The sequence below is a fragment of the Spermophilus citellus genome, assembly GCF_964194105.1.
Source record: "Spermophilus citellus genome assembly, chromosome: 15".
NCBI lineage: Eukaryota > Metazoa > Chordata > Mammalia > Rodentia > Sciuridae > Spermophilus > Spermophilus citellus.
Genome location: NC_138195.1, coordinates 74,957,298 through 75,029,386, shown reverse-complemented (window position 1 = coordinate 75,029,386; position 72,089 = coordinate 74,957,298).

The window sequence follows — 72,089 nt, the reverse complement described above, 5'->3', positions numbered from 1 at the left end:
ATATAGACTTTGAAACCAGAAAGATTTAGATTCAGATTCTGGTTGAATAATCTACATATCTAAATGTGTCAAATTCATTAAAACAAAATGACAATTACCAGATGCTTGTGGGAGGGAAAATGGGGACTTGTAATTTAATGGATATAAAGTTTTAGATCTGTATAGTTAAGAAGTTCTAGAGATCTGTTTTATGACAATGTGAATATACTCAGCATTACTGAACTGTACATTTGAAAAATGGTTTAGATGTTATATTCTGCATTATGTATTTTTTACCACAATAAAACAATACCAAAGCCAGGCATGGTGGTGCACACCTGTAATCTCAGCAGCTTAGGAGGCTGAGGCAGGAAGATTGTGAGTTCAAAGCCAGCCTCAGCAAAAGCAAGGCACTAACCAACTCAGTGAGACCTTGTCTCTACATAAATACAAAATGAGGCTGGGGATGTGGCTCAGTGGTGGAGTGTCCAATACCCAGCACATAAAAACAACAACAAAAAAGCAATACCAAAGGGAAAATAATCTCCAAAACATGTACTAAAGCTCTTCTAATCACTATGGAAAGCAGTGTGGAGATTCCTCAGAACACTCTTGGAATGCAACCACCATTTGACCCACCTATCCTACACTTTGATTTATACCCAAAGGACTTAAAGTCAGCATACTACAGTAACACAGCCACATCAATGTCTATAGCAGCTCAATTCACAATAGACAAACTATGGAACCAATCTAGGTGCCCTTTAACAGACAAATTGATAAAGAAAACATGGTATGCATACACAATGGAATATTACTCAGCCTTAAAGAAGATTGAAATTATGCCATTTGCAGGTAAATGGATGCAGCTGGAAAATATCATGTTAAATGAAATAAGCCAAATCCAAAAACACAAAGGCTGAATGTTTTCTCTGATTAGCGAATACTGATCAATAGTGGGGTTGTGGGTAGGGAATAATGAAGGAACTTTGAATTGTGTAAAAGAGAGTGAGGGGAGGGGAGGGGGTATGGGGGTGGGAATGACAGTGGAATGAGACTGACATCATTACCCTATATACCTGTATGATTACATGACCAGTATGATTCTGCACCATGTACAGCCAGGGTTATGAGAAGTTGTGTTCCATTTGTGTACAATATGTCAAAATGTATTCTACTGTCATGTACAACTAATTAAAACAAATTTTAAAAACACTCATTGCTTTCTTATTCTGTTCTCAAAATTAAACTCTTTGATCAAGATCTGTCTCTTGCGGGTTTAAGTAACCCTAATGTTTGAGTTTTAACCAGTTCTGGTACACTGATTGGTAAGGACACTGGACTCAAGTTTACTTGTCCAGGTCTACTTGGACATAAGTTTAAAGGCCGTTATATGCTAAGAATTATTCCCCACCATTGTAAATATCATCTACTATCATAAAACAGGTGGATTTTAAGGATACACATTATAGGCAAGATACAATATATATAAACAAATATAAAATGGACTATTTATCCCTGGAGTAAGCATAGGAATAAATTTTTTTAAAAAAAGAATACAGTTCACACATCTTTTTAAGCAAGAAATCAAAAGTTGAAACTGTATATATCAAGAGAAATTTATCTCTATTGATTTTTTTTCTTCCCTCCTCTTCCATCTAATTCTTTTTTTATTTTGCATGCCATATCCATTTTTTTTTCAACTACTTTATTCAATTTGCTTCTGTAAAATTCAGGGAAATCTCTTGTTTTAAATTGCTTTTCGTTTACATTGCCCCAAATTGTTTACTCAATTCCATTTGATTTAAAACCTGACTTTTTATTTCAAGCCTCTTCATTCCTGCACTCTTTATTCATTCTCTTTCCCTAGAAGAATCCTCTCAGAGTGGGTAATTATCATGTCTCTCATAATGGTGTAATTAAGACTGTGTCAAAAGTGAACTTGGATCGTAGGGTAAACTACTCCTCTCTAGGATTTGCTGAAACAAAAGTAATTATTTCCAGTTATAGAAGCATTATGGCGAGTCTTCTCTAAGTTAAAACTGAAAATATTTAAATTCACTGGTGGGGTCAACTTGACCTAGGCCAGTAGGCAAATAATGGGAAAGGAAGTTTACATCTTAACTTAATCTTACAGGTAGTTAACTCAAAGACGTGGAAGCTACAGAAGATAATTCATTTCCACATTTGCTGGAAAAAAAATCCCTTTCTTGCATTTCATGCTTGTGCATTACAAACAATAATTAGCGAATTGCTCCATTGCATCTGGAATGGATAATTAAAGATAAAGAGATGTGGAGAAAAAGATGACTTTCTCAGGCTTTCAAGAGATGCTGTGGGTCCCCAATTTAGGTATCATCTTACTGCTGTTGAGTGCATTAAGGACATCTTTACCTTGGGGAGAATATGAGAGGGCATCTTTAAATTTTACCATTATCCTTGCTTTCTGAATTACAAAGGGAAGCAAATCTCACTGCAGGTAGCAAGGAGCAAAAGCAGAAATTTTAATGTGTTTATATTCAAAGAACAATCCTGTCAACATTACCAACTTAAAACTGATGTAATAAGTAAGTACGGAGTGTCACACACACAAACACACACACACACACACACACACACACATATACGTTTGCATTTGTAAAGATGGTATTGATAATCCAGCCGAGATAAAAATACCTTTCTTCCTTATTTACATGTTTTTGAGTCTTAAATTAACACATAAAATTGTACAAATTGTCGAGATTTCAATGCATGTATGCTTTTTAATTTTTTTTTCTTAAGACAGGATCTTGCTTTGTTACACAGGCTGGTCTCAAACTTGCCATCCACTTGCCTCAGCCTCCTGAGTAGCTAGGAGTACAGGTTTGTGCCACTGCATCTGGATGTCCCCATACACCATGCATAATGTTCATATCATGGTAAGTGTATCATCTCTTTAAATATTTATCATTTATTTGTATGGAAAACATTCAAAATCCTTCTAGCTCTTTTGAGATATACAGTAAAATTTCATTATCTATAATCAATTTATTGTGCAACAGAATTCCAGAGGTTATTTCTTCTAACTATAACTTAGTACCAAAATGTCCCCAACTCTTCCTCCCTAGACTCTGGTAAGCACCTTTTTTTTTTTTCTTTCAACTTCTGTGATATCAAATGCATGAGGGAGATCATGGTATTTGTCTTTCTGTGCCTGGCTTTTTCCACTCAACATGTTCAATCCATGCTGTCATAAATGACAAGACTTCATCTTTTTTTTTCTTACTGCTGAATAGTATTTAATGCATAGATTGATGGGTACTTGGGTTGATCCACTGCTTAGCTATTATCAATCGGGCTGCAATAGCATGGAGTACACGTCTCTTCAACATGCTGATTTCATTTCCTGTGCATACTTACCCAGTAGCGAGAATGTTGGTTCACATCGTAGTTCTATGTTGAAGTTTTGAGGAACTTCTGTATTGTTTTCCATAATGGCTGTACTAACTTACGTTCCCACTACCCATGTGTAATTGTTCACTTTCTCTCATCCTAAATAGCACTTATTATCTTTTTGTCTTCTTGAAAACAGTCATTCAAACTGGAGTGAGGCAATGTCTTACTGTGGTTTTGATGTGCATTTCTCTGTTCATTAGTGATGTTGCACATTTTTTTCCATATCCTTGCTGTGTCTTCTTTGCAGTAGTATCTACTTAGGTGTATTGACCATTTTAAAATTGAATTATTGGAATATTTTTATCTTTGCTATTTCTATTTTGGCATCTACAATGTTAATTGGCACTATAAACAGACATGGTAAGGTAAGCAGTTGTCAAGAGTAGAGATACTATGTTTGCAAAAGTGTTTGCTATTTCACAAAGGTGAAGAGAGAGAATGCAGATGTAGGATATAATATTTGAGAGGGAGGATGAAAGGGAGTAGCAGTAAAGAGTTAAAGGAAGAGTGAAAGAGAGAACAATAGAATTTGGCTGTTAGTGAAAGAAAAGAGAGGAAGAGAATGAAGAAAAATAGATAAGAGAAAAACAATATAAAAATATATAAAACCAAAGTATACTAATCAAAATCCTAGTCTTCTTTTTGGGCTGGGGATGTGGCTCAAGTGGTAGCGCGCTCGCCTGGCATGCGTGCAGCCCGGGTTCCATCCTCAGCACCACATACCAACAAAGATGTTGTGTCTGCGGAAAACTAAAAAATAAATATTAAAAAATTCTCTCTCTCTCTCTCTTTTTTAAAAAATCGTAGTCTTCAAAAATCAGAGTCAAGAAAATAACTACCTTTAAGAAATGCTAGAAATGAGAAGAGTGAGACAAATATGTATATGTACAAAAGTCCAGGGACCATTCAGCACAGAAAAATTTAAAAAAGAAAGTTTCTTGATGAAAGGTTAAAGAATTGTTTCTGTTTCAATGGTCAAAAAAAATTGTCAATATTATATGTTTTCCATTCCCCATTGTCTTTCTTTCCATTTTTCCTTGAGGTATGGGAGGAATGGAGGAACTTTAGATAGGGCCAAGGGGAGGGAGGGGTAGGGAGGAAATATCGGGATAGGAAAGATGGTGGAATGAGATGGACATCATTACCCCCAGTCCTGTATGAAGACAGGAATAGTGTACAACCAAAGGCATGAAAAATTGTGCTCTATATATGTACCATGAATCGAAATGCATTCTGCTGTCATTTATAAAAAGTTAAATAAATTAATTAAAAAATAAAAAGAGTAGTAGTGGGGGGCTGTCAGTTTCTTCTTTTTGTGGAGCTGGTCAGGTGAGCCCTTCTCAGCTTCCCTTCTCAGCAGTAAGAGGTGGGTCCTTTGGGAAGGGTGCTATCTACTCCACTCACAGTGAGAGGTTGCTGTAGAGTTCTGTGAAAGGGAAGAACAGAGTTCTTAGAGGCAGGGTTTGGGTCTAAGTTTGTTGAATGACATTTGGTCTGAGGCTTTTAAATTAGCAAACTTCCAGATCCCAGCTGCTTCCGATCCATGCTGGGAGTCTGTACCACTGAACTGTAACCTGGGTTTCACATGAGAGGCGGAAGAGCCAGTCCTTTACCCCCTGCCCCCACCTATGGCCCCAGTGTCTTGACCTCCTGGGCTGGGTCCCCAAACACATGCTTACCCGATCATCTGGGTTTGGACCCATACCCTTCTGCCACCACGGAACAGCAGGAAAAGATGGTGGCCATCTTGGCTCTTCACAGACTACCGAGAGATGTGCATCGTCTTTCCCACAAGAACATAAAGCGTAGCTCACCCACTAGATCAGATCCACAATGTCCTTGATCACTGATTTCTCCATTTCAAGACCGGCATGGCACCACCTGAAATGTGGTTTTCTTAGTCTCCCTCTCTGATATGCCTGTGGGATTTGCATCAGCAGCCATTGGTGCCAGCGGTGGGATCTTTTTCTTTCTTTCTTTTTTAAAATTGTATCCAAACTTCTGCATGCCTAGGCTATTCTGAGAGTCTAGTATTAAATTCCAGTAGAATTGTTTTCCCTACCCACCTCAAAGAGAAGCTGTTTGTCTGCTTTCCTGATCTCCTGCTATGGAGCAGCTTCGAAAATAACCTCCTCTACTCCTCCATCTTCACCTGCTCTTCATGTTATGCTTTAATTATCACTTCTTTCAAAACAACTTTTAAACTCTTTTAATTTCTTCATTGATTCATTGGTTATTTAGTAATATATTATTTAACTTCCATGTATTTTTATACTTTCTGATCTTTTTCTTGGTTAGTCATTCCTAATTTTATTGCACTGTGGCCAGAAACGATACTTAATATGATTTTAGTTTTTAAAAATTTGTTGAGGATTGTTTTGTGGGTACCATATCATCTACCATAGAGAATGTTTCAATTGCTGTTGAGAAGGACATCCATTCTGCAGCTGTTAGATGCAGTGTTCTATAGATACCTATGAAGTCCACATGGTGTAGGGCACAATTTATCTGTTCTTTCTTCATTTTCTATGTGAATATTAAAATACCCTACTATGATTGTACTGGAGTATTTATCTTTATTTAGACCTTGTAGTATTTGTTTTATATATTTAAGTGCTTCAATATCAGTTTCATGAATTTTTAAAACAGTTATTTTCTCATGTTAAATTAATTACTTTTGTAATTATATAATGACTTTCCTATTATCTCTTTACTCCTCTTAATTTAAAGTCTAATTCATATAATATGGCTACCCCTTCTCTTCTTTCAGATTACATTTGCATTGAATATCTTTTTCCATCTCTTCACTTTTCATCTACATATGTACTTAAAGGTGAAATGAGTTTCTTGCAAACAGAATAGTTTTATTTTTATTCATATCAATTCAGTTACTGTGTCTTAGAAAATCTAATCCATTTAAACTTAAGAAATAATCAACAGGTAAGGTCTTAGTATTGCCATTTTAGTATCTACTTTCTAATTTTTTTGTAATTTTCTTTCTCTTGCTGGTAGTCTTATTTGGGGTTAAATGGTTTTCTCAAGTATTATGTTTTGATTCCTTGCTTACTGTTTTGGGTGTATATAGTAGGGATGTTTTACATTGAAATTACCATGAAGTTTACAAAAATATTTTTATTATAATAGCAATTTTGAAGTAATAACAATTAAACATTAATCATAAATATAGAAAAAATAAAACAAAAGGAAAACTCTTAATAAAAACTCTACACTTGTACTTTATTTTCTGAATATTTTGAATTTCTAGTTTCATTTCATCTTTTCATATTGCCTATCTTTAAATGTATTGACATGTTTGTTATTATTTTAATTATTTAATGTTTTACTCTTCATGCCAAAGATAAAAATAGTTTCACCTTTTTACAATATTATTCTGAACTTCTATGTTGAAGTTCCTCAAAACTTCAACATAGAACTACAATGTGAACCAACATTCTCACTACTGGGTATGTATGCACAGGAAATGAAAACTGCATTTGTTTGCAAGTCTTATACCTTATGATTATTTTCTTATTATTCAATACCATATCTTTCTTTTAGTTAGAATAGTTTAGTATTTCTTTTAAGACAGATCTCAATTTGGGGAGTATCTTTGATCACTTCTTCAGGTTTGCCGATTACAGTGTTCTTGGATGACAGGGTCTTTTCCACATCAGCACTGTCATAATTTCATGCCATTCCTTTCTGTGTCTTAAGGTTTCCATTCTGAAGTCTACTCTCAGGCATATTAGATCAAGATTCTTATACATTATTTTCTCCCTTCCTTTTGCTGCTTTGAGAATACTTTGTCTTTAACCTTTGAAAGCTTGACTACAGTGTATCTTGGGTAGACTGAGTTGAGTTCAGTCTGATAGTGACCTTTATTCTTCTTAGACCTGGATATTTATACCCCTCTATGTGTTTGGAAAGTTTTCTGTTATTGTTTCTTTGAATTAGATTTCTATATTTTTTGACATTCTGAAGTCCTACTTGAACCCCAATAACCCAAATGCTTCTTATTTTAACGTTGTTCCACACCTCACATAAGCTTTCTCATTCTTCATCATTCTTTTTCTCTTTTTTTCTCCATATTAATAATAGTCTACCTTTGAGCTCACTGATTAATTAATTAAACTCCTGTTTGATTAATTCTATTTTTACCACATTTTTCATTTTGTTTAGTATACTTTTCTTCTCCAGTATTTATGGTAGAAGGGGTTTCTCTGATAATTTTTTTTATTGTTTCTCTATGTTTTCTTGGGATTCATTGAGCTACCTTAAAATAACTATTTCGAAATCTCTCTTCAAGAGTTCACATATGTCAGTTGCTTTATGATCCCTTTCTGGCACCCTTATATTTTTCGTTAGGTAAAATTATCTTTCCCTGAAAGTCTTCATGCTCATTGGCTTATGATGACAACTATAAACTGAAGGATCAAGAATTTGTTTCAGTGTTTGTAATCTGGCTTACTTTGTGTCAATCCTTTCAGAAAATTTAAGTATGATGCTTATTACTATCTCTGAGCCTATGGTCACTACCCATTATGCCCTAAATCCAAGTTTTCTAAGAGTCACCTATTGGTGTTTTGACACTACTTCAGTACTAGAAGATATCAAAAGCCATTTTATTGCAAATACACAGTAAGAACATTGTTTGAGATGGATGGGGGAAGAATTTAAAGGGTAGGGCATTCCTACAAGCCTCCACTCTGGAATGAACTGGGTCTAAACTTCCCATCTACAGTCATTAGCCTGATGTGAAGCACTACATCCCACTGCAGAATGTAGTGACTCAAATAAGAAAATAAATGAATAAATAAATTTTAAAGGTATAAATTATTGCTTTTAGTTCCAAATCAGCAATTTACACTTCTTTTTTTTTAATTATTTTTTTTTTAAAGAGAGAGTGAGAGAGGAGAGAAAGAGAGAATTTTTTAGTATTTATTTTTTAGTTCTCGGTGGACACAACACCTTTGTTGGTATGTGGTGCTGAGGATCGAACCCGGGCCGCACACATGCCAGGCGAGCGCGCCACTGCTTGAGCCACATCCCCAGCCCCAATTTACACTTCTTAACAAAGCAAAATTGATTGGGTTGTCAATACTTCAATTTTAACAGTTCAAGTTCTCACAATAAACACTGTCTTTGTTAGATAATCGGAGAAACTCAGGTTTTCTTTAAAGCCAACAAAAAATTGTTGTGTTCTCACAATTTTTATAGTTTCCCTCTTGTAATATTAATGATCATGTTTTTCAATCTTGAAGCAAAAACGCTTGTTACATGATTGCTTCAATTCTTCTGTAAAATATTTACTTCAGGAATATTTAAAAAATATTACATTAATACTTCCTGCTTATTTAGCACAACAAACAATTTTAAAAAAGACATAAAAATTGGAATTGCTGTTTAGGAGTGCTTCATATGTTCACAGTAATTCTATGTATGTGATCAGTCCAGTTAAAGTCAAGATACATAACTCAAATATCAGTGATTACAAAGATATAGTGCTGGCTAGTTTAGTGAACAAAAGGGATTAATGTCCTAGTCTTCAATAAGCATATATTCTAGCAGAAAAGTTTGATGTAAATTAGGCTTTTAATTCTGGTCAGTGTAGCGTGAAATGCTAGTTATAGGAAAATAAAATATTGATTATGATCAAGAGAAATTAAAGAAAATGTCTTTGAAAGTTCGGTATTTAAGATCAAATTTAAAAGGTGTGTATTTCACTGATTAATGATCTCTAGGTTATTGCAATATCATCTCATCTCTTGGTACACAAAGGCACAGAAAAAGGATTTCAATCTGTATATAGGCAATGGTGAGCTGTCTATTGCAATTTGAAAATGTATGATAAAAGTATACATAAAATCATGCCATGGAATTGAAAACATAGTTTAAAGTAGCTATATTATCCAAATAATGCTATGAATCAGTTAAACAGAGACCATTATCCCTAGTTTGTCAATGAGGAAACATAAGTAAAGAGTTTCAACATTACCTCTCTTGCAATACTTGATTAAGCCATCTATGGAAGTTTTTCTCCAGAACTGAAGGCAGCGATAATAATACTCAGAAAGGGAAAATAAAACCAAGTGGAAATACTAGAGACAAGTCTAAAACCAGGACTATATCTGTTTCTTTCCTCCCTTAATCTCGTTATACCCTTGTCCCAGGATTCAGAGAAACAAAGGAGGGCCCATCAACTGCCTTATTCTACCACATCAGCAGATCCATAAGAACTTGTGAACTGTAACTGTATCTGTAAACAGTAACTTTAGTGCATGAAGCATATCTACTCTTTCAATTATCTCTTCTACATCCTGTGAAAGTTGCTCTTGTATACAACCCTAACTTGAAACCACATAGGGAAGGGGCTTCTAGGAAAGTAATCTCAGTTTAACTTAGTTAACTTGTACAGTCATCATGATTGTAGAGACTCTGGATACTGTTATATTCCTCTGAAGAGTAATTTTTGTCTTAGTAGAAAATTAATATGGTAGAACTTCAGCTTTACATCCTATATCCTGGTATATGGATTTTTACTAGAATCAACATTCCTTTTTTTTTTTTTTTTTTTTTTGGTCACCTGATGTTCTGGGATCAGCAAGACCCATGCTTTGTCTATAGACATATTTTATATGAATCCTTGTTTTATCTCCTTTTTTTGCTGAATATCCCACAGTATCTTTAATTGTGCCATATCGACACTAAACATTGTCCCCTAACACTTGAGACCATTAAAACTGTAGCTTTCTGTTACCTAGTACATAACTTTTAGAAATGTCGTTATTTAAAAGCAGCTCTAAACAGTCACAATTTCTGTCTTTAGGGTTATGTTTATAAGGTTGAATGTTTGTGTATCCTAAAAATATATATTTTGAAGTTATGACCTCTAAAATATGATATTCAGAGGAGGGACCTTCATTAGGCAGTTAAGTTTAGATAGTATCATGGAGAGTTTTACTCCCATGATAGGATCTATGTCTTTACAATAAAAAGTAAGACCAGAGCTAAATCTCTGCTCAAGAGTATACAAAAAAGAGATACATGAACACCCGAAGAGATGGTGGGCTGCTACTGGCAAAGAGAAGAGACTTCAGAGGGAAATCTGCCTTGCTCCTAAACTTCAAAATCTCCAAAATTATGAGAAAGGAGTCTTTTGTTTGAGCCATTCCATCTTTGTTATCATTTGTTATCGATGCTTTGTTAAGGTAGTTCAAGTAGACTAAGACAAGTTGTCTCCACTCCAGTTTCTGTCTGCTTTGGTTATTGTCTAGTGCTTGCCAAATATCATACTGTGTTTTAATATTTTTTTTGTGCTAAATATGTAATTTTTATCTCTGTTAGTATGATTGAGCTATTTCACCATTATCAGAAATAAGAGGTTGTTTTTCTAAATAAAAATACATTATTCATTTAAAAAATCATGTTCACAAATGTATGTGATGCACAATGAATATTAAAATGTCTGAATAAGTCTATTTATATATGCATAGAAACAAAGATCTGAAGGCTCTGGAACAAAATATTTAAAGGCAGTACTACAGTGGTAAGCTTGTGAGTGTTTTCTTTTTCTATTTGCTCTTTATATTTTCTATGTTTTCATATACTGACTATGAAATATTGTGTAGTATTACAAAGAAATATAGGATAAACTGCAAAAAAGAAAGCATCTTTAAGAAAAACACACTACTGACATGTCTGCTCTTATTTGCAATACCTTTACCTTGATTTAAGACTAGCCAAATCAATTTAAGAACTTTATCTTTGCTTTTGATTTATATCTCTTTAGAGACTTCATTCAGTACTGAAAGCTAACAATTAGCTCTAAAGTCAGCAATTCTTTTGTAGTTACTGGATATTAGAATCAATCTAAATCTTTTATTTTGTAATCGTGAAAATATGTGTTTATATATTAAATAATCTTTCTCAAGTCAGTTTTGTGTAGCAGTGTATATTAACATTTTTATCTCCTTAATAAATAAAATTATCATTTTCAAGATAAATGACTCATTAATATTCTTTAATTCCCTTTTTACTTTTTCTTCCAATTTTCTTTTTCTTCCTCCTTTTTTTCTTTCTTCCATCTTTCCCCCCAATATTTTCTACCTTTATTTCAAGTACTCTGCTATACTCTGGAAACCCAGAGTTGAATGAACCCTGGCCTCTCCGGGGGTCAGACAAGTGGACAAGCCACTGCCTCATGGTGTGATGACCTCTGAGATGGGGGTATACAGAGGAGGCTGGAGAAAGGGGAGCAGAGGCACTGAGCACCTCTAGAAAATCAGGAATAAAGGCTTACTGTTTCTCTGAGGCTTTATAAGAAAAGGAATGAAGAGCACATTCAGGTAGTCTATTCTCTTTCTCTCTTATACATTCATTATAACTTAGGAGTTATCATTGGAAGTCCTCTTTTGGAAGGCAGAGACAGAGAACTGTTTTATATGAAGTAACAGCTTTTAGTATAGTTAAAATTTATGTTATAGAGTTTTTTCTGGTTACTTCTAAAAGTATTAAAAGTACCTCTCTCTATATATAAAAGCTTGATTCAGTCATAATTAAGAAAATAGTGCCAGAATCACTCTTAACTTACGGTCCACCTATGTGACAGCTGTAGGAAATGGGTGGCTTTTAGATGGCAAGATGCTGGTAAGTATCTAAGTGACTTCAGTATTAGCACTTGGATAAAGCCTCATTTAAAGAGACATAAAAATAAAAGTTTTGCACAGTAGTTTTAAGCCACTTTTGATGAAGCTGATTGATCTCCTACATTAAGCAGAGAAAACTCAAGTTCCCCAGGGAAACACATAACATGAATACAAAACTAGCAGATATTACTTACACCATGTCTATGGGTCTTGCATATTTTCTTTCTTTCACAGTTCATATGATGATCTTTGAAAACATAGCGCCTTCATGCTATTTTGAAATAAAACTCCTCTCTGAATTTGCAGAGTAAAGTGTACAAGATAACAAACACATTTAGCCTCTACATGAACCCAACACATTAGATGTGATGGGTGTTCTAAAACCAGTGATGGAAAGACCTTGGGAATTTGAGAAGGTTGTACAAGTTTTCACACTTCATTTGTAGCTAATATAAAGTATTTGATTCAACACAATGGGGTTCAAAATCTCGTAGGAACAGGAAATTAGCACATGCAGCAACATCTCAATGCCATAGAAGTTAATAGTTGTTGGGTAGATAAATTTTTGTTGTTAAACATTAAAATAGTTTTTTTCTTCCATAACTCACTGTGGAGATCCAAGTGGAAACATAAATTTATAATATTGTGGATTTTGAAAAGAGAATGTCAAATATTAATTACTTCTAAGAGAACAGCACAGAGCTTTTTACATGATTCACACTGACAGGGAAAAGATTTTGTTTTGAAATTTGAAAGTCCCTAAATTCAGGAGAAAAAAAAAACTTGAAAAATAGTTATCATCCTATTTGTTTTTTAAAGAATATTTATTTAGATGGGATTAAATGTATATATGGGCATATCTTTTATATCCAAATGGATTCTTAAGTTAATATATGGAAAAAGTGAACTAATTCAATTTTCATTACAGAAATGTATAAATTCAGCAAATATTGGATTCTCTGTAGTGTGGCTTACCATGCTGCCAATATTTCAAAAGGTAAACCTGATAAAAGTCTCACTCTGCCAAATTTCTGGACTAACAGAAAAAAGTTATGTTTATTTCAGAATCTTGGCACTCCTCGTGTCTTCAGGAACTAGGAACTAGGTAAAATGTGGAAGGGATCAGATATGAAATAAGAATTTGTCCTCAATTCCAGACAAGGAAATTTATTCTCAGAGTAACTCCTTCTTTGACATCACTTGTTCTCCCAACATGGGGACAAGCTTGCTGTGATGCAACAAGCTCCCTGTCCTGGTTCATATCCAAATATTTGTCTTAACATTGTGATCTGACCTTTCAGGGATTTCTGAGTGTTCTTGGGTCAAGTCCGGATCAGTTTATGAAAAAAGTAGGTATTGGGTGAACTACTAGAGGAAGATAGATAAGAGATCTCCACACCCCTCGGTGCAATGTTAGTGAAAGCACAGTTCATTCAGAGAATAACCTGAATTTTCAAATGTCTCTCAATACTCAATACAGGCTGGGAGTAAAGTGGGAGGCAGAGCCCAAATAGGAAAGGCTAATTAGTGATCACTTGGACATGGCTCATTCATGAGTTTGGGAGAATGTTTTGATGGGGGAACAAAACAAAATATAAAGAAAAAGAAAAATTAGAGCAGGTGGAGTAATTAAGAGGTCAGTGTGGCTGAAGCTCAACCGCTTGTCCCACCACTATACTCTTACGGCTTTAGGCAATTTTGTAACGGTTCTAATTCCAGACTTTTATTCTCTATGTATATACTTGATATACTTATATCCCCCATTTTATATGATTATTATAAAGTTAAAAATGAAATAACAATGGTAATAATAAAACTGGACTACTATTTAATGAATATACACTTAACAAGGTTATCACAATCTCTGGCAAATATTACTATCTTTAACATCATCATTTTTATTAGGGTGCTTCTTTGATTTTCATAGCAGCTCTGCTTTTATCTTCGTAATGCTGGTTAGATGAGTCTCCTTTATTTTTCAGACCTTGGTTTCTTCATCCGAAAAATGTCAGGGATAGATCAAATACATCCCAAGCCCCTGAATGTCCAACAATCTGTAACTCTTCTGAGAGTAGCCATTTATTTATACATATTCTCACAGAGCTCCAGCCTGGAAGATATTATGCAGGGAATAGAATTGGAAAAATCCAGGAAAATAATTCAGAAAGAACATAATGATAGAAAGAGACCACAAAATTCCCACCTATTTTCAAAGTCACTTATGCATTCCCCATGAGACTGCCCAAAATACAATTTAGAGAGACACTGAATTGGATTCAGAAAGTTGAGTGTTTTATGAATTTTTGTCTCTAAGTGACATACGCCTTTCTGCAAAATCAGAAAATAGATTCGTTCAGTGCAGGGAGTGGAGTATTACTGATGTAATTGGGTAAGGCTGGCAAAATGTGTTCAGTTTTAGTTGATGACACTGAATAAATCTCTTGTCAGGAATAAATTGAGTATTCATGGAAACTTCAGTGTACCTATGAACACAGACCAGCAGAGAAATCTGAGAGCTTGATTATATTTTCTCATATGGATTCAAAAGCATTATGGAAATGGACTTAAATACAGAGGAAAATGCAACTGTGGTTCAGTTTAAAGACAACAGCTTCCCTCTGAGGATGAAAAGGAATCCCATTGGAACCATCCATATACCTGAACTGTGTGCCATGATGTGACACGAAAGTTCACAGTAGACCTTGTTTCTTTGGATCTCACATTAATCCTACTTTAAGAAATTTGTAACCAGAATGGAAGGTGCTGCCACATGGAATATGGGGAAGCTTTAAAATCTGTCAATCTGTTTAGGGGCAACTAATAACACTGGCTAGCTAACTGCATTGAATTACTAACCTTACATTTGAAACAATGACCACACTTTTCGAATCCCACAATATGACCCAAATCTCAAAGATGAATAAACGTATATACCAAAACATTAAGAAAATTTCTCTTTTTTTTCTTGCTTAAAGTGCAGAAATCTCAATGCATTTGATTAAGTGCATCCTATAAATGAGGATATGGTGCTCGAAATTGTATATTCACAGACTCCAAGCAAAGAGAACCAAGGATGAACTGTATCTTTTGACTAACACAGCAGTTGTCTACTCAGAAAACTAAATGTGCCCCTAAAATATTTGTATGAATCCCTAGTGTGCAGTGCAGGCACCATAATTGTGGTCAAGGTTTATGGATCCATGCCAAACATTTTAAAATTTCAATCACCATAATTATTATTAAAAGAGAAGATCAGGATTCTAGCTATCTCAAAGAATTCCAATTTATATTGTTCTCTTCATGGAGAACAATCTTTGGAGTTTATATCTGATTTCCTCAGGGCCGGACCATTGCCTCTATGGAAAACATGCCGATAGATGCTTTAAAATTTGAATTCTTGAGCAACAACAGGCTTTTCTTTCTAATTTCCAGTGTCTGAAATGGGAAAACTAGGAGTTATGAAGTACAAATACTTCACATATTCAGGATTATCACTTAATAAGTTTGTGACTTTGCTCTAATCCATTTGCCTCATTTTGTGTTGGGTACATTCAAACACATTAAGTAAAATTCAAACACACTAAGCAATGCACATGAAAGTTCTTTGTCAGGCATAAAGTATAAAGAATAGCAAAGTAAGCTTTTCACTTGCATGTGAACTCATGGATTCAAATCTAAATTCCATTGCTTAAAAGCAGTAGTATTGAGGAATTTTCTCAGTTCTCATGTTTATGAATAGAAGTAATAATATCCCATACTTCTGAGCATCATGAAGTTGATTCAGAGCAAACTCTAATTAAAATCATTAGAAATCATGTGGCAGAGGCTAAGTGCTAAATACATTTTAATTATTTTTATTTTGATATCAATGATTATAGAAATGTGATTTTTCTCCTTTTATTCTTTCCCTTTTAAACTCCCAATTTTCATTAATTTGTTCTTATTTAATTAAAAATATTATATTCCTGTTCTGCAATCCTTTTATACCAATCTATAGAATAGGTATGTCCTGTGTCTTTCAAGTTGTCTGTGACTAAAGCCTACTGTGGATATTTGGGGAGATTTACAGATGTCTGACTACAGGAAAACATGTTTAATGCCTTGAACTTTGTCTTAACTAAATAGACAAATTGATATATTAAGTATTGTTAATATTTTAGGACAGACTTTCCATTTTGTTTCTATTCCAACAATATTCACTAAGCAGGCAATATGCTGGTCACAGTGTCTGAAGAGCTGAACAAGACTTGTGCATTTCCTGCAATTACTGGGCTTGTATTCTGCTATAAACCCCAGAGCACTAAATACCAGACACACACCCAGTTCAAGGCAGGCCCATCTCTGAAGTGGATTATTTCCACATCTTCTATTATGCTTCTTTCTCTCTTAACTGTTTTCCTTTAACTTATTAAAACACTTACCATGGCAATTTGCACTGCAGGGTCTATTTCTGGAGAATATAACCTAAGAAAATGTCCAAAAGGAAAAGCTGAACAAATTTATGGATATAAAATAACTGATTCCTGAGTCAAAGTGACAGCAGATTTTTCACCTTAATGATTTATGAAATTCCTTTGGTTCTGCATTACTAATCAAAGTAAAAGGTTGAGAGGTTAACATAAGATCTAGGACCAAAGTTACAAGTCTCAGAAATAAATAGGCTCCAGAAAAGTAGCACACACATAGAGAAGGGGTGTTCTGATGTTGGCAGACTCCCATTTTCATACTCTTCAGTTAAGAGAAGACAATGACGTTACAATAATAATAGCAAGAGTGGTTAACATTATGGAACTTAACAATGGCATTGATTTTTCGTAGACACTTTTTAAGTCACTTTGGCTTCTTAAAGTCTTATGACTCACCAGACTCATTTGATAAATGGAAAACCTGAGATATAAACATATAAAGTTGCATGGCTAGTAACTGGTGAAGAAGAGATTTGAGCACAGATAATCTGGCTCCAAAGAATCCACTCCTATTCCTACAAAGTACAGCCTTTCATGTACTGAGATAAGGGGATGATAGCCAAGATGAGGGTGATCACTATTGAAACAGCAGCAGCAGTTCTATGTATATTGTGTCGAGAAGACTGGGCACTCTTCTATAGGCTTTGCAGGTATTATCATATCCAAACCCCATAAAGAATTAGATGACAGTATTATAGTCATTTGAAGAACCTGAAATAGAGAGAGTTTAAGTGAGTTACACAAAGTCACAGTTAGATAGAAGCAGTCAGGATGAAAGTAAAATATATGACATTCTCAACAGAGAGAGATGGGACATTTTAATGCTGAACTACTTACTTTACTCTTTGTTTTGTAGTGGCTAAATTATTTCAGTGTTAGGGAAATTTTTTATGGCTTTTATTAACTACCAAAGCAAAGAAAAATATTCTACATTAAAAAATCACTGTATTTTTATTGTGAAGATTTCCCTTTATGCTCTCCCAGTTTATAGTTTTATTATTTATATTTAAGTTTATGATGTGTTTAAAAATTTTCGTATGGTATGAGTTAGAAGTGGAAGTTCATGTTTTTTTTTTCCTGGTGTGATTATTCAGTAGTCCAGTACTATTTGTTGAAATTTCATGTTTCTCCATTGAATTTCCTTGTATATGATATGTAGGTCTATTGCTATATCCTATTTCACTGGTACTCTATTTTTATTATTGTGACTTTAGAGTGGGCCATGGAATCAATAGAATATCTACACCAAATTTGTTCTTAATTTTCAATTTTTTGTTACACTAAGTTCTTTACATTTTTATGTGCATTTTAGAAACAGCTTTTTCTTCTCTTTACCTTTCACTCTTTTATTTATTATTTTTAATTGGTGCTTTATAGATATACATAAAAGTGGAATTCACTGTGGTATATTTATACATGCATGTAAAATAATTCCACATTTCCTCCCTTATCCCAATCTTTCTCCTCCTCCTCCTTTTTTCTCTCCCTCAGTCTCTTTCTCCCTCCTTCTTCTACTCCACTGAGCTTCTCTTTATTGAAATTATATCTGACACCCCACTTCACTTATTTTGCTCTAGCTTCCACCAATGAAAGAAAACATTCAAACCTTGATTTTCTGTACCTCACTTATCTATTTTGGAAATTTCTTTAAAATGGTCCAATTCTGATGATGAGTGAGATAGTATTGAAATTGTGAATCAATTTGGGAAGAATGGAAATCATAATACTTTTGATTTTTCTCTTTATACACTTGTATATCACCCCATTTATTTAAGTTTATTATAACTTTTATCAAAATTAGTATGTTGTAATTTGCACATCCCTTATTGACTTTATGACTAAGCAATTTATAATTTTTGATTCATCTGTTTTGTTAAAATTGGCCCATTTGGACCAGAACCCAGATCACTAGCAACTAAATGAATTTCTTTTTCTTTTTTTATGTTATAAGAAGCTTAGTCTTCAAAATTCAATGCCGTATCTCAGCATTTCTTTAAGGAAAGGACAGTGGTTGGTGACGGAGAGAGGAGGGCACATCTATCCCTTCCCCATGCTTAGGATTATTTTTTTTTTCAGTTACTGACAATTGTGACAATAGAAACAAAAAGTAACTACCACAATATGGTGCATAGTCTAAATATTCACATTTTCCTACAAAAAGCATTTACATTAAAAAATGTGACTTTCCCTAGATACAATTTAATAAGAAAAGTTTAAAGCATCCATTTTTGTGATTGTTCTATTCCACATTAGATTTAAGCCATCAAGAAGGCTTTAAATATAGCCCACCAAGAATAAAGAAAATATATTTGGTGATTTTCAAGTAATAGAATCAAACTATTAAATTGTTTTGAAGATCATCCAATAGAAAGTAATTTTTGATGGCTCAGCCCTTGATGAGGACAACAATTTCCTCAAGAAATTGAAGTCTCCAATAACTCATCCTGGAGCCAAATCTAATTTCAATACAAGTGTACTCAGAGCCTTATGGCAACCTGAATAAGGTCTGACTGTGCAGAAGAAAGGGCACAGTTGTCAGTGTTATCTCAGTGATGAGCACAACCTTTAATAAGTGCATCTCTATGAGAGCTTTGTGGAAAGGGTAAGATTTTTTACAATTGAAAGAAAGAAAACATCTCCTTGAATGTGTCCTTACATTGAAGGACCTGACAAGATATAAAAATAAATAAAGGTAAAAGAAGTATTATATTATTTCTTTTTATGAGAATTGTCCAGAGGCAAATATTTGCATGACATATTTCCCCCTTGGAGGAAAGAGAATTAATACCAGGGAACAGTAGCAAGGGAAAGAAATTAAAGTGCTGAGTCTAAGCTCTTGGGCAGATGAAAAACCAAGTTAGTAATGTGTTTCTCAATTTGATCCCACAATGGGCAACTGTTGCTTGTGCTTATGAGACATTTGAACAGACTTAAAAAATACAACTTGGTATTGTCTACTCAGAAAGAGGGAAATATTTATTGGCTTGTTTCCATCCCCAATTGGTCAAGAATAGCTTCACAATTAACATTTTTTTTTCCAGCAATTCTGGGTAACATATGTTTGAATACAAGGAGGGTTCCTAGAAGTACCTCGTGGCTCAGCATCAAAGAAACCATTGGTGGAAGCAAGAGCCACACAGAGTAGGTTTCTACTGAAACACTCCCAGTGGCACCTGCAGAAATCTGATCAAAACCAGCTTGAAACTTGTTGCAGAAAACGTGCCTGGAATTACAGTGTGTGTTTCTCATCTTTTCATCTTTGTGGCTAAATTATCTGACATACAATTGAAGGAGGAAAAGTTTATCTTGGCTCATGGTTTCAGAGGTTTCAGTTCATGGTTGACTAACTTCATTGCTTTGGGCCTGAAGTGACACAGCATATCATGGCAGAAGAGTGTGGCAGCTCATGGCAGCTGGAAAGCAAGGAGAGGAGAATGGACCAGGAAGGAGGCACAGTCTCCAAAAGCACACCCTCAGGGACCATTCCTTCAAACAGGTCTCACTTCCTCCACCCTCCACCACCTCTTATTAATCCATTCAGCTTATCAGTGGATTGGTTCTACTGATAAAATCAGAGCTCTCATGATCCAGTTCCTTTTCCAAAAAATCCCACCTCTGAACATTGCTGCATTGGAGACCAAGCCTTTAGCACACCAATATTTGGGGGACATTTCATAACAAACTATAACATAGGGGATGATGAGTGGTGCACAGAAAGTGTTTAGTACATTATGATTTTGACCACTGCTAATGGTAGTCTTTCCAATTACTGCAAATAGGATTTGCCAATTATATGCCCTTTTTGAAATTGAATGTCAACCTGATGGCAGACAATTTAAATCAACCTCTATTGCCAATCTCTTTGCTCTACTTGTATCAGGTGGATATTTTTTTCTTACAATGTCTCAGAATACATATCATCATGATCCCATGTAGGGCTGTCAGACTTCTTTATGTCTTCCTTATTCTTCTATTTTAAAATTATTGTTTCTCAAGGGATGTAACATGAAAAATGTTTGCTAAGTAGAGTAGCAGACTAGAGAAAAGTCCTCTGATAATATGAAGAATTTAGAAGTCTACCAATAAGTTATGTTGAATGTATTTCTTAATTGTCTATTCATCCATACAAATGCTGAATAGTTACCTGAATATAAACCAGACGATATCTCTATATAGAATAGTGCCTTGAATGGTACTTTGATGTACAAACAAGCTGTAGGTCAACAGTATTGAGACTAAGCTCCTGATTTTCTGTTGCCTTCTTTTGGTGTATGAAGAATTCAAAAATTACCAGAGAATGTGAAAATACCTAAAGTACATCTGCACCCACAGAGAACTTAAATCAGCATCAAACTTCCCAATGAGAGTTAACAAAAAAAATGGACTTTACTAATGGGGACCAATTCAAATGCACCAAAGAGATAAATGGGACCAACTGTCCCTCAGCAAACCTAGGTCTAGGGATCAAGATAGACAAACAGCACCTAGATAGACAAACATAACCTAGAAAGATCTGTGGGAACCCAGCCTCTTGCCCTTTCTGCCTTTGCTTCCTGGCATTAAATGAGTAATTTGTTGCCCCACATTCTCCCTGTCTGCCATCTGGTACATCCATTGGAAGTTCAATGAGTCTGTCCCATCTTCAACTGGAATCCCCTTCCCAATCTAGTAGCCAAATAAAACTGTTCTTTTTATAAGTTAATATCTCAGGTATTTCATTACAGTGACATGAAGATGACTAACACTGCCTTTGAGGGGAAAAAAATCATTTGCTAAATTTTCTCCTCCAGGAAATATGGAAATTCTGATATTTTGAGTATGCCATTGGGGAGTTTTACTTTTATATCCTTGGTGTATAGCACAATTGTTGTTCTCTGTTCAGCCTAAATTGAAACACATTGTTTCTTTCCTAAAAGTTTGGGCAAACCAAAGTGTAGATTTATGTTAGTTTAGAATTTCTCAACCAACAAGAGATATCCAGTATCATTACTTGCCTTAAAAATATTTCATTGTAAACATCCTTCATATTAGCCTATTTGGTGCTCTGTGAATGTATTTTTTTGTTGTCAGGAATTTGGGCTTCAGTTTTTTATGAAATACAATAAATTATACATAAAACATATTTCATATCCTTATAGCCAGAAAGTAAACCTGTCACCATGCAATTGAAAATAGGTCCCTGATTGATAGAGTACTTTGCCGAGTAGCCTCTGTGAATTGACTGACCCTCTTGTGATTTAAAAATCCGTGCATCTCAGCAGTGATTATTCATCTGTCTATGCAACCTTTTTATATGACATTATTTTTTTTTGTGTTTGATTTAATTCAGCATACCCATATTGAATATATTCTGTGCTTCAGGAACTGTGCTTTACTCTAGGGATTAGAGACAGTGTTCCTGTCTTTGTAGAGCCCACAACCTAATGAAAAACAAAAACAGAGGATACAAATTCCTGTATTATAATCACAGTAACAACAAAAATAAGTAATAAATCCCAGGAAAGTCCATTCCTGCATAAATCAATTTTACCTAGAGATAAGGGAGAATGGGATGTATTGCAGAAGGAAAACAGGAGATAACACTGACATGGGTATTAAGGATTGTGTAGGAGCTTGCCACGTGGACTTGAGACACGTAAAGCTAATAGGATATAGATTTTTCTGAGTTAGAATAGTATAGGCATAAATATGTTAGAAATGAAACAGCCTGCTATGTTGGGGAAATGGCAAATACATTCACCAAATGAATGAAGAAAAAAAACTGAATTAGTATGAAAAAGAAGGAAGAAAACCTAGTTATGAAGGGTAGAGTCCATGCCAAGGAATTTGGAATGTTTTTTCATAAGATGCCAGGAGATGTTACAAGTTGCACTTTGCCAGCCATGCTTGCCAAGCATAAGGCTAAAATTAGATGATTTTCTCCTACAGCCTTCAAAGTCACTTAATAAGCTCCCAGTCTTCCTAAATTCAGGAACAAATCACAAATTATGTAGATTTTCCTCTTCGGAAGAAGACAGAAATTTTACTGAGGTTAGAGTAAACTTCTGATATCACATTTCTCTGTTAACCTATATCATCTCTGGAATTGGAGATGAAAGTAACTGGCTGGCCCTATATAGTTGCATCAGAGCTGCAAACTTTACCATTACTCATTTTATATACTTATGTAAACAAAAGTAAATGAAAACAGAAAGATTGCAGTCCTTGCAGATTTGCATGTTTGCATACTGGGCCTAACTGTAGTTCTTAGAAAAAGAAAGCTCATAAACAGATTTCCCCAGAAACAGTAGGAGAGAAAAAAAAATGAAGACACAAAAACAGTAAGCAAATACAAAAGGTCTGCCAAGTGATTCTGTTCCCCTTGAATGGTATATCTGCATTAAACACACATTGATGACAAATGGGATGTCTTCATTTATTGGCAGGTCAATCCTGAGAACCCACAATTTCTGATGTATAGCTCCAATTTCCATACTCTGCCTCTCCTTACAAAGCTCTTTTAAGATTCTCCCTTGGGGTTTTGTTGCCTACAATGATCAAAAGACAGGCAAAAAAGGAAGCATCAAATGGAACCAAAATGATGAGAATAAATATAAAAGGGAGTTTCCAAGGGCTATTTGATGCTGAATGAGTGCAGTTGTATGCTATTGTACATATGCCTTTCAACGAATGTTCAGCCTAGACACAGAGAGCGATATGCATTACTAATCATAATGCATAAGAATCGTAGTGCTACATTCACCTAAGTGATACCAAGTGACTTTTATTGTACTTGCAACACCCACAGACCGATGTGCTATTTTGAAAGGCTTCAAATATGGAAATAGGTGAAGAGAATATTCATCAATTAGTGTTGGGAAGATCTTCATATCCTTCAAACTGTTTCTATGTGTAGGATCCTCCCAAGAGTGTCAAGCATGGCTTAGCACTCCACTGTCACTTCCTCCCATGTAACTATCCATTGTGGTTGGTAAAGTTTTCTCAGCTGGGAATAGCTTGGGTCTCATAAAGCAGTGCATACTTCAATCCCTTTTCTCCCCTCACTTTATCTTGACCACCACAGGATACTGATTCTGAATCTTCACTGAAAAACTCACATTTTTTTAAATAGGTGAACAGATAAGGATAGTGAACAAAATCAGAAGAGGAAGAATGGTGAAGGCGATCCCCCACTCACTGTCTTGACAGGGTCACAGTGAGAAAAAGTGTTGGCAAAGCCGCTCTCCCACTGTCTTGACAGGGTCACAGTGAGGATGAATGCTGGCAAAGCCACACTGGTTGGTGGGTAGCCGAAACCATGAGACCCTTTTTTATGTAATTGGGACTTTGCATTTTCATGCTTATGTTTCTCACAGGAGGCATGAGTATGTTAAATGCCAAACAATTAAATTTCAGATGGCTAGAACAGAACAGGTAGTTCATGCCTTGGAAGCTGTTCTGCTACCCACCCCTCAGCATATCAAGGACAAAATAAAAGGCTATTCTTCTATCTTAGTACATTGTGGACAAACCTAATAACAGACAACAATCATCCTCTGAAAAACAAACTCTTTGAGAACTAGCGTACCTTGACTGAGAAACAAATTCTTTGAGAACTAGTGTACCTTGACTGAGAAACAAAAGAAACTCTCTGAGAAAGCAGCTCAACCAGTTTTATGAGAATAAATTTAGAAATTAATTAAAATAGCTTTATAAGACACAGTTTTAGAATAATGTTAAAAATATTATTTAGATTCTTAAGTTTAGAAATTATTAAGTCTTTAGTTATATAGGTTTCTGATATACTTTAAGGATGATTCATAAACTTTAGGACATTTTAAATATAAGATTTAAAGGGACTTTTTTAGATGGGAATTTTAGATTAAAAATAAAGTGCAGGTGTACTTTAGGTTAATGATTAATTAGGAGACTTAGAGTCTGGTTACGTAGCTTGACGTTAGTTAATAAGGAAATAACATCTTGGGAAAAATAGTAAATCTTGGGAAAATCTGAAGGATGTAAATTGGTGACATGTTTTATTGATGAATCTGTACTTTGATGATTGTATGGCTGGGGGTCATATCCTGGAAGAATGTAGATCGGTGTGCTCTCAATCATGGTTAAGGAAATGTCATGTCTTGGCAAAGTTTTAAGTTATATAATCAATGACGTATTGTGAATCTATAATGATGAGAAAAATTGTAATAAAAAGGGGACCCAGAGAAAGCAGCTTTAGCTCTCTCTCTGAAGATTGCTCAAAGGGAACGACTCCTGTCTCATCATTTCGCCGATGCCACTCCTCCTTCGGGACTCCCTGGACCCCGCCGGGGCTGGCCCCCGGCAGAAGAAGCTTTCAGGAATTTATTTGTCCCTCAGACCTAAGTCATATTTCCCAACCAGCACTACCATTTAGGGTAAAAAGATGCAGAATACAGGAATCACAGAAGATAAAGGATCCTGGGGAGGAAGTCACCAAAATGGCAGAGTAGGATATACCAGCCTTCACCAGTCCCCCACAAAAAAAACCCTAAAATACAGACAGCTATTCACAGACCAGATTATCCAAGAGAGAGCTCAAGGGCCCATTAATGAAACTGAAACAACACAATAGAACAAAAAATAAATAAGTAAATAAATGGATGGCGTCCAGGAGCGGTTGTACATGCCTGTAATCCCAGCAGCTGGAGAGGCTGAGACAGGAGGATTATGAGTTCAAAGTCAGCCTCAGCAAAAGCGAAGTGCTAAGCAACTCAGTGAGAGCCTGTTTCTAAATAAAATCCAAAATAGGGCTGGGGATGTGGCTCAGAGGTTGAATGCCCCTGAGTTCAATTTCTGGTAAAATAAATAGATAAATAAATAAATCAGATGGTTCATATTAGCAACAAGATCTCTGATGACATCAGCATAGCTGAGGTGCCAGAGAAGAGGTAATAGAAAGAGAAAAATGGACTACCGCCAGGGTTCCCAGCAACCTGCTCTGCAAAGTACACTTGCATCTCTTGCCACTGAGGTATGCAACAACCATACACCCACTATGGAACCCCAAAGAGGGAAAATCAGCTATACATCCCCTCTTTCAGAAGAAGTGGCCTCTTTGGAGTCTCTTTGGAAAAGGAGCTTCCACCTTTCCCAATCCCTTATATGCCCTGATCCTGAAGCTGAAGCACTAACCAGAGTATGCAAATTGGGCCCAGGACTATGGCTGCACTAGGCATGCCTAAGGCTCAGTCACTGAAGCAGCACCCCAGCAAGTTAGTGTGCTCTCTGGCTGGAAGCCAAGCTCTCCTTGTGAATGCCCATGCTTCAAGTACCAGCTCAGTCAAGACTTAGAAAACTAATGTGTCCCCCTGCATTCTGAAGCCACTGAAGCTGTGCTTGGTGAGATATAGATCTCTGCTCCAAGGCTGCACTGTGCCTTCCCACATCTCAGACACTGGAACCATTTCCACAGTGAGCTCATCCATAAGCTGCCATAGGGAGCTTGGCACTGCACTGCCGTATGAGCTATTCTGACTCTGCACATGTCTGTCTTCAAATCTTGGATCCAGACTGCTTTACAAGCCAAGTATCTGTGCCTCATAGACCTCTACCAATACAACAGCAGGAGTGTCTGTGCCCCAGGCACTAGGTCCCTTGCCTCCTTAATCTCAGGGTATAGTACATTCACTCCTGCCTTAGCTCTGTGGCTGCTCTGTGGCTGCTCTGTGGGGGCAGGAAATTACAAACCAAATAATACTGATAATCATTAATGCAAAATTCTTCAACAAAACACTAATAAACCGAATTAAGTAGCATAATAAGAGAATTGTTCTTCATTGATCAAGTGAGATATATGTCTGGGATGCAAGAATGGTTCAATGTTGATAGACTGAAAAATAAAAACTATATTTCCATTTCAAAAGGAATTTGACAAAATTCAACTTCCATTCATGATAAAAATTTTGAACATATGTTGTATACAAAGAGCGTATTTCCAAACAATAAAAACCACATAGGACAAATCCACTAATATCATACTAAATGGGAAAAAAATTGAAAGCATTTTCTTTAAAGTCAAGAAGAAAGACAAAGCTACCCATTTTCAGCATGTCTACTCCATATAGTAATGGGAATTTATCTAGAGCAATTATGTGAGATAATGAAATAAAAGAAGTAAAACTGAAAAGGAATTTAGTAAGTTATCTTTGTGCATTTATATACAAATATATATTCTTTTTTACTTATTTAAAAAAATTCTAAAAACTACAAAAAAAAAAAAACAGAAAAAATTCCATAAAGGTGAAGGATACAAAATCATCATACAAAAATCAATACTAATAAATGAAGAAAAATAGTTTACAATAGCTAACAATAAATAACAACACCAACAAAAACCCTTTGTAATAAATTTATTTATGGAGCTGAAAGATTTGTACACATAAAGTATAAAACATTGGTGAAGAAATTGAAGAAGACACAAATAAGTGGAAAACATCCCCTTTCCATTGGCTGAAAGAAATGATATTGTTGAAATATCTGTACTATTCAAAGTAATCTACAAATTCAATGCAATTTCTATGAAGATTCCAATGACATTTTTTTCACATAGAAAAAAAATCTTAAAACTTTTATGGAACCCCAAAGATTCCCAATAGCCAAAAAATTTTGAGTAAAAATAATAAATCTGGAGGCATTCCACTATGTGATTTCAAAATCTATTACAAAACTATAGTAATCCAAACAGCATAATATTGGTATAAACAGGCACTCTATTAGAATAGAATTGAAGGTCCAGAAATGAATTCACACATTTACGTTGAACTGATTTTCAGTGAAGATGACAAGAACACTTCATGATGACAAGATAATCTTTTCAATAAATGGTGATGAGAAAACTGGATATCCATATACAGAATGAAGAACTTCCCTATTTCACATCACACACAAAAGTCAACTCAGAATGGATGAAAGACTTTAAGTACAAGGCTTAAAGCTATAAACCTACCAGCAGAGTACATAGAGGGAAAGACTCAATACATTGGTCTGAGTAAATAATTTTTGGATAAGATCCCAAAAGCACAGGCAACAAAGAAAACAATAGGCTAATGTGATTGAATCCAAGTTTTCTGCAAAGGAAGACTTTGAAGGAAAACAAAATGATCAACAGAGTAAAAAAAAAAAAACAGAATGGTAGAACACATTTGCCAATCATACTTAGGACAAGGAGTTAAGATAAAAAATATAGAAGAAACCCAAACAAATTAATAGAAAGAAAACACATCAACCAATTTTAAAAATAGACTAAGGACCTGAATTGACTTTCCCCCCAAAAGAGACATACAAATGACCATTAAGAATATAAAAATAAAAGTAAATGTCAGTAATTATAAGGGTTATGTAAATTAAAGCCTGAATGAGTTATCACCTTACACCTGTGGGAATAGCTATGATGAGAAAGACAAAAGTAACAAGTGTTGGTGCAGATATGGAGAAAAGGAAACTCTTGTACATTGTGGTAATGAACCTTAGTTCAATAAGTATGGAAAGTAATGTAGGGTTTCCTCAAAAGTTGTTAATAGATCATGATCCATCAGTCTCATAGTAATGAGACTATGGGTATATATACAATGTACGTGTAATAAGTGTGGAAGAGATATTTGCACCCCTTTGTTTATTGCAACATTGTAAACAATAGTGAATATATCAAGTAAACCTATGTCCATTAACAGAAAAAGTGTATAAACATGTAGCATATATTCATAATGAAGTAGGATTCAGCCTTAAAAAAGAAAAATATCCTGTCATTTGCACCAACATGGATGAACCTGGAGGATATTATTATACTAAATAAAATATCCAGGCACAGAAAGACAAATACCAAATGACTTAATTTATATGTGGAGGATAAAATTTGAACCCATACAAATAGAGAGTGAAAAGTATGGAAGGATCATTGTTGTCCGTCAAGACATAAATTTTCAGTTTTATATGAAGCAAATGTTCAAGATGTGTTATTTATCCTGTGAGAGCTATTAACAATATATTTTATATATAGATATTGATAAAGAGAAAAATTTCAGTGTTCTTGCCACAAAATAGTGAAAAGTATATGAGGTAAAGCAAATGTTGAAATAGCTTAATTTGGTCATTCCAAAGTATGTGTGTGTGTATGTGTATCTAATTTCCTGCTAACATAAATACATATACTAGACTAAGAACAAACACCTTTCACAGTATGTACTCATCTACTGTGGCTGTTTTCCATAAAGAACTAAAAAGCTAGCTTATGCCAAACCTCTGCAAGTTTAACTAAATACTCCACGTAAAAAAAAAAAAAAAATCTTGCCACAGTACCATCAGTGGATGCATTTAATATGTTTATGTGTCTTCAGAAAATTATGCCCATTATATTAAAAACCACCTGACTCCAGAGAGGGCCACTTGCATGACACTTATTTGGATAGAACTGCAGACTTAGCCTCAGTAATTTTTACGTCCTGTAACCAAGTTGAGACTCCACATTTGGAGAAATTTCAACTGCTCCTCCTAGACTCTTTAAAGAGCTGATGCTAAGGTACACTGGAGATGTTTGACTAAGCTGCCTATAACCTTCTTTGCTTCTTCATGACATGGTGAGTCTTTCTGAGACCTTAAACCTTCCAGAAAATTTTACCAAAATACCCAGGAGTTAACTTTCAAAAAGTGGCTGGAGAGTATTCATATATTTTAAACCTATTAAGTTTCTGCTGCAGTTGGCAGCCATTTAGAGATCTAGAGTACTTTTACCAAGCAAGATTCAGGAATTTTTCCTTTGTAAGCATTAAAATACAGCACAACAATTCTTTTACAGATTGGAACTACAAATTTCTACTTGGATCCTATTTCCGGAGTCCACAGGTCATAGGACCATACAAATGAGAATTGTGTAGAATTATTTTTTTTTTTCAGAAAAGTTCCAGCTGGTGAAAACGATTGTGAAATACAGATTCTAGGAATGTTATCTCAATACTGGAAGCCAAATTAAAGACAATTATATATTTATGTGCTTTGTTTCTTTTGGTAAAGTGAATATGAGAGCATGTTTCCAAGTATTATACAAGCCAGGAAGCTTCTTCTAGCATTGAAAATGGTTCAAAGTTTACCAGCTACATGTTTGGACCAGTCATTTTATTTTTCTTTCTTCAGTTTCCCCATCCATGAATTGACCATCCCTCATCAACATGTCATCAGGATGAATTAATAGAGGAGAGGCTGTGAGCACACAATAAGGCCCTGAAAAATGCATGCTAGAATAAGTGTTCTTATTTTCAAACTGAAAAGCTGTGCCCTTAGTAGAACCATTTTCAATGTTAGCTGACAATTTTGAAGGACACAATTTCCTCCGTTACTAGAAATCAGACTAAATGAAGTGTAACCTTATGAACTTATATGTAATGCATTATGTGATGATTTCATTCTCTACCGTTCTGCCACAAAACTACCCACTTAGGAAGAGAGGGCTGCCATGTGTAGAGATTCTGCAGTGTCAAGCCAGTGTCAGGTATGTAGACGAAATGACTCATTAACTCTCACAGCAAATTTCAGACCTAACAAATGACAGGACTGGGATTCCATCAAAGCTCTGCTTTTAAAGCATCTGCTCTTCTAAAATATTCCATTTCCACAAAGTGTTCATTGACTTCTTCATCTTGCTATGCCTTCCTCTCTATTCTTTTCATGTTAACTCTAAATTCAACTTTTGTCTATTCCCAATACCACATTTATAGCATTGCTTATTTTCCCCTTTTTTGGGGGGAATAGTAATTGAGTCTTATAAATTTTGGCATAAGAATTAACATGAATTTATAATGGAGTAGTAGAGAGTAAATTGTTTAAAAACCTGATTGAAAGAAATGGAAGATGTTAGCTTTGCAAGGCCTTTACTCTTCCCTACCCAATTAAGGGTAAGACATTAGGAATGCCTCAATCTAGAACAAGTAGGTTTTTCTGATAATCTGTTAAGTTCTATCTAGAAACTTAACTCCTTGCATCTTATGTCTAGTCCTCAGCAGTTGTTAGTGTGTTTACAAGATATTCAAGGTCCAAAGCTCAGCAGTCTTGCAGTCAGTTCTGTTGTGTTTAACTCCATGGCTCCTGTTGGATCCATGATAATTGTATTAAGAGTCACACATATTCTGGAACCTTATCCTATATCAACTGATGTGTAAGGTTCTTTCTTTTCCCTAGAACAGTTTGGAGTTTTCCCAGTGATAAAGGCATATGATGAAGCCTGTCTTACTACTGCCTAGGGTTTGATGAGATTTTCCTGTAATAGTTCATATCAAAGTGCAATGAAGAGATATTCTTATTGATTATGATGGTCAGAATTGCAGCATGAAACTAATTACAATTTCAAATGGGGTAATTTGAGAAGAGTTTAATAAAGTGACAATTTATAAAGGCATGAGCAGGATTTTAGGAAGCTGACAATCCCAACCTGAGACCATACTGCTGAGCGTTAAGTAGAGGACTTCTTGACAACGTGACAGAGAAGCAAAACAGCTGGGTTTAGATACCAAGATCCTAGTCTCCTCCATTCCTAACTCTTGATTTTCCACTTTTTATTTGTGTCTTGTTTGAAGTCTGAGAGTTGGGGACCATGTTGATGCAATGTATATGGGCAAACTCCTAGGCATAGAAGATGCTGAAAGTGATGGAAAAATTATTTTGGAGGGACAAATGCAAGATATCCTATACAATAATTGGTAAAATTTCTCAGAGGAAAAAGATACAGGAAAAAATCATTTTAGTACTTATTTTTGTGTGATTTATTGGACAATAAATCTTTTATATTGAAAAAGTAACGCTGTTAAAAATAGACTATTTCCAGTCACTGATTTTACGGTAGATAAATAGAACAATGGACCAGAGGGAGAAGTGGAATGTAAAATGTTCACACTTTCATGGCCACAGAAGCAATGTGAGACAAGGGCATATGTGAGATCAAGAGGCATAGAAGATGCAACTGAGACTCAGCTACCATTTCCAAAAGCCTTGGTTATGGGATTTCCTCTCCATGTTAATGAAATTACAGTGGGATCTGGAGGAAAAAAAAGAGGAAATACACTGAAATTAGGGAGAGACATCTATGTTATAGAACTTGCTACACAAAAAGTGTGCAAACCAGCAGCCTTGGCATCTCCTTGGAGTTCAAAACTCAGAACCCTGGGTGGAAAATAAGAATTACTGAATCTGAGCCTGTATTTTAACACATCTAAAAGAAGATTCATTTGCATTAATGTTGGAGAAGCATTTATCTAGTTATTTTTTCTTTGGTATGCCAGGGAAGGTCTTTCTAAAATGAATAAATGATGGGATGAAATTGTAGAGATGTACACCTGACATAACTTGAAATGATTTTATTGAATCTGTGAGCTCAGATTTGAGGCACTAATGACTTCTAAGATCACCCCCTGACTAGATGAAGTCAATTACATCAGGAATGTGTGAATACATTTTGCCTCACTTCTTCCAATTGATTGCTATTGAATCAAAGGAGGAGAGTCCAGGACAAAGAGATGGTTGTGATCATCTCCTTACTACCTTGACAAAATATTCTCCATCTTGTCTCCATTTAGGAGAAATGAGACCTCTCTGAAGAAATTAAGGTAGAGTGAAAGATAGCAGTATAAACCTACCAACTATGCTAAATTATTCTTGGTTTCAGAGTCTACTTGCAGAAGTTAGGATCACTCAGAGGGGCCATGGAAGATATATAGAGACTGAGTCACAGAAATTTTAGTTTTTATGGATGTTATGATATCTGAAAAACCATAAAAATCCAGGCTGAGAAGAGTTTCAATTTAGTTCCAAAGATATGTTTTGACCAAAGCTTATAATATATAACTACCATGACATTAAGGAATTTTTTATTTCTGTTTACTGCTGTATCCCCAGAAATTTGAACAAAGCCTGGCACAGTCTTTTTTTGAATTCGGTGGGTGATTTGTGATATTCCCCCAAATTCAGTATCAGACTGAATAATGTTACATTCACTATCAATAGCTGTTATCAAGTTAATAGGAATCAGCTACTGATGCTTCATAACAATATTCAGACCTCCCTTGATTTTCTTGGAAATTTTTGAAATGTTGTGACAGCCAACACTTGCCTATTAAAACTCAAATATTCAGGCTTCATTCATTATGTTGGCCACAAGAGTATGATTAGTGTTTCCCCACCCCAAGAAAAGAATCAACACATTTTTTGGGAAGTCATACAAGAAACTTGAACATATCTTAAATACTGTGAATGTTGTCAGAATTCCAAACAGAATCACTTGTGTCAATCCTGACAAATAAATAAAGCATGGTAGTATGAAGTAAGGGTTCTCATGCACACTATGTTCCTAAATTTTACAGAAGACAGTGCCAGTATCACAAATCTGTGCAAGAATATCTATGCAGCAACTGTCTGTTCAACCTCAGGTGGACACAAATTTTGTTATTCATACACATGGCCAAATATTATTTTATTAAATTATCTTGTGTAATCCTCCTCATTTTTGCCTTCAGAAGCATTCCCATGCCTTGCTCTCTTTGCATGTGTTTATAGATTTTTTCTGGAATATGTATTCCCATTGCAATGCTCCCCTATTCTCAAATAAAATCATTATTTTTTGTAGTCTCTCTCTCATTGTTATTTAGTTTGACAAGATCAACTAAAAGAAAGACAAAATATCAAATTGAAAGGGTCTGTAGATTATTACATTGATCCAGCAAAGAAAAATTGCTGATTCTGTTATAAAACATTTTAATCCTTGTGTGGGTAGATTGAGAATATGTTTCCTATTGGAGCTGAAGCTACTTTGGACAGAGAAGCACTGCAACTTGCATATAGTGAGGCCTTAGTAATATCTGTTGAAGAATCCCTCAGAGTAAAAAGAAAGTTGGGTTTGAAGTAAGCTGTACATTTTCTCTAGGAGGAATATAAAGGACAATACTGAGATAGAGAAAGGAGCTACAGGAAGTGCAAAAACCATACTTGGTGATTGGTAGAGGTATACTGTGACCTTGTGACAGCAGTAGACCTTGAAGTGGGGTCTCAAACCAGTGGTACCAGGATTACTTCTGAGCTTGTGTAAGAATGCACATTGTTATGTCCTATCAAAAACTAACTGAATTGCAATTCTGCAGGTTAGCCTCAGAAATCCATTTTAACATGGCCTCGAGGTGATTATAATGCATTCCTATTATAGTTTCAATATGAGGTATCCCCCAAAAGCTCATGTGTAAAACAAGAACATTCAAAGGATTATGAACTATAATCTAATTAGTGAATTAATGTATTTATGTGAATTAACTAGGTGGTAACTGTAGGCAGGTATGGTGATAGATCATTGGGGCATGGCTTTGGGGTTTATATTTTGTTCCAGTGAGCAGCTCTTCTCTTGTTCTCGCTGCTCACCATGTCCTGAGCTGCTGATTTCCTCTGCCACGTCTTTCTGCCATGATCTTTTGCATCACCTTGGGTCCAGAGCTATGGAGTTGGCCATCTATAGACTGAGAGCTTTGAAACGGTGAGCCCAAAATCAACGTTCTCTCCTCCATCTTGTTCTTGTTAGTTCTCTGGTCACAGCAACAAAAATGTTGACTAAAACAATTCCAAAATTTGAAGACCTCTGCTGTTGAATGAATAAATAAATTTGGAAGATAAGAATGAATTGAAAGAGAAGGCTAGGCTGTAGAGGGACTTGTGGAGGCCCAAGAAGCTTGATCAGAATATATTTATCTGACATTGGGCAGTTCATTGCTGTACATGAATATAGTCTTAAGTGAGTCTCCTCATTCATCTATTTATATTTGAAATATTTCTGATAGTTTGATATTACTTCTTTAATAAAATATTCATATGTGAGTTAATTTCATTATATTCTGAAAAATTGCATCTTTGATATAGATCTTTGCATATTTACTTTTGGAGTTGGAAAAATTCAAGATATTATGATAATATTCACCCTAATTTTTAAGAGAAATAATCTAATATTTATATCCTTGAGAGAAAAATTCAGAGAGTTTTCATTGAGTTATTTTATTTGCTGGAATTTTTTCATGAGCTTCATTCTTTTGCAGTTTGGATTGATTCATCATGTTTGTTTATTTTTTCTTCAGAAACAGACTCCTTCTAGGCTGTTTTTAAGAGTATATTGTCTTGAAAATGTCCACATGAAATTTATTAGATTCTTATTGGAATTCTCACATACAGAAATATTGAATCCACATTTCAATATCAGTAGCCAAAGTCCATACTTCCCATTGATAAAATTCACTAATAAGATACTCTTGAGAGTTTTTGAGGTTGACCAATGAAGAAAAAATTCAAATAACTCTTAAGAATACTTTTTAAAAAAAAAAAAAAAGGAGAAAAACCTGCTTTCACAAATGGACAGTCTTTGAGACCAGTGAGTGTTTATTTCATAGTATACAGCATCTTGAGTTGTATCTTAGGAAGAATGAGGTGAATTTCCCAACATTCATCATCTCCTTACCACAACCACCTGCCCTGTAGAGAATTAAAAGTAAGAATATTTCTAGGAAAGCATATTTACTTCAAAGACACCTATTCTCTTGGGTGAATGATCTTCATGAATGCTACTTTTCCTTTGTCTATATTGGTTTTCATGTGTATATACAGTTTTATGTATTTATTTTTGTGTTTGTTCATTTATTTCATGTGAATTAATATGCTTACTTATGTAGTGCAAGTAACTTGGGTTCATTTTTCCATTTTTCTGATATCTCTCTTTTCCTCTCTTCTTTAGCAACTCATATCTTCAAGGAAGTTATTCATAACTAGGGTTACGAGTTAGCTCTTCAATACCTCATTGACAAACTAGATAAATGTAGTCAGTGTTGGAATAATATAATTGTAAGCAAAACCTTCTCCTAACTTAGAAAAATCTCTCCACAAACAAGTTTCCTTTTCCTGAAAGAAAACAATTTTATTTTTGAGTAAACACTAAAACAAGATATAGTACATATCACAGTAAATCCACTACAAAAATTGAGAACACAAAAATAAATCTAGCCCTTTTAAATTGTCAGGTGAATTCAACCTATTACATAACTGTTCTCAAGATGAACAGTAACTAGCCCTCAAGTAAGAATACTCTATAGCACACCATTTGTGGCACATGGTGTATTCTTGGTCCACCTGGTAATTGGGGTAGCCATCCATCCTAATAAATTTCTTATGACTTTATGACTGGAAGTCATTGTAGAGTGAGGTATTTTACCTGCTCATTATGCTACTACTCTCCTGCAAATTTAGAGGCTCTATCTTCTTTGATAAGTACATTTGCTTTCCAGACCCTTGAGAAAGATATTCCTGAGCCCTGAAGCTGGTAAAAGCATCATTTAGGTTTTTAAAAGATTTTCAGACATTTCAGAGATTCAAAGAAGTTAGGATTGCAAGTTGTCTAAAGTATACGTTCTAAGAAAAGGGAGCATAATAAATTCTCTTCCCTTACTCTCTGCAGGAAGAATTAAGCTTCTCACATTTATTCATCTTTATATCAGTCAAAGACATCTCACCAGAAGTCCGAATCTTATGGCTACAGTCCTTGCTTCCTCACTCAGTGGCTGTTACTTCACATTTTATGGATCTCATTTTCTACAATTAAGGAATTTAGCCTATGTATTACAAAATGAGTCAGGGCTTATTGAGAACATGCAGTCCATGGACTAAAAGCAGTAGAGCTTGCTGGTAAAAAACAGAATTTCATTATCCCTTCCATGATGAATCAGAACACATATTTTAATAGAACCGCTGGCAATTTGATGTACATTTTTAAGTCTCAGGCTGAGGAAAGAGTCAATGATCTTGAAAAACAAGAGAGTTATAAAAAATAGTGAAGAATATCCAAGAACTGTGGGCCAATTTTAAAAAGTGTAATGTGTCATAATAGGAATGTAAAGAGAAGAAAGAAAAAGAAGGACTCTTGGAAGTTGCAAGAGTTCAGAGTTTTCCAAAGGTAAGACACATGTCATTCCATATATCCAGATATCCCCCCAAATACCACACAAGATAAGTACCCAAAATTCTGCACTTTGGCATATCATCAAACTTAAAAGAAAATGAGAGTCAGGGAGAAGATTTTAAAAAGTCGAAGAGCACAAGCACACTGCATATAGAGAAACAGGATAAGAATCACACTGGACTTGTCTTCAGAAAATACACAAGTGAAATATGACAAGTGAAATATTTAAAGTACTGAAAGTCAAAATACCCCAACCTATAATTCTGTATCCAGAAAATTTATCTTATCAAAGTCAAAGAAAAATAAAGAAGCCAGACAAATAAAAATTGGGCAAATTTTCCACCATTATACTGACCTTGCAAAAATGTTAAAAGATCTTCAAAGAAAAGAAATATTGAACAGGTCAGAAATTTGGATACATATAAAGAAAGGAAAAATAAACAAGTATATGAAAATAAATTAAAATATCTTGTTTTCCTTATCTTTAGGTAATTTAGCTGGTAACAATTTGTTTAAAACAATACTGTTGGCAAGGTAGTCAGTAATTACAGCTTATGTATAAATGCAATGATGACATAAATATAATAAGAGGTTAGAGGAAGGAATTAAAATACACTATCACAGAGTACCTGTACTAGTTGAGCTACCTGTACAACTTCTCAAGAAACTAAAAGTATTTTAAACAAAAAAAAGTATTTTAAGAAATACAATTGACATATGCTAAGATAAGAAAGAAAGTGTCATCAGATTTTAAAAAAAAAACTTAAATTAAAACTAGAGAAGGCAGAAAAGAGTGGGATACAAGAAAAAGGAAAATAGAAATAAACAAAAGTCAAACACAACTAAGGAAATAGTTACCAATAAAGTGTTAAATTGCTTTTTCAATTACCATTGTAAATTTTAGTGGTAAATGTACCAACTAAAAGAAAAAGAGTATCAGAGTGGATTTTAAAAAGAATCAACAGAGTATGTTCTAAAAGAAATCCTTTTAAAATATAAAGACACAAATAGATTAAAAGGAAAAAGATGAGGAAAGCTACATTAGGTTTGAGAAGGCAAAAGAAAGCTGAAGTACCCCAGGTTAATTTCACAAAATGCAGACTTTAGAGCAAGGAAAATTATGAGAGGGTGTCAATTCTCCAAGTAAACACAGTAATAGATGATGTGTATGTTTTTAAAAGCAAAGAATCAAAATACATGAGGCAAAAACAGGATACAATTACAGGAAGCAAATGAATTCACTATTTTATTTAGCTTCTTCAACACTTGTCTGTGAGTACTTGACAAATCCACAAATAAGTAAATAACTAGGCAGTTTAACTGAACTGTACCATCAATTAACTGGATCTAATTGATAGTCTAGAATTTTTCACCCAATAGAAACAGAATACATATTCTTTTCCTGTTAGACTGCTATCTAGATCATAAAGCAGACACTAACACATTTAAAAGAAGATAAATCACAGAATATACGTTCTCATACTGCAGTAGAATTAAACTGGAAATAAATAGCAGAAAGATAGCTGAAAAATTCCAAAATATTTGGAGAATAAACAAAACTCTACTAAATTTACATATAAGTCAAAGAAGTCTCAAAAGAAAATATTTTGAACTAAACGAAAATATGATTTATCAAATCTATGGGATCTAGTGAAAGCAATGATTGAAGGGAGATTTATAACATTGAACTTTATATTAGGAAAGAAGAAATACTAACATGGATAATCTAAAATTTAATCTTAGGAAACTACATATTGATGGGAAAATTAAATACCAAGTTAGAGTAAGAAATAATAAAAATCAGATCTGAAATCAATGAAACTGACAATAGGATATTAATAAAGAAAATCAATGAAACTAAAAGCTGTGTAAAGCTTTGAAAAGTTCAATAAAATTGGGGAAAAAAACAAAAAACAAAAAAACCTCTAGCCAGGTTTAAAAAAATGAGCTTAAAAGAGAGAGAACACACAAAGTAAAAGTAACATAAATGAAAGGAGATCATCACTACTGATATCATGGATATTAAAAGAACAATAAAGGAATATTATGAGTAATACTATGCCCTGAAGTTTGATATCCTATATGACATGGACCAATTTCTGGAAATACACAATCTATCAAACCTCACAAAGGGAAAGTGAATGATTTGAATAAGTCTAAATATATTTTTTAACAAAATCATACCATTAATTATACTCTGTCATATCAGTGTGTACCTGGCCCAAGTAAATTCACTGGTGAATTACTCTAAATTTCTGAGGGAGAAAGTACTTCATTTCTCTACATTTTCTGAGCATCTCTTCTCAGAAAAATAAGCAGAGATGCTTCCTAATTTTACTTATGAGACCAGGGTTTCTCAAACAGCAAAACCAGACACAAAAGTTACATGAAGGACATATTAAAAACCAATATATCTTATAAACATAGATACAAATAACTAAAAATTATTAATAAATAATTATATGCCATGACCAAGTATGATTTATCACAGTTACATAACTCTGATTTAACATTCTAAAATTAACTCATATAAACTGTCACATCAAAGGGCTGAAGAATAACAAACTCTACTCGTATCTATAAATACCTAAAAACCATCTAACAAACTCTATCATGATAAAAACACTCAGCGAACTAGAAAGAGTAAGGAACTTATTCAACTTGATAGAGAAAATCTATTAAAAAAAACCCAGTAGCTATAATCTTATTTAATGGTGAGAAGTTAGTTGTGTTCCCCAAAAGATCAGAAACCAGACAAGGATACTTGCAGTCACCATTATACTGGAAATCTGGATAAAGCAATAAAACAGGATAAAGAAATGAAAAGTATAAAGATAAGAAATGAAGATACTAAAACATCTTTGTTGACAGATACCATGATTCTCCAAGTACAAAATACCAAAGGATCAACAAAGAAAACCTCCTGGAACCACCAGTAAGGGAGGACAGCAAGGCTTGAGGATACAGGATTATCACACCAGGGTTAGCTGGTTTCCTATATGCCAATGATGAACAAGTGGAATTGGAATTTAAAAATACCATACCATTTGCATTGCCCTACCTCTTAGAGATGTTTAGGTACAATTGAAGAAAGTACATATGCAATGTATTTGAGAAAAAAATACAAAACTCTCTTGGGAGAAATCAAAGGGTGTGTTGGCATTTGCCTATAATTATGATGATTCGAGAGCTTGAGGCAAAACTATAAGTTCGAGGCCAGCTTGCAGCTTGGCAATTTAACAAGATCCTAACTCAAAATTAGAGAGAGAGAGAGAGAGAGAGAGAGAGAGAGAGAGAGAGAGAGAGAGATATCTCAAAGAAGATCTGAATAAACTAAGACATATACTACGTAACAGAAGGAATACTCAATATTTCAATGTCTGTCTTTCCAACTTGACTATAGCTTCATTAAAATGCCAATAAAATTTGTTATATCCCCTATTTATTCTCAAAATTCATAATGCATATCCGTCCTCTTTCTCTCTCTCTCTTATCATGGTGTTTCAATTCAGGTAATTTCTAATGGCATTTTTCTAGTTCACTGTTTTCTCTTCAGCTATGTTTTCTACTGATGAAATTTTTTTATTTTATATTGTATATATAATAGTATTTCCATTTATTCTCTCCATTAGTTCCCATTTCTTTGATTAATTTCATGTCTCCATGCATGTTATAAACTTGTTTTCTCACTATTTAAAAAAATCAATCATAGATATTTTAAAGTGCCTGTCTGATTTTTCCAATAGTAGTTCATCTTTGAGTCTGGGCTTTTGGTGCTTGTTGCTGGGGATTGAACCCACGGCCTTGGACTTGGTAAGTATCTGCTCTAACACTAAGCTTCAGGCCTTTTTAATGCATTGCTTTTGGCAATTGGCTGTTTTTTATTGCTTTCTCTGTGACTTTCAAATTTTAATTTAATGTCATCTGTCACAAAGTCTTCTGTAATGTGTTAAAAATTGAGATACATATTTTTTTCAGTGTGTAAAAATATGATTGTCTCTTCTGAAGCAAGGAGTGTAAATGATTGAGTCAGTATCATGGGGAGTTAAACAGCATAATTTTATTGTTGTTTGGTTTGCCTTTAGTTTACCATGAACTTCAAATTGTTTTAATAATGCACCTTGTATTTGTAAAGGGGGCACTGATCACTGACCAGGTTTTTGTTTGTTTATTTTTAAACTTTTTTCACGGTTCATACTTTAGCCTCACCTTTTTGGTTATCACTGAACATTTCTGCTACAGAAGATGTGACTTTTAATACCTCTGGTCTTATTCTTGCCTGCCACTGTTTTTTATAGGCTGAAGGCAGAAAATGGGCAATTTTATCCTGGTCCTGACACAGGCTCAAGAGTTCATTTCCAGTATTCCTTGGTCTCAAAGGTGGAGTTCTTTCAGCATTTTTGTGCCCCTTTCCCATGGCAGAGGGCTGACTTCTACTTTGCATCTGTAGTGAGTCTTGTACTGGAGAGTTTTATTCCTTTTCTCTTTAATAGTGAGATAACTCAAATGGCATTATTGTAGAATCCTGAGATTAATATATTTTCTTGTGATTTTAATAAGGGAGTAAGAGTTTCCCACTGGAAAATGGTTCCAAATTCTATTACACACTTTTTCACATCAATCTTTGTTCACTTCTTTGTATTTTTCTTTGGAAAGCACAATTCTGTAATATACAGGTCCAAACCATCAGACCCATGCTTATATTTCCCCTTCTTTATTATGATTGATGGTCAGCATTTGTTTTCCTGTTTCCTTACATTTCTAGCTTTATAATTTCTCTGACACAACTTTTCTTGAGCCTGGACATTATTCTTAAAGTTTAATTGGATAACTACTTTGCTGTATTGAATCCCATTCCACCTGAGAATGGTTAATTATCAGAACAGCCACTGTGACAGGCAATTCCCTGGAGTATTTTGAATGTTTTCTAAGTAAGTGACTTGTTCTTTATATGGCAAAAGAAATCAATTAGGCAGAACAATGATGTGGATAATTTAAAAATTATATGAAAAAAAAGACCTACACACAACTACAATTCAAGGTCTTCCTGTCAGGGGTCTATTCTAATCAATCATTGCTCTTGAATCACATATGCTATTTATAGCTTGTGCTGAAGTGTTAAAAGCCAAGATTAATGATGGCTACAGGGACTGTAGTTTCTGAAAAGATAGTGACAAGATATCCTTGGAGAATCTTCTCAGTATTATCCAAAGTTGTATAGTAGATTGGCATGAAAGTAGAAACATTTTGGTTACTTAACTTTCTAATTTCAGTGTCCATGTTAAAATTATATAAGTTATTCAGACACTTATGTCATGTTATTTGCCCATTACTTAAAAGGTTCATTGATTTATATGTAACCTGCATGTGTGTGTCTGCGTGTGTGTGTGTGTGTGTGTGTGTGTGTGTGACCACTGCAATGACTATGACAAATTCAATTGGCTTTTTCTGATCATAATCTTTCATCACAGACTTGCTCCATCTTGTTAAAAACAAAAATTTCACTTGGCATTAAATTTTAAGATACTAAGAAACAGTGATATAATTAATATACTTGAATTTCCACAATTTTAGCCAGTATGATTTGTTTAAGGAGTGGTGAGGTTAAGGTTAAACCCACTAGCATGACTGCCATTTGGAAAATATAAAGGGAAATATACCCCAAACAATACTTCTGCTTCCTCTCTCCTTCCTGAAATGGACCTTGAGGCTGAGCATGGGCAGCAGCAGGAAGGATATTCTAGGGTAAGTCACTAGCAGAAGGAAGTGACACCAACCTAGGCACAGATTTCTGAAAGGACACTGTATGTTTGGGGTCAATGATAAATCCCTAGTGAAGTGCCACATTTTCAGGAAGAAACACCAGGGAAAGGTAGACAGTAGATGAGGTTTAGATTTACATGGACTTTTTCGATGCCTGGTATGTGAACGGGGTGGAACTTTTATCCCATGTATTTTGGTGTATGCGAATATATTTTTAAATAATTTTTTATTAGGTATATATGTCATGGCTGCCAATGTTCAGCCTTAATGTCCAGTCCAAATGCCACTGCATGTCTCTGTCTTTATATTTTTCATGATAATAAATGCAATTTATTACAGAATCTGTTGTACTGTGTGGCAATTTTTTTAATATATTTCTCTTTTATTCAGTTTTTACTCTATTTCATTTATTTGTTTGTTTCATTATATATCATCCTTCAAGAATGAGTAGTAATGTAACAAGATTATATTGTTATTTCTATATTGTCAGTGTCCTAGGATACCCCTTCTCATTTAGTATGTATTAATTGATAAATGACTAACTTACACGTTTGATGATGGATTAACTGAATTAAATACAACAATCAATTTTCACTGTTAGTGGATAAATGATTAAGGAGGAAAGCACACTAACAGCAGCACAGCTCTGTTTCTGCTTGAGATAGAAAGGCTCAACACACTGTCTTCTGCTTCTCTGTAAAGAATTGTTTCGAAAATTTTAAGAAAACAAGAAAGATATATACCAAAGATTTGTCCTCTTTATCGCTCCAACTCCAATACCATGGAGGGTCTTTATTTTGTAAAGTTAAAGTGTTTTATCTTAATTATGTTGTTATCATCAGGAAATGGCATATATTCATACTGTGACCTATGCTATGTGTTTTGAAGCATTTGATTTTTATAGCTGTCTATGAGTAGAGTTCTATTCATTTCACAAATAATTATTGTGTGGGGTCCGAGCCCAGGTGACACATGTAACATCACGCCATCAGGGCTCCTCTCCCACTGGTCAGTGTGAATATGCATCACCTGTGTTTTATTTTGTCACTTGCTTCTATTTATCCCTTCACTTATGATCTACTCTCCTTAAGATTGACACCGGCTTTCTCTCCGTGTGATAACATCTTCAATCAGTCTGTTCTCACATTTTTCTGACCAAGAGTCTCCTTAAATCAGCTAATTTTGAAAATATCTACTGTGAACCATTGTGACAACATGAGTTGGTATTTATGGTAGTTGGGAACCAGACATTGTGCTAAGTGTTTTTCCTTTTATGAAGTTCAATTTTAGCAATAACCTCTGAGTTTAATCCCCGTTTTACAAATAGGAAACCAAGTCTTGAAGAATTTACATAACCTCCTCAGAAATGCAGAATATTACAGAGAGGAGTCAGGAAAATAACCCAGCTCCATTTGCCCTGTTAGCCTAAGATCTTAATGTTTATATAATTATGAGTTGAGCTTATTGCTCAATTTTCAGAGGGAAAGTTTAATTCTATTTTCATTTTAACTTATTTTTGTACTGAGGATTAAACCCAAGGGCACTTAACCACTGAACTACATCCCCAGGCCTTTTTATGTTTTATTTTGAGACAGGGTCTTGCTAAGCTACTTAGGTCCTTAGTAAGTTGCTAAGGCTAGCTTTAAATTTGCCCTCCTCCTACCTCAGCCTCTTGTCTGTCCATATTCTTGAAGACATATGTTCCTCTCTGAATGGCTTTTATTAGACCTCCTTTGCAAAGGAGGACAGTGATGCTTGGGGAGGAGGTAAACTGCCCCTCCTCACTCAGCCAAGAAGTGGTACAGCAGATTTTGGAGCAGACTTTCCTGTCCTCAACATCTGTAACATTTGAATCCACCAAGTCAAAAGTTAGTGAAAAGCTTGCCTGCCCACTCACATTAATCAGAAAAAGGGAAGTGTTCTTGTGTTTCACTTAGAAAGGGGTTATTTTCCAGTGGCTGAGTTGTATGGTGTCTACCATAGCCTTAACTCTTAGCAATTGGTACTTTGACATGGGGTGGCCTGGATTTCTTACCCAACTCAGACACTGACACTTAAGACCTTAAAATTCTTCAGAGAAAAATGGGAGAGATTACTTATCAAAGCAACCCCTGTATACATTAGTGGTGTTCCATTGCAGAAATTTCACATCCCTCCCCACAGGTGACAGATTTCTGTAGGCTGTTCTTTGTACAAGATATTCATGGAATTCTATTGTGTTTCCTATAAGGCCAAATTTTCTATAAGTAAATATTCTTCAATATTTAAAGTCTGTAGATAATTTCTTTGTTTGAAAACATATAAACAGTCTTGCCTTCTTGCACTGTTTTCCAATGCTCTCAAGTGACAAAATGGTTGGGAAAATAGTTGTGCTTCTTTGCACCCAAGTGTGGCACAGCAGAAGAACACATTACATAGAGAGTTCAATGTATTAATATTCATTATATTAACAACAATGGCATATGTATCTATAAACCTAGTGCCATCACAGCAACAGCCACAAGTTATGAGCCATTAAGTTCCAATTATATATTAGAGATGATTATCCATCTTTACAGCAGTCCCATAAGCAGTTGTCTTAGTCAGCTCCAGCTGCTAGACAAATACCATGAACTGCCTGTCTTAAAAGCAATAGAAATTTATTTTTCAAAGTCCTGCAGGCTACAAGGCAGAGATCAAGGTGCCATCATGTTTAGGTCCTTATTTGGGTCCTCTTCCGGATTGTAGACTTCCAACATCTCACTGTGTCATCACATGGCAGAAGGAAATCAGGAAAGCTTTCTGGGTACCCTTTTATAGGGGCACTAACCTCATTCATGAGAGTTTCACCCACATGAACTTATGACCCCTCAGAGTCCCAATCTCCTACTATCATACTTTGATAATTAGGATTCTGTCATATCAATTTTAGTGGAACACAAACATTCAGTCCATTATGGTAGCTATTTTAATTAATTGTATTTGAAAAGTGAGAAAGAAATAAAAATGACTGACCCTTACCTTCCATAAGCAGCCTGCTCAAAATCATAGTTCCTGTATCAGGCATGGGGAAGCGAAGCCTGGGCGAATTCATACAGGAATGGCTCGCAGAGGTAAGGAAAGCACAGGGAAGTGGGAGTGAGGCAATCCACAGGTTGGCAGCATTGGGGAGGTGACCTAGGTGGAAGGGATGAAAGAAGATGGAAGGGCAGCATCACACTCTGGTCACAGAGTAGGAGTTGGAACTCCGAAAGGGCTGCCTGCTAGAAGCTGGAGCCAGGCCGGTGCAGCTGGTGCTTGAGATATAGTCTGAGGCAGAGTGTGGTGAGGACTTACTTTAGCTCTGAGGACAAATGGACCTAACAGAGCACAGGCTAATAGAGGATGGAGATTAGTCTTAAGACCTGTGCTCTTTCCAGATTATCATGCTAGTTTTATGTATTACAAAAGTAGTTATAATTTGATTTTGTGCAAAAGGCTTAGTTCTCTGGGTCTTTAGCTTCTTGCTTCAAAGAACATTTGTTAAGCTAATTGGTGACAGAGATGGCCTAGAACTCAGATCTCCTTGAGCCTGTCAACGTAGAGTCTCCTGGCTATGTATACCCACCACCATAACGTTAAGAGGACTACGGTTTAATATTTTAATCAAAACCATTTTCTTCCCACTGTGTCACTTTCCTGCTTGAATATTGAGTGTATACAGACAGTAGATTTATAGCAACTGTTAAAAAAAATCTCAACTATAGGCCGAGGGATGAATATAATGGTTTGTTCATCTTAAAAGACTTGTAGATCCCTTCTATCACAGGTATACATTCTAAGAAAAAGCCTGTATCATTGGGATTATATTCATAGGAGACTGAGCTATGGGAACAGCACGTGACATCCCAGCTCATAAAAGTACGAAGACCACAAACACTTTAGTAGCTGGGCAATCCATCAAAACATAGTGCTATATTCCAGGACAACCAAGATCTGGGTGATCTACTACAAACTTGTTCTAAAAATTCTGCTGGACTCTAGCTAAGTAGCAGTGCTGAAGTACCCTGTGTGCAGGGGTAGAATCCAGGGCTGCTTGGCTTTTTAAGGAAGAACAAACCAGAAATGTTGCTGCTAGCTACAGCTCATGTGAAGCCTTTGAACTCTAAATTTGGATGTTAGGGAACCTGAGCATTTGCAGAGACCCATCCTGATCCAAGTTTTTATTACCTATACCAAGGATTTTTTTTTTCCTTTTACTCAGGGGAAACAACGAGCAACAGCTTCTTGAGAGGAAGCCTGCTAAAAATGTAATCACCACAAGAAGAGCTAAATAGACAACAGACGACCAACATTCATAGAGGAGGGACTAGCAGTTGCTTGGCTGTCTGTTCCAAGCTGTATACACAAACCCTTTCCCTTGGCAAGTATACAAGAAAAATTTCACTGTCCCAAGCAGCAATCCAAACTAAACCCCCAAATATTTTTCTCCTCTTGATGGGTGTTAGTGGGAAAAGTGGGATATGGAATTGGAAGCACACAGAAGGAGAGAAAAACCATGCAATTTAATCACCTCTGGTAAGTTATGAATGCATCAGTAAGGAAGAAAGGGCATTGATGAGATATGATGATGTCAGAGGAGATGAGAATGAAGGATGTGCAGGATCTATTTAAAAGTTCAGCAGCAATACACATTGTTTTGATGTTTATCTAATAATGAATGCGTGGGGGCTGGGGATGTGGCTCAAGTGGTAGCGCGCTCGCCTGGCATGCGTGCGGCCCGGGTTCGATCCTCAGCACCACATACGAACAAAGATGTTGTGTCCGCCGAGAACTAAAAAATAAATATTAAAAAAAAATTCTCTCTCTCTCTCTCTCTCTCTCTCTCTCTCTCTCTCTCTCTCTCTCTCCCTCCCTCCTCTCACTCTATCTTTAAAAAAAAAAAATGAATGCGTGAAACTCATATAATTCACTTCTGATAATTTTGCCACATAGCCCAATGTCTCACCATGTGATTTTTCCTTCTCTTTTGATGCACAGTTAGGAAGATTGGCCTGAGGCTCTTTGGAGACTTTAATTCTGCAATTGGTAGAGAAGTGGGAAGTGGTTTCTTACTGGATACTTACTGGAGTATCTCTGCAAAGACATGGCAAGGGTTCCCTTCTTACTATGGAGTTTAGTTTTCTTCATGGGGCCTCAAATAGCCCATGTACATTTTCTGCTTCCATTAAAAGAGGAATTAGACTGAAAGATGACTAGATCTTGAGTATGACATTAATATCAATGTACTTTATAGACCATTTCCTCTCTATAACTCTTTCCAGTGTTTTTTTGATGCCAGTTACATAAATTATGGATAGTCTATTTGCAACTCTTAAACCTAAGGGAGTTGAAGAATCTATTTTGAAACGTATATTTAAGGCAGAAAAAATGTTGTTGATTCATTGAGGGAGGAATTTTATTATTGCTGTGTTAAAATAATTTAATTCCATTCAATATTTTTGTATTTAAATATTTATTAGAAACATTGCTTACCTATGAGTGCATGGAGTTCAAAATTCATGTTGTTTTAGATCTTGAATTTTCTAAAATATTCAACAACAATTCTGTTTCTATGATGTGAGAGACCAGAGAGAATTTAGGAGTCCAGTTCAATCCCCTCATTTTCTGATAAGGGGAAGGGAGTGTCTTTCTCCAATGTTATTCAGCAATTAGGAATCCAGGGGATATCCAGATGTTCATGAGTTTTGCAATGTTGTTCTGGTGATGATGCTTAAAATCTTCACAAAGATTAATATGAATGCATATTAACTAGTCATTCCACTAGGAAAAATGGACAGGTCCTGAGAGTCTGGGTTTAGAAGTGACCCTAGAGAAAAATAGCAGAAATAATAATTAGTCTATCAGAATGCACAGGTACAACCAAGACACTGAAGGTTTGGTCTCCCATTTCTACTCTGGACTGACACTCTACCTGTTTGCCTTCATCTTCTTTCAGTCATGTCTCTAAACCTGTCCCTTTGACCTGCAATATTTCAGACTTTGACTTCCCAGAGCCCAATTTGTAAAATCTCAAGCAGAGATTCCCTTCAGTTGATAATGCGGTGAGGGTCAAAAGTTCAAACAAAATGATTTGACTCATCCCTGGGGTTCCCAGATGATTACTATCCAATAGACAGCTGTCTTCTTCCTAGGCTAACCACACCTTCCCATTTATAGATAGAAGCACTCTGCAGTATTCTCAGCTCCTCTATGACACTTGCCTTAGGGGAAGCACTTCTGTTTGGAGACAACGGACAGAACTGACATTTGGAAGTCTCGAGTGTTCAGAATAATGTTCCATACTTGGTCCTTCCTAATCTTAAGGAGGCATCCAGTCAGAAGAGCTGCATAGCTCATTCATTATCCTGCCCTGTTGAGACTCAGTAATCTCAGATTGATCACTGGCCAAAAAATAAAGCTTCTCTCTTCCCTTCTGATAAATTAGCCACTGTGCTTATACCTCCAAGTAGGGATGATACAGCTATCCATCAGCTAAAAGCCACATGTGAAGTTCACCCAAAAGCAAAACAGACAGTTAGCTAAGCAATTGCTTCATTTTTAAAAGTTCTACATTAAATTCAAATGTTATTTGAGGTTCACTGCCATTCAGATTAAATTGACATTTAGAAAGAAAATATGCATTCTTTCCTAACCTTTAGAAATAACATAGGATTTAGACATTTCAATCTTGTTTCTTTCTCCATTACTTGTGTTTTTTATCCCTTTATTCAGTTTTGAAACAATTATTTCTTAACCTTTGATAGAAGGTGATTAGCTGGTCCAAGAACAATAACTACTACAGACATTTCAGTATTGCAATAGAGTTTCAGAGAATACTTCATCTCATTTTCCTGGTAATTTTATTTATTTCAGTTTTTGAAAAACAATTAAGATGAAGGCAATTTTTTTTTCTTTTCTAAGACAAGATTCAACATTTTCTTAGACCAGCGAGAAATGTTTAAACAAAAATAAAGCAGACATTTTTTAACAGTATCCAGTTCTATCAAATTACTCTCCTAACTCTCTAACCAATGATAAAATCAAAGCTGTCTTCTTTCACCTGAAATGTTAGTGATGGGTCCTAATACTTCCTATGCAGAAAGGTAAGGGCCATAAAATCAATGGTGAAGAATGTTGGCCAAGTATTTTTTCAAGAATGAACGTGGAGCACTGGAAGGATCAGCAGTCAGGCCTCACGTAAAGTTCATTCATGGATTATTCATGCACAAAAAAGAGAACACTGCAATTTGATGGGCAGGGAAGTTATAAGGAGGAAAGAGTGTTTGCTCTTTAAGAGTCAGTGATAAGGTAATTGTGCTGTTATAGACTGAGATGACACTTAGTGACTGAAAGTCACTTTTAAGTGACTTTTTAAACATGAAGTTATATGATTTAAAGGTATAATTTATAAGCACTGGATTAAATTGATGTGAAAGTTCTGCAGAGGATATTCTATTGACCCATTTCTTTTGTGATTGCAGGTGTGAATGACACAATGCTCCGTTAGAAAGTGAAGGTTCAGGTTACCTGGCTTGTGAACTTTATCCTGTTATTGACTAAGTGTGAGCCCTTGTACAAATCATATGTTTTAAAAGTGGCTACCCCAGTGCCTAAAATTCAGCTTCTATTATTATTTTCTGAAAAAAAAGAATCATGAGAATGTATGTTTGCCTTTTTTTTTTTTTCTCCTGCTGCTATTGTTATTTAAGAAAGGGCTGATAGTGAGTTTGGAGCAGGGGATATAAAAGAGGGCTTGAAGCCTCTCATAGTGCCAGAGATAGGAAGTGTTCAGAAAAAAAAACAATGGAGGTAAATCCCAAAGGGACACAGACTGCAACAGAAAGAGCTATTTCAGTTGCTGAAACTGGAATAATTTGACCAACAAAACAGAAAAGAAAAAAAATCAGCAGTGTGCTATAACCCACCAAAAAAAGCAAATATCCACATATCCCATTATTAGTAAATAATTGATCATATTTTAAAATGAGAGAGAAAAGGCAAATATTCCACATGGAAGGATTTCAGATAATTTATATAGATATTCTCCCTCCCAGGAGATGGGGCACAATTCTTTATTTCTCAAGTATGTATGATGCTTATAGGCTTGTTTCCAAAGAAAATCCTATAGAACAAAGGCAAGGTGACAGTACAACGAAAAGATTTGACAAACATTAACCTCTAGCCAGATGTTCAAGTTTGACAACATCCCGGATGAGTCCTGTTGGGAGTCTGAAGCAATCATAATAGCATTTTATATCTGTGGTACTTCTCCCAATAGCCAGCCATTGCATCAGGAGAAAAATAGCAGACAAACCTAAATTGAAGGATAGTCTACAAAATACCTGACCATTGTTCTTAAAACTATCATTAAAAATATGGAATGCCTGTGGAAGTATCACAGTCCAGAAAACCCTAAGAAGACAATTACATGTCATATAGTATACTGAAGGAGCTTACAACAACAACAGAATAAAAGTTACTAGGAGAAGCTGATCAAATCTGAATGAATTTAGCTACTAATAATGTATCAATATTGTCTTCTTGGTTGTGACACAAACAGCATAGTAATGAAAGAAACTGGGTACCGTGAGTTTAGGAATTGTTTGTACTATTTTTTCAACTTTTCTGTACTTTATCCTAAAATGTAATAATGTATTTAAATTTTTATAATAACTGGCTTCATTGTACATCTTTTATAAAATATTATTGATGCATTACATAATTATATATAATAGTGGATTCATTGTGAGGTATTATAGAATGTTCTGTGCCTCCTCTAAATATTCCATGACACTCTGCAATACTTAGTTGGCTTTTCAGATAATTGTCACCTTTACTAAGAAAGGTGTCATCTCAGTGAGGAAGTTTCTATGGGCATATCATATATTTTCATCAAATACATAAAGAAATCATCTAATATTTTACTGAAAAGATATACTGAAATGAATATACAGGAAAAATTTAATAACTCTTAAGTCCATCATTTTGGAACAGTACTTTATTTTCATTTTTGTGTGCAAGTATATTTTCACTTTAGCAATTTATGTTATGGCATAAATCTTTCATATCACAATTTGAATGTTGATTGACACGAGATTATTGAAATTTAAACTAATCTTGAGGTTTTTCTCTTGTTGGTACCACCTCAATAATCATTATATATGATTACAGAGTTTTCTTTTGTTAAATTACTTTCACAGGAATAAAAATGCTGGATTAATGTTCATGAGCATCTGAATGTGTGAATTTGGGTTCATTACTTCTCTGCCTCCAAGTTCTCTCATGTGCTACATGAGAATAGTTTTAATAATTCTCTAATAGGACTATAACCATGATCCAATCACCTTCTGAACATAGCCCTTGTTGCTATAAGGCTTATTTTTTAAAAGAACTTTTTTTTTTCTCTTTCCCCCTCTCCTTTCCCTATCAAGAGTAGGGAGACAGTATTATCTTTTCTTCCCTTAGTTAATTGCCCTTGAATACACCCACTACAGGAAGGAGATGCCTGCTGAGGATCTGGGAAGTGAGTATCTCCCAAATTAACAAGTGAATTCTAACATGCTATCTGGGTATCCTGGGACCCCCCTACCAGAGCACATCTGTACTATAACCCTTGACGAGTTCTTTAAAACCCCTGTTCATCCTGATGGGGACAGTCACATTCTTTAGGACAGGAGTTCCCTGTGTTTTCCTTTGCCAGCAAAGCAATAAACCTTCTTTTTCTTTTTCTCAAAACCATGTCCTTGGGCTGGGGATGTGGTTCAAGCGGTATCCTGCTCGCCTGGCATGCAAGGGGCGCTGGGTTTGATACTCAGCATCACATAAAAATAAAATAAAGATGTTGTGTCCACTGAAAAACTGAAAAATAAATATTTTTTAAAAATTCTCTCCCCCTCTCTCTCTCTCTCTCTCTCTCTCTCTCTCTCTCTCTCTCTCTCTCTCTTTAAAAAACAACAACAACAACAAAAAAAAAACATGGCTTCATTTTTAAGTTGGTATTTATTGGCATTGGGGACAAGTACCGAGCTCTAGGTGACATGACTATAATGAGAACTGAAGATATGATACAAAAGTCCTTAAAACAAGATTTGATATGTAGTGAATAACGATGGCTTTTGTAACCACAAGGATATCAGTAAAGACCAATTTGAAATCAATTTGAAATTCCGTCTTTTGTTCCTCACTTTAATTCTCATCCTCATCCCAAGATGTAACCACTGCCATAAATTTTGTTGTAAATCTTCCTAAAGCAAGTATTGATTTCTGTACTATATATTTATATCATTGGTAAACATGATATAGTATAGCAGTTAATACACAGTATTATCTGTATTTACTAACCACATTTCCCCACATATAATTTGATTGTATATTGCCCATTAATTTACTTCTATAAATTTAATGTCTATCTATTGAATTTGAATATGTTTTTATAGACCATCAACATTAGCTATTTTCCATGTATAAAAGAAATATTTTTTCTAAACAGTTATTGTTTATTGGTTTTCATTTAAAGAGTTATTTTAATGACATGAATTAAAATCTATACATCTTTCTTTTTTGAGATTCGTTTTGTTTCAAGTATTTTTATTTCTCTACAGTTTGGGAATATTTCATTCTGTATTTCTATTAGTTTTCATCATTTGTTATTTGAAAGTTAATGCTTTAATCCTTCCAGAGAATTATAAGGATTTTGGTATAAAATGATCAATAGCATCCCATAACATATTTAACGTATTTCTATTTAGTTATTAATTTTGTTAGTTTATATACATACAGTGACCCCAAATCTCAATGATCCTTTCCAATTTCCCAAAAACTAGTTTGCATTTTTACTCATATTTTATTTAACGGTAGGAAATGAAAAGTTTCTAGATGATAACAATTCTGGAATGAACGTTAATTTGCGTATAGGTTCTATCATTTTTTTATGCTTGACTACATTTTAGGTCAAGCCTAAAAGATGAACTTTCAGTTATTTTGTTTCTTATAATAAATGAAAGAAAGAAAATCATGGTATGCACTACTACATTATCCTTTATTTATATTCCAGTTGTTGTCTTATCAAAAATTAGTTTAGGAAGAATGCTGGATAATTGACTTCCAATCCACTCTTAAACCTTGGACTGGTAATAAAACAAAACAAAGCAAAACCTGTCCCAAATATTGTTCTCCTGTGACCCAACCACTACTGTCATAAATAGATTTAGTAAGTAGCATTATGCAGGATTTTATCTCAAATCCAATAAAGAAACTATGTAAATGTAAAATTAACCCACACTCTTGTTTTTTCTTTCAAGTCATCAAATGAAGAGAGATATCAAAACCTAGAAATTAGGTCTTGAATGGATTTTTTTTAAATTAAACTAATTACAAATCTCCTGAAACCTCCTTATTTTAAATTAGGTGATGCTTATAAAACTTCACTTACATGTATTAAGGAATATGAGGTAAATGTTACAATATATTTGACACAATCTTCATAGAAAATGATTGAACATTTGTTATATAAAAAATATACATGCACAAGTCTGCTGAGTGAATGGTACAATAGGCATTGGATTCAGTTCTCATTTTCTATATTCTAGCTGAAATTTTGTCCTCTGCTCATATTATAAATGCTTTAATTATCAGGGCTGATGGAGGACTTGTATCCAAAAATGAAGAGGATTGAGATTAATGATGAGGCCACTCTGATACCATTGCTTTTTAAGTCTCTGGGTTCTGAGCCAGAAATGATTAATTCATCATTAATCTCTGATGATGAATCCACATGATGTTTCAGTATGGATAAAAACATTTCTGCCTTATCCAAGGAGATTATTTTATGATAGATTGTTTTATATGACTGACACCAGACATATTCTACACAATGTAGTAGCACAGAAAGAGCACTTGATAGTTATGAACTTCCACATGCTGGGTTATATGCCACCTGTGGTCATTTGGATGAATGCCATATAGCCTGTCATTGATGCAAATAGCAGAGAGAGAGGTGGAAATAAACAAAGAGTTGAAAGAGACTCTGATTTGCGGTCTAATATACAGATGTAAAAACTGTGATTTAGGTGTACAGAAACAACTCTTCATGGAAAGACTTCGGATATCATGAAGAAGCCATAGGTGAGATAGAAAGAGGAATGGAAATTTGACACAGAAAAAAAAAAAAGGAGTTAATGAAAAGTCTGCAGAGAGAGTTGGGGGGGGTCCCTTAAGATCTGAACCTTTGTGAAGTTTGTGGGTCTCAGTGGTTCATTCAATGTGGCTGATACAGTAGGGAGGAAAGAAGATGAACCTAGGACATTAGAAACAGGTTGTGAAGATCAGTAATATATCTCATGATTAGGGGTATGGTGGTAAGTGATTGTGCATTCTAATCTAGAAGAAGTGTTTTCAAAATAGAATGTTGAATGTAGCATAAAAAGTACATTCTAACAACAACAAAAAGGAGATATTAAATTTGCATTTGCTCTAGCCATTCAAGCCAAGAGATGTGGTGGACTGAACTCTTGACAGAGAGGACAGAGAAGAGTAGAATTTCTAAGCAGACATTCAGGAAATTAATCTGTTAGGCTCACATTCTGATCTGATGTAAGAAAGCCGGGAAGAGATTCTGTGTCGAGTTAGGAGCAATGATATTTGGAAACGGAAGAGGAAGCTGGTAAATAGACTGAGCTAGGAAAGGGCTGCATTTGCAATTACAGAGGACTGTGGAGAGGAACATGCATTGTAGACAGAAATTTGGATGTGAAACTCCTGAGAGTTCCAGATTTTAGTGTTACTGGCTTATATGTGCCCAGAGAAGGAAGTGGGGATCCTCATGGAGAACAGAAAGAACTCACCAGTACGACTTGAATCAGGAAGTCCAAGTTTCAAGGCCAGATTCTGCTGTTAACTGGCTCTGTGACTTAGCCTCATATTTTTCGTAGACATAGTCAACAAAAGCCACTTTCTTGACCACTCATTTGCTTAAAATATACACTGAAATAACATGCAAATATGCCTATAGCATTTTCTGTACTTTGATGATGATATAGAGCCAGCACTACCTATCCATTAAGATGGTTATTGCAGGGTTTCAATGATAAATTGGAAGTGACCTAAATAACTGCAGCTTGAGATAATTTATATAAAAAGAATACAGGAATTTTCATGCATTTTTATGCTGCCAGTAACTTGTGTTGCTGGAGACATTGTAAAAATATGGTAATTGTTTACACTATTACTTCAAGTGAAAAAAAGGCAACGAAACTGTAAATTTAGCTTATTTATTAATATAAAAAAATCAAACTCTATATACAAGCCAGATGCAGTGGTGTAAGCCTAAAATCTCAGCAACTAAAGAAGCTGAGAGGCAGGAGGATTGCCAGTTTGAGGCCAGTCTTGGCAACTTAGTGAAACCCTGTCTCAATAAATAAATAGGGCTGAGAATGTCACTGAGTATTAAAGCATTTGGGGCTCAATCCTAAGAAATAAAGAATGAAAGGAAGAAAAAAAGAGAGGGAAGGAGGGAAAGAGAGAAGGAAAGAAAGGATGAAAGAAAAGATGGAAGAAAGAAACAACTATATACAAAAGAAAAAAACTAGAAAGAGGCATTTGAAAATGTTTGCAGTTGTTGATTTGGGAACATGATACTATGGGTGGATATCATCTGTCCACTTTAGTGCTCCTATAATAGTATATTAGTAATGTCATTATTCTAAGAAATATTTCTTTAAAGAATCAATTCACAGAATGTCTTTGGAAGTTCTCCCTCTTTTTCTATTTCCTGAAATAGCTTGAAAAGCCCTTCAATAGATGAATGGATTAAAAAGGTGGCATTTATACACAATGGAGTATTACTCTGCAATAAGAAATGACAAAATCATAGAATTTGGAGGGAAATGGATGGCATTAGAGCAGATTATGCTAAGTGAAGCTAGCCAATCCTTAAAAAACAAATGTCAAATGTCTTTTTTGATATAAGGGGAGTAACCAAGGACAGGGTAGAGACAAAGAGCTGGAGAAGAAGATTAACATTAAACAGGGATGATAGGCGGGAGGGAAAGTGAGAGTTAAGGGAAATTGCATGGAATTGGAAGGTGAGACTCAGGGTTATACACAATTACATATAAGAGGAAAGGAGGAGTAGGAGAAAAATTATATAAGTGGAAGAAACGATTTATAGTAGAGGGGATGGAGAGAGAGAAGGGGAGGGGAGGGGAGGGGAGGGGAGGGGAGGGGCGACAGTGGAGAATGGGATAGACAGCAGAATACATCAGTCACTAGAAAGGCAATTTGTAAATCAATGGAAATGTAACTGATGTGACACAGCAATCTGTATACGGGGTAAAAATGGGAGTTCATAACCCACTTGAATCAATCTGTGAAATATGGTATATTAAGAACTATGTAATGTTTTGAACAACCAACAATAAAATAATTAAAAAAAAAAAACTGGTACCAGCACCAGAAGATATTAAGAGTGGTAAAGATAATGCAACTCAGCTATATCTAGCTCGAGACTAGACTTTGCCTTATGCAAAGTCAAGAAAGATGATGGTTCTATAAGAAGAGGAGATGCTTTATTAAGTGAATCTTAAGTCAGCAAGACTTCTAATAATTTCCTACGTCACAGGGGTTCTTATAAAAAGTAATCAATTCTGTATGACTATTTTATTGTACACCTACTATGTGTCAGGCACTCTCTTGTTTCAAATGCTCTTGTACATTCTAGCTAATAAACAATACAATTAGAAAAAAAAAGAATCAATTCACTTGTTAAGCATATTTGCTTTTGGCATGTAAACACTTACTGGTTGCGTGTAGAATCTTAACTCTTGTTAATTTAAAATTATCTCTCTGGTCCAGTCATCACATATACACTAAGTACACACTTAGGTCATTTAAAAGCCCCAAGAAAGGACATATTCCTGGAGTCAGAGTTAGAGATTTCACAGCAGAACTGAAGACCGTGATGAGGAGGAGGCAAAGGAGGATGAAGAGCTTTTTCTCTGTAGTCACAGCAGCAGAAAGCATTTCTCTTATAATTTTGAAGGGAGTTCACAGAGATAACCCTGCATTCTAATGGCGTGCATGGAGGACCCTCCTATCCTGCTCAACTGTAACCTTCATGAATACTGGATTCTTCTTTTTACTTTACTTTGCTTCCTGACAAATGAACAGACTGTGCTAACTCACAACTGCTTGTGTGTATTATAGTGGATGGAAGAAAAGAAAAAAAAAAAAAACACTCTGCTTTCTCCAAGAGGCTGTTGCATTTTTTCCTGCAGGGGACAGATGGGAAAAACACTGCATTTAATTTAGCTGGCTGCTTCTGATTTCTTTTTCATGGATTTTTTTTTCTTGAGGGGGAAAAATGGTTTTCTTTTACATTTCTTTGATGGATTCATTCTGGTGTTCTCTTCAAGGTTTATAAACTTGATTTTGGGTACAGTAGAATGGCCCTCCAGACATTTTAAGCAGGTTGACTGATAAGATTTGGGAAAAGTTATCATTCTGTGTCTTGGCAAAAACTGACGAATATTTAGTCAATGTGGTAGGCAGCAGCCTTGAGGATTGATGTTTAAGAACATCTTTGAGGTCGCATGCATGATGTACCTTACTACAGCCTTGGTGCCAGGAGTGTGTTTGCGGAAGTTAATTTATGTGGAAGTAGAGATTCTGCTCTCATATTTACAGATCCATAAGGAAATAGAAACCATACGAATAGCATCTATAATTATTGCATAATTTATTATCATGACTGTAACTCCATGGAGATTGTTATTCAATAAAGTTTCCTGGAAGAATTATAATTCTAGCTCTACTGCTGTTATAACATGCATATGTGCAAAGCAAAAATCACCCCGTTGCAGAATCTCTGCCTTAGCTCCCATGAGGGACTTGGGTTTATTGCAACATGACAAGTCCATACCAGGAAACTGTGCTTTGGAGCAGAGCTATTACTATAGTGGCTCTTTGTTTGACCTAAGTCACATCATAAAATAGGAAATTGAATCGCAAAACAACAGACCTTGAATCTTGTACTGAAATCACTTACAGATGACAAATTGAGAGTAGGTAAACTATGAACACAATGGCATACTCAGATAAATAGCGTATTTCCCTAATATCTCTTCTATGTGGAAAGAGTAATTCCCATTTTACAGGTAGAAAAACTAAGGTATTGACTACAATCTCTTCTGATAATTTGCATGGAATTGGACTTGGAAGATCAATTCACAGTCCCTATGATCAAGAATAATTTAAAATTTGTCTTCATTATTTCAGAGTCCTGTGGGTATATTTCAGTCATTCATTCATTTAACAAATAATTATTGAGGTTTGGTTTGTGTAAATGACTTAGCCTTCTAGGGGAGTTAGATATTTATGATCTTTCTGATAAACTAATTTACAAACCTCATTAATGTTTCATATTTAATTTGCTATGGTTAAAATAATATGTTTGCTGTAAAAAAAGTCAAGTAGTACATTATTATGAAATTAAAAATGGCAGCATTCTCCTCCTCATCTTTACTCCCATAAACAATCTTTATTAAAATGTTTACATAATTGTCTTTATATTGATGCCATATAAAACACACTCTTTTGCATTTTTCTTTTCTTCTCTCAATAGTAAGTGACAAATTTCTTTACATGTCAGTAAATTCAGATGGAATTTCCTTGCTATTTATAATAGCTAACTAGTTTTCATTGTTATGATATTAAATACTTTTCTACTAATTATAATAGTAACTTTGCCAAATCTTTCATTGATGAATTTTTTTGAATTTTTAATGTCTTTAGATTTAGTTCCCTCTTCCATCCTGGAGTTAAAAACAATGTAGTGCTATTTCAAGATCAGATTAGCTCACATGTGTATGAATTACATTTTTTTTCTATTTGCTAATCAATGAACATGCAACATCTTACTTTGTTTCCACCTGTGCATGGTAGAAAGAAAGACCATCAGATTAGTGTGCTAGATTATAGTGTGCTAGATTGACCAAGGAGTTCTCACTACACACTAAGCAAAATGCACACCTAGTGAAATATTTATTCCCTTCTGATATCTAGTAATTTGATATTCCCTCTCCTAAGAATTTTCTATATTTTGTTCAAACTAGCCTCTACTCCCCATTTAATAGCATTATAATTTTCCAACTTAAATTCTTCTCTTTATCTTGACACTCAGAAATATTTACTGTCTTTCAATTTAGGGTTCAAATTTTAGACATTTGTATAAATCTTTCTCCCCTTACTTCACATATGTACAGATATGTCAAGAACTTAATCCACTTTTCTCTGCTACCCTAGCAAACCATTTTCTGCCACTTCATCATGAAGGAACGTAAATTTTTCTAGAAATAAAGCCATACTCCACATAAATACAATACAAAACTCATAACATGATTCTCATATGTCCCATCTGCCTCCTAATGCCTCCTTGTGGGCTTGTGCATGTAAGTAATAAATATTACAGTGATAATAACCACTTTTACTAAAAGTTTATTACAGGTGCTATATATATCACACCAAATACTTGAAATAATCATCTCATTTAATACTTACAAGACACTACAAGACAATTGCTATTGTTTTTCTTATTTTACCAATGAGAAAATATACAGCAGGCTTTTAGTGACTGACCTGAGACCACACAGCCACTCCATCATTAAACCAGGATTTGAATCCAAGTTTTCAGAAATTCTAAACTCCATTATATTTCTTTGCTTAGAATTTACAAATTCAATCAATTAAAAAGTCATTGGAAGAACGTAATTGGCAGCTCATGACCCATGATCCATGACATAAGAAGACATATGGTAGAACCATTAAAGTCAAGCCATGAAAAAACATTATTCTTTAGAGTCAATTATTAATAATGCCATGACATTGCTTAATAGCTAATTAAAAGAGTTATATTCTTAATATATTGGTAAATTGCTGATTTAATTAAAATGAGTTTTCTTCTAGACCTCAAGGGTCAGAGAGCTTGTCATCTTTTATGGTGCCGTCCCATTTATTCTGGATATAAAAGGGCATTGTTCTTCATTGAAAGATATTGACTGCAAATCGGCAATTCATCTTTGTTCAAAGCAAATTATATTTCATGTCCTTCTGGGAAATTTAATCATTAGGGCGAATTCTGTCTGTATTTACTCTTTCTAGGGACACCATACATTTGTCAAAATGAATGACCACTTTTCCACAAAATATTTTCTTTGGTATGGATTAGAGTAGCTTCCTCATTTATCTTTCTGCCAGCAGTTTAACCATCTATATTAGTTATGTATGGCTGTTCTAAAAAATAACCACAAACTTTGTGGCTTAAAACAATGCAAAATAATTTTCTTATAGTTCTGTAGATTAAAGATCCTACATGGTCCTTGCAGGGCTAAAAATAAGGTACATGTAGGGGTGTTTTCTTCCTTGTTTTTAGCCCATGGGCTGGATCTGTACCCTTGACTATTCCAGTTTCTCCAGGCTGCCCATATTTCTTGGCTCATATCCCTCTTCCACCATCCACAGTGAGGTGAGTTCTCTCCTCACACGGCCTCGCTCTGATATCCTCTTCTGCCATCTTGAGTAATCCAGGACTGTTTCTCCACCACCAATTCCTTAGCAACCTCTGCCAAGATTTTGTGGGGTTTTTTTTTTTTTGCCATTTAAGTTATCATATTCATAGGTTCAGGGGATTGGGATAGGGATATTTCTGTGGATCATTATTCAGCCTACCACACTATCCCTCATTCTAATTCATTCTCTTAACCATTATCAAAATAGACTTTCTCAAAAGCATATATGAATGTTCATGTCCCCATGCAAAACTCTTCAACAGCTTGCCCTTGCACAGCATAGAAAAACTTCAAAACTTCACTGTTTTACCTTCTCAGTTTCATATTACACTACTCTTGCTAAATACTTCCAATTTTACTCCCGTTCTGCCACTGAGTTTATGCTAGGTTACTCTTTTGCTGAGAATTTCTGCACCTCAAAAATTCTTTCTTTTTCCTTAGTTCTTGTCTGCTCTTCTCTGTGTTCATGGAGTAGTCCTTGCTGTTTTTTCCATGATCCATGCTGAGTGGTCAGGTTGTTTAGTGTCTAGAAGACCAATCAGTAACCTCTCCTGATGTCTGGTTCTAGGGAGTGCTGACTGTTGAGACACAGCTGGATTAGGCAATTTATGTGCACAAATCTATCAGGAAGATGTATTTTCAAGCAGTGCCTTGGGCAGTTAACTGTGAGTATAAGGGGGGATTCTTAATGACAAATACTGTAGGGATCAGGGCCTATCTAAGTCATCTTGTCTTATCCTTTCATGCTCCAGTATTGACCTTATCAGTTCAGTGTCTACTCAGAGAAGTTCACCCCCATTCTCCAGCCAACTTATTGCACCAATAGGAACAGGGGTTACCACCAAGTTCAGGTTTTGTCTGTATGACATCAGAACCCCAAACACCTCCCCTTTTCTTTACCTTTCCTCGACACCCAGTCTTTTCTTTTTGAACCTTAAACACCAAGGGCAAGGACTTTACTACCTTGTCTCAGTGTTCCTGCTTCTTAAACCTCGGCATTAAAGGGCTGCTTAGACTCCATTTTCTGTACCACAGTATTATTTGTCTGCATGCCAGGCAGCAGATATTCTCATTGATGTCTATCAGCCTTATGGAATCAGGATGACCACTCAAAACTGCAAATGGAGGTTGTGACTGTAGTTTTCAAATGACCAAGCCAAATTTCTATTAACAATTTAGCTAAAGGAAAAAATTTTAAAAAAATTAGCAATGACAACAAGCTCAATTTCATGCTGGGCCCCTCACTATAATATCATATATTTGTTCATCCGCAACTAGTGGACTGTGAGCTTCTTGAGGTGATAGAATTTCTCCTTGTCAGTAGGAATCTTTAGGCCCTAGTAATGGATCAGAAATGAAATGATTCTAATTTGTTGAATTTCACTCTTTACAGCAAATATGTGTTCCATGACTTTTGGTATATCTGTGTCAAGTAGCACAGTAGGGAAATAGGAATGAAAAACAATCAAAATGTATATTAGAAAGCAAATTGCCAAAAATAACTAAGCTAATTCTGATAAAGAAGAATAAAATAAAATAACTTGTCTCGCTAGATGACAAGATTTATTACATGTTTCTGATAAGCAAACCAGGTTGAACAATATACAAGCACATTTCAAGGTCACCACTCACATGACTTTGGCTCACTTCACATGTGCCAAAATATGTTCAATCACCAAGCTCCAAGCCAAGAGAAGAAAACACAGCCTTCTCACCAAGAAGCTGTATTCAGCTACACACCTGAACATGAAACAGCTACATGCATGAACAAGAATTTAAAAATATATGCAGATGATGAGTAAGTTGAGTAAAATAAAATAAATTGCGTAAACTCATTAGTGATTAGGAAAAGAATTAATCAAAAATCAAAACAACATCATTTTGCATGCATCAGTTTGGAAAAAAAGTAAAAAGTTAAACATCAAATCTAGCAAAAAGGAAGAAAAATAGTAATTCTCATATATTGCTTAGGAGTATATTAAATTTTATGTACAGGTTGGGAAAGTAATTAGGTATTATCTATTAAAATTGAAAATATGCATATCTTACATTTTGGTAGTTATACCACTGGGTATTTATGCTAGGGAAGGTCTTAGCATGTACTCCTGGAAACATTTACAGTTTATAAAGCACCTACATGCACACACACATACATACAACAGAGAAAAAACTCGGCAGAACAAAAACACTGGGATTAAGCTAGGTGTTCATCAGGGAACACCAGGCAAGCAGATAAATGCACTGAGGCCCACTCATATAAATTCTATTCAGGGTGTGAAAATGACCAACAACCTTTGCATGTGTCACCAAGGATGTAATCCGGTCATAAAATGCTGAGTAATAAAGTGATAAAATAACACAATTCCATCTGCATTCAAAAAACGGAAAGCTAAAGAATCTATTATTTAAGTATACCCAAAGTAAAATATTTCACACATCCATATTTCATAAAGAGAATAAAATATAGTGATATGCACATATGATATCAAATGCAATTCTTAAGTTAGGAAGCAAATACAAAGTTCAAGTGGGAACTTAGACAAAATTAGGGAGAGGAACATGGGACACTGCGTTGTTTTGGTGGTGTTCATTTTCTAATTGGATAACAGGGATACAGGCTCAGTTTTATTGTTCTTGATGTAATTATGTATGTCTTACACATAGTAAAACTTCACTTGTGAATATTCTAAAATTTAAAATATAGAGATAACATGAGGTATATTGAGGATATCTAATTCATTTATCTGTTAAAAATATAAAAGTTTTAGAGAGTTATTTTGAATTTTTTTTTTACTCATTATCCTTAGGTAAGATCAAATAAATGCTGACTGAAATGTAAATATTCATCTAGTATTTTCATAACCAGGAAGTTGGAATCTATACCTCTGTTAAAAATAACCAGTTATAAATATGAATTCTCTGTGTTTCAAGTTAAGTACTTTTTAAAATTTTAACATATTTAATGAAAAAGATTGAATATATTCAAGGAGTACAATGTGATGATTGTGTAATTATTTTCCAGCCCAAATTAATGAACATATCCCTCACCACATATGCAATTTTTTAAGGAGTTCTAGCAACTCTACCTCATTTTCACAGTCCCCAGTGACAGTTTCTCTTTTCTCTTCCTTAACAGTCTTTTGAGTTTTTTTTCCCCTCAAATGTGTCCTTTTGTCCTTTCACAGCAGATTTTTCAGTCCCATGGGTAGGTTTCTTCCATTTTATCAACTACATTTTTAAGGACCTCATGCTACCTGATGGGCTGGCAGGACCAGCCATTTCATTAGAGGGCACCAAGCTCATTAGGGAAGGAGAACTGCTCCTGTGGTGGTATTATGGCCAAAATTTATAGAGTCTGCCTTGCAGGTCACAGATCCATCATCTCATGTACACACTATCCTATCTCCCAGAGTTTTATTATCCTCCAGGGAATTTTGCAGAGAGCTTCATTCTTCCAAAGTGTATTTGTCACATCCAGTCTTGATGCTGGAATGCAGGTTTCAAGTCACATATAATGTGAGGTTTACCTGGAGTACTTTTCTTATTTTTATTGAATGATCACCATAAGTAAACTTTTCTGTAGAAAGAAAGCAATTCATGGTGTGGTGGTTTGCATTGCTAAGATAGACAGGGAATCTAGCAACTTGTCTGGATGTGTTGATAGATGAATACTAGTTGAAGCAGAGTCCAAAAGGAACAGAGTTTTCAAGCGTGTACTTCAACAGAGCTTTTTTATAATGCAAAGAGGTTAAGAACACAAGAATGTGTCTTACTTTAACTATGCTTGAACTTTCTTATTTGGACTATTTCCTATTCTATATATGCATCTAGAAATTATTGAACAGGTAAGACTTCATGAAAACACACTAATAAACATGTACGCATATTGTTTAAAAATGAGAATCACATCATAAATTTCTAATTTAATGCTCTGGTTCTTGAGTTTCTTCGGAAGACCAGCATGCAAATAAAGTTAATTTTGTGCTCAAATTATGTCCTCAACTATTGGAGATTCTGTTATTTTTATCTTCAAGTGACCAATAAAAAGACCAGACTGCTCTGCAAAATGTGTATCTTTAGGGACAGCAAGACCCACAGAGCCAAAGCAACTGCATGAGTTTCTTTTCTAATAGTTGAAAGTGACTGTCGTTTCTGTAGCATGTTCTAAGGAAGTCAATCAATTTTTCTGTCTGGGTACAACCAACCCATGGGAACACAATTGGCCAAAACTCAACAGGATTCTGTTTCCTTATCTTTAAGATAAGTAAATGCTCTCTGAAGTTTCTTTCACAACCATACATTAAGATTATCAGCTCTGAATTTCTAAACAAGAGTTCTGGTTCTGACCAATGAAAACTTCCCCAATATCCTCTGTGTCCATTGGCTATCCATTAAATAATTACTAAAAATTTCATTATCTTCAAAATGTTACTGGCACTTTAGGAAAGCTAGAGCCCTTCTTTAAGGGAATGTGACCATCATCCAGCTACCTTTGAATTGGGAATCTGATGTAATTTAATATAGTTCTCTGACATCCTTCTGTCTTTTTCTTCCTGGATATTTAGTAATCATATAAACAGTATTCTATTCATTTGCCTTTAAAAATCTGTCTCAGGCTGTAATATGCTAGTATTTTGCTTTGCTATAGAAAACTGAGCCACATATTCAACATTAATTACCTTTTGGATATGGGTTTCAGATGTTCACCACCTTTGCTAAAGTCAGATACACATTTCATGCATAGTTCTATAGGCAGATTAAACTCAATATGCCAGGTGGCTGAGTTAAAACCAAGATTTATATTTTTTAGTTAGAAAGTTATTGTCACCAATAGTTCTAATATTTCCTCCCTTAGAGTTCTATGTATTTGGTCTCTGAAAAACTGTGAATTCATTATAGAAAAGCTATTCTCAATCCCCTCATGAAGTTCAGCTCTCCAACCCCCAGGATCAGTTCTGCTGGCTTTGAGGTAGGTGACCAGTCTTCACTCAGGTGCAACAAGTTGAAATTCCTTCCCATGTAACCATGGGTCCAATGATTAGATGACAATTTTAGAGAGTGGCTAATGGAAATTGGAAGATGTAAGCATAGTAGATAATGTTTGTTTTTGATCTCAAAGTAAAGGCAATTAACTTTAATTATCACAGTAAATGTTCTTGTTACCTCAGATAATTGGAGGTGGACCCTTCTAGAGAAAGGATTTATTATATAGCAACTCATGAGCTCTGCAAAGCTATGGTTGAGGAAACAATTTCATTAAGTGTCCCTGGGTATTAGTGTATGTGTTTCTTTCTTTTGTTTATTCTTCTTCAATTTGTAAAACTTCGATCAGAAGTATCATATGGTTTTTGTTGTTTAATCTGGAGTAGATAGTTGGTAATTCTCCTTCTAAGTCTTCCTAAAAAACAATGGTGAAAAGGAGAGGTTAAAATTCCTGTTATTCACTCTTGTAAGGCAGTATAAAGTTCAGAGAGTCTCGCCTTCATACAAGAAATTAGTTTCAATAATTTGTAGGTCTGCCAGAAGGGAAAAAAAGACAAAAAAAAAAAAAAAACTTGAACAGATATCTCTTCTCTGCATTATAATCAGAACATTTGCATTTTTACTTTAAAAATGCTATGGAAAACATTAAAAAATCTTTTCCAAAATTAACATTCTGACTATAGGATTTAGTTGTTTTATTTTTAACTGCTGTGGGGCAGATTAATGTGACACATGAAATAATTGGAAGAGGTCTATGTTACTTTTAAAATATCTATTTCAATGTGCATTTTTATAAAAGTTAAAACAGCTCATCAAACCTATTTCTCATAAGCATTATCTAAGGGAAACTTATGTGGCATTTTAAGACTGTTTTTAAATGAGCTGGTTTAGAGAAAAATATTAGGCAAATACAGTACACAGTGTTCACAGCTATAGCAAAAGTAATGAAGATAGTTCAACAATGATACCATTTTATGAAACACCAAGAGAGGGAGCCTTAATGATTACCTTGGTCTAACCTACTATTCTGTAAGGAAAAGTAGATTCTCTAAGATAAGAGCATCACAGAAATAGGAGCAGATTATGGAACGCAGGAGCTATAGCACCCACGGACAGCCACAGTCTCACAAGAGCAAAAGAGATCTGCAGGAGACCTTTGTAACTTCTCTGCTCTTCAGAGAAACTACTTGATTTGCTCAACTCTAAAAAGTCTCCTGTCCAACAAATGAAAATCCCTCACTAAAAATATATGGGAAGGACCTACTACTCTTTGATTTGTCTTTCCTTTACAGTAACATCTTATTTGGTAGCCTTGGGTATAAACTTTGGATTTATAGATATATTTTTAGTAGAAATTTTTCAATTGAACAGGTAAAAGTGGATGGAAGTCCCCCTCTCAAGGCTGAGAGGACATGAGAGACCAGCCTTTAGTTGCATCTGCCCCCATATAAACTTTTGACTCTGGGCAACTTGCAGGCATCCTACAGTTTATAAACCAAGAGCTCTAGTTTTCAAGAGCAGGACATTCCAATCCTACTGACAGCCACCAGGGTCATCTTGCCACTAACTCCCTTCCTTTCCCAAGATTTTTTTTGTCCTTGTCCTTTCCCACATCCCTTTATGAGAACGTCTGAATGCATATCCTTTAAGTCACAGAATATGGTTTTGCAAGACAGCATGCTACTCAGCCTACAGGCATCTAAACTCTTGACAAACTGATGCTATCCTCACTTGTGGTTTTTGCCTTTAAAATTTGTTCGAAATCTGTAAGACCCTGGAGCACATTGCAGTCTACCTGAAATTTGTGTCCCCCAAACTCTGACCAGCCCCAAATAAACTCTCTTTATTTCTTAGTCAATCTGTGCTCCAGTTTTTCTTAAGGGTCTACATGTTTCCTATGATTTAATATTTTCTCTTTCCTCTTGTAGGATTTGTCTTTTTGATGATGAATTTAAGCTGCTCATGTGTAATCTGTAGGCAATGCTTCATGGAATTCAATGCATTTATATTGCAAGGATGTCCTTTAGAGGTTTCCTATTAAGTGTGTTGAATTTTCCTGCATATCCCAACAATGGAAGTGGATATAGACTCAGGACTGGAGAGGGCAGCGGGAGCCTGTTTCTGTTACTGCCTAAGAGTGTGGACAAGTCTGAAAATACTCTAATCACACAATAATACAGCATGTTTGAGGGAGAGTTAACTCCCCAGACTCTTGTAAAGTTACAAAGCTAGTCAAGCAAGTTGTTGCAACTGAGTCTCTAGTGAGTAGAGGAAATCCCTTTAGGGAAGAAGGTTATTGCTTCTAATTAGACCTTACAAATCGAAGAGTCAGGAAAATATCTGGACTAGCAGGCAAGTTTAATATTGGTAATTATAGCTTATTTTGTGTGTTGAACATGAAATAACAACTACATAACAGAATAAGGTATAATAATTTCCAAAATAAGAAAATAGAGAAGGAAAGAAAACAAAGCAAACCTCACAAATTTAGAGGTGTCTTATAATTCTTGTCTAACTGGCCCACTATACATACATATGGATTGTTTTGAGCACTCCATGAATGAAACTCTCTTTCCTGCTAATACAATGTGTATTTATTATAGATAACAAGAATTCACAGAAATCAACATGGAGAAATCAACTTAAAAGGGCAAGCTTAAGCAACAGTTGGGCTCTATTTTTATTGGGTGGTATCTGGTCTAAAGAGATTTCTTTCCTCCTCTATCATTTAATCTTCTGTCATGGCCATCCACTTCTCAGTTCCATTTTTATTTTTATCTCTATAAGAACGTTGAGGGTTTCTTTGACACCAAGAAGATGGCCAAAGGACTGGATATGTTTATTCACCCACCACTGTTCAGCCCCAGGGTTATACACTTCACTGTCAAAAACCACTTGCTCCTTTTGTGTCTGAGCTCTCCTCTGTGCAAACTGCTCCTCTGAACCTCTCAGAGGAAAAAGAAGAAAGGGCAATGAGAAGTATCATTCTGTGTATGAATTGCAATTTTTTTTTTATTTCTTGCAACACACCAATGGGGAATATTGGATCTTTGGTGTCCCAGAGGAGCCAGATTGAATCAGGAATACCTTCCAACATGAGGAAGGAAATAAGCTCTCAGTGGTCGGGGAAATTTAATCCAGAGTGCTGACCTGAACTCACAAGGGTGTGTCCAATCCCACCCCTGACATGCTGAAGCTGCTGTCTGAAAATTAGTATGGACATAAACAAAGCTTTTTTTTTTTTTAAACAGTACTCAGTTGAACACCCTATTGCCTTTCCTTCCATGTGGCTTAATTGCAAATGGCATAGAATCATAATCATTTAAGTATTTTTCTGAGCAGTTCCTAGATGAAAATGTAAAGCAGTATGCTAGTGTCTCTAAGAGACACATTAAAGCTGAGTTTATGAGAAATGGATACCCTACATTGCTTGAGTCTCCTCTTCTTTTGTTCCCACTCTTGGCTCAAAGGGACATTTTATTTATTTTATTTTTTAAGTCTGTGTGCAACTGTGTCTCAATGTGCTTCCTTATAAATATCAAAGGCTGAGCTCTATGTCTCTTGTGCCAGACAGTATAATGCAGTTGGAAAACTGTGACTATGTCCAAACTGGTTTGGGTCATCTCCAAATGCTATGAAATTGAGTCTCAGATTGGCATTCCCTCTCCTGGATGATGCACATTTTTTTTAGAAAAACAATGCTCTCCCTGGACTTCTGGGCAGCAGACTGGCCTCCCCAGTGAGATGGATGATGTGATTGCCATAACTGAGCCTGTGGACACCCAGAGGATCATTCTATTAGAAGGCAACAGCTTCTCATATTTCTATGCCTGGCTGCTTCTCTAAGGCAGCTACTTTGTCAAATTATCTCGTTGTACTTCTTGGTTAGGTTTATGAGATGCATTCATTGTGATTGAAGAAGAATGCTATGGGAATTCACAGAAATCAACATGGAGATAGAACTTAAAAGGGCAAGCTTAGGCAACAGCTGGACTCTATTTTTATTGGGTGGTATCTGGTCTAAAGAGATTTCTTTCCTCCTCTATCATTTAATCTTCTGCTATGGCCATCCACTTCTCAGTTCATCTTCAATTTAGAAAAGAAAAAAAAAATCTCTGCTCTTTAGGAATGAAAAAGTTGTCAGGTATGGATACCACATTGTATTTTTCTGGGAATTGAAAATATCTTCTGAGACTCAACAGACAACAGATATTATTCAAGAAACTGTAGTTCAATTGATTTAGGGAAGGATGGGTAAACTGTGACCTATGGGCCAAATCTAGCTTTCTACTTATTTTTGTAAATAAAATTTTATTGGAACATATCTTTGCCCAGCTGATTCTGTGTTGTCACTACTTTTGCACTATAACCAGAGACTTCAGACTCTATTGCCCATAAATCCAAACTATTTAATGTCTGCTCCCTTTCAGAAGAAGTTTGCAGACCCTTGATTTAGGAATGTGATTCAAATTTGAAAGTTCATAATTGTCTAAACGTGGAGAAATGTGATTAAAGCAGTTTGGCATGGTGTATGAAAGGACAGTAGGCATTTTGTGGAAGTTGTAAAGTTTGTGTTCAGGATGTATCAAACAGTATATTTCTGTTTTCTCTCTTCTCCTCCTTGTGCTATAAGACTGACCTTGGAAATCTGCTTTTTCAGGGATTTAGAATTTCTTATCTCCTCTGACTGTACAGTCTATGCTATAAACTGTACTCAGTCCTTTTGGGACTTCGATGATTTATTTTTTAGAAGAAAGATGCATAAGTAACTTCAATGTAAATCAAAAGCAATGGAGGCTAGAAAGACAGAATGTATTTCAGTAGAGATGAGTAAATAGTTGTAATACAGAGGGAGGTGTAACACAATGATTAAGAAACAATGGTTAAAAGAAAACGTGTTTTCTTGCTGCTATAACACAGAAAATAAAATAAAAATAACCATTTGAAAATACCTCCAAGAACAGTTAAAGATCCCACTGGTCTAGATACAGAAGTTTCTCAGAATCAGAATTCCAATCTGAAGAAGATCCCATTAAACAAATCCACTTTGAGAAAGCTGAATACTATTCTGAAGTTCTTACCCTTTTCACCTAAAATGAAAGTGGTGTTCTTAACCAGTCCAGCAACAATTATCCCTTCTACCATGGCTTAATTTTGGAAGTAGTAGAAGCAGATTTGTCCTCTTCCATAAAGGAGCAGGAGATAGAATAGGAATTAGGAGTTAACAAAGCCATTTGATCAGTCCTAATATTTGCCATTGCATCGAAGCTCCACAATAATTTTGGATGATGACATCACTCAGTTTAGAACAGAAGAGACCCTTGGAGACCATCTGTTTTGTAACCTTTCATAGATGAAATTATCATAGTATAACCTTTGGATTCCAATTTACCTGAATTAAAGTTGCCACTTATTTCACATAATCTTGGGGAAATGATACAGTCTTTCTGAACCCCAATCTTTTGATGTATAAGATATAGAAAATAATATAGCATTAAAGGCTAAGTAACAGAGACTTTTGGCATAGCATCTTTCACAAAATAATTTGTTAATGCATAGCAGCAATTTAATCCCATTCTTCTCCATCACTGTGTACATAATGGCAAGAGACCTGATGACACAGGCTAAGTAACTCACACCAGCAAATGAAGCTCATTAGTGACAGAACTAGAATCATAAACCAGGCTTTCTGATGCCAAGATGGCATTTTTTCTCCTCCAACATGATCCTTCTCTGGACCAAATCTTCAACAAAGTGCTCCTGTTCAATATATGAAAACACAAAAGAAATCAGGAATGTTTAAGAGAACATTAGGAATAAGGTATCTTTGCCTGTGACATCCAAATAAAGGGCAAGTCAGCAGAGGAGTTTTCATTATTTAAAATAAAGGTAAAACCAGAGTGATCTAATTCTTATGCCATAATTCAAGTACTTTTAGTGATGCTTGATAATTAAACATGAATATGAAAAGTACACATCTCTGTGTGGACGTACTTAACCCTTGATCAGATTCCTTCCGATTCATTTGCAAGTTCAGATGGAAAGCACTGTGCCTGATGTCTGATGTCTGTTTGTTTGTTTGTTTGTTTATTTATTTATTTATTTCAGATTCTGCTTTAAGTGCCAATCTCAGGCACAAAGGCAGACTGCAAAGATCCACAAGGAACAAGGATAACCAGGGTTAACAGCAATTCATAGCATCCATCACTTTTATTGCCCCCAAGGCAGAGTTTCCATTATTTATGCTGCTGGGTGATCTGCTGTATTTATGATACAGCTAGTT